The sequence below is a fragment of the Capsicum annuum genome, chromosome 9 (assembly GCF_002878395.1).
Source record: "Capsicum annuum cultivar UCD-10X-F1 chromosome 9, UCD10Xv1.1, whole genome shotgun sequence".
Classification (NCBI taxonomy): domain Eukaryota; kingdom Viridiplantae; phylum Streptophyta; class Magnoliopsida; order Solanales; family Solanaceae; genus Capsicum; species Capsicum annuum.
Genome location: NC_061119.1, coordinates 34,146,013 through 34,209,889, shown reverse-complemented (window position 1 = coordinate 34,209,889; position 63,877 = coordinate 34,146,013). Strand labels below are relative to the sequence as shown.

At 34.7% G+C, this 63,877-nt stretch overlaps 2 protein-coding genes and 1 pseudogene across 3 annotated transcripts; 1 reads left to right on the top strand and 2 right to left on the bottom strand.

The window, feature by feature from the left end:
* Positions 1-8,553: 8,553 nt before the first annotated feature.
* LOC107854851 lies at positions 8,554-31,598 on the bottom strand (annotated as a pseudogene).
* Positions 31,599-50,342: 18,744 nt separating this feature from the next.
* On the top strand, positions 50,343-54,962 carry LOC107854854. The gene is given in 10 exon segments (XM_016699845.2): positions 50,343-50,502; positions 50,504-50,559; positions 51,990-52,104; positions 52,106-52,139; positions 52,427-52,477; positions 52,911-52,922; positions 53,615-53,824; positions 53,945-54,047; positions 54,174-54,307; positions 54,310-54,962. Coding segments are annotated over 10 exon segments (1,170 nt in total). The 5' UTR covers positions 50,343-50,472; the 3' UTR covers positions 54,735-54,962.
* An 8-nt stretch (positions 54,963-54,970) lies between these two features.
* Positions 54,971-56,985, bottom strand: LOC107854852 (thaumatin-like protein). 2 transcript variants are annotated; one of them, XM_016699844.2, is made up of 2 exons: positions 56,505-56,985; positions 54,971-55,790 (listed from the first exon to the last, which is right to left on the bottom strand). In XM_016699844.2, the coding sequence occupies exons 1-2, from the start codon at positions 56,506-56,508 to the stop codon at positions 55,117-55,119; spliced, it is 678 nt and encodes a 225-aa protein (XP_016555330.2). In that variant the 5' UTR covers positions 56,509-56,985; the 3' UTR covers positions 54,971-55,116. The 2 variants fall into 2 exon arrangements, with proteins under 2 accessions (XP_016555330.2, XP_016555328.2); XM_016699842.2 differs by having other exon boundaries at positions 56,186-56,978.
* Positions 56,986-63,877: the final 6,892 nt, after the last annotated feature.

Genomic DNA, 63,877 nt, shown 5'->3' with positions numbered 1-63,877 from the left:
CAATTCTCATAATGTAAATATCATTTAAATCTTTTGAAAGAATAACTTTCACAATTCTACTTTCAAATCACTTCACCATTCACTATAGACACAAGGAAACACACACACACTGGGAGATCCTATAACCGACATAAACCATGTGAGCTACATGGAGTCCAACGTACAACCCATGTTGGGGAGAGCCTTCCTATCCTTGCCATCGGAGTAGGACTATCGATATCAAATCCACATAAACTAGTGATCACTATATAAATCAGCCTTCGGCTCACTCCTATGGGGGCACGTAGTTCTAGGGAAGTAAGGTCGCTTTATAACTCCCACTCGATGCTAAAGATTTCTCCCGAACTTAGCTCAGATCATTTTAAAGACAATCCACAACAATATAATTTCAGTAATATATAAATATACATTGGGATCCATCATGCTTCCCATCTATCAAAATCAATCACGTTATGAATTTCTTTCACACTCGAGTTCAAAACAACTCCATTAAGACCAAAAGGTCAAATCATTCAAAATATCTAAAATATTCAACATCAACGTGCTTATAACGCACTTTCTAAAAAAACACAATTTTCAATGGGGATTCACGACCTAAATATCAAAATCATGATAAATAGCGTTCAAGATTCATGCTTTATATCACCACACATGTAAATCATAAACATCAAGATTTCATAATAATCATCATAAGATATGGGTTCATGCTTCAAATTCATAACAATCAAATAAAAATCATGTCTTTGTAAAGAAAATTACTTCTGGGCATAAGAACGAAAGAGAGTTCTTGTTGAAAAACTCCACATATCTTGAATGATGAACTTTAAATCAATACTTATTTTTGAGATGTTAATCGTGCCTTTGAATGATGGTTCTTGGTGTTCTTGAACTAGGAACTTGGAATATTGAATAAATTTACAGAATTAATGGTGAACTTTGGAGGTTCTTGAAGTTGGATGTAGGAGCTTAGGGTTTTCTTTTTGAGGGAGTTTGATGAAATATAACATATAATGCTTCTAATAGGCTTTAATATAGGGTTTGTACTGATTTTGGGTGAGGGTGAATGACCAAAACGCCCCTAAAAATCAAATAATTCTTGAATCTGTCCTTTGATGGACTGTTTTGATAGTTTGAAGTAGATCAACCATAACGTTTTACTCCAATATTCAAATTGGATGAAACTAATTTCATTAGAAAGAGGACTCTCATATATTTTCGTTGATATATAGTATCTCACCCAAATCATTGTGTACGAGGAGTTATGATCGTTTGAAGTTGACCCAAAAATTCACTTTTGATAGGCTGAAGTAGATTGACCATAACGTTTTGCTCCGATAGAAAAATTGGATGAAACCAATTTCATTGGAAAGAGGACTCACAGAGATTTCTGTTGATATATAGTGGATCACCCAGATCATTATGTACAAGGAGTTATTATTGTTTAAAGTTGGAGCAAAAATACGCCAGGCCTCAGTACTTTTTCCTACACATTTTACTGTTCACTACTATTCACGGTTCGATCGAAATGTTCATAACTCGTCGCTCGGGTGTCCGTTTGGGATGATCCACATATCATTGGAAATCTTATTCGATACTCTACGCAATGGTGGGTCATAATCTAAGAAATTTCACACAGAAAATTTATAATTCATTCTAGAAGATAGAACCCAACACGTTTATGCACAAAATTTCAACGAAAAATTTTCCAGGGTATTACATCATCCCCCCTTGGAAACATTCACCCTTGAATGATGCTAGACATGCCAAGATTAGATAGAAAATAGAGCATACAGCTGAAACCATTCATTGGACTCATCACCACATCGTTTCTCACTCCGAATGCAGCATATAATGCATAAATTCAAGAAACTACAGCTGAACACATAATAAATGATAGCTGAACTGCTACAACTTTTATCAAAAGTGCATGATTTAGTAAGGAACGGTACCTTCGGCTTGATCGGAGTTCGCAGAAAATAGGTGCGGGTACTTGGATCTCATATCCGCCTCAGCTTCCCAAGTTGCACCCTCAACAGATTGGTTTCGCCACAACATCTTGACCAAGGGAACTTCTTTGTTCCTTAGTCTTCGAACACTGAAATCAAGAATCTCAACAGGAATCTCATCAAAAGAAAGATTTTCTTTAATGTCAACACTCACAGAGGAATCCACTACCACAGCATTGCTAATATGCTTTCTAAGCATGGAGACATGGAATATTGGATGAACAGAGGACAACTCGGAAGGCAACTCGACTTCATAAGCTACCTTACCAACACGGCTAAGAATTTTGTAAGGACCAACATAACGGGGACTAAGCTTCCCCTTCTTTCCGAATCTCTTCATCCTCCTCATGGGTGAAATTTTCAGATACACTAGGTCACCAACTTGAAACTCAAGGTCTCTCCTTCTAACATCCGCATATGACTTCTGACGACTCTACATAGTTTTCAACCTTTCCATAATCAACTTAACTTTTTCCATAGCCTTAAGTACCGAATCAGGACCACTCACAGCCGCTTTACCCACCTCGAACCAACCTATGGGTAATCTATACTTCCTCCCATATAAGGCTTCAAACGGAGCCATGCCAATACTAGAGTAGAAATTGTTATTGTAAGCAAACTCTATCAACGGTAAGTGATCATCCCAACTTCCCTTAAAGTCAAGTGCACAACCTCTCAACATATCCTCTACGATCTGGATGGTCTGCTCAGCCTGACCATCGGTCTGCGGATAAAAAGTAGAACTCAAAAGCACTTGGGTACCAAGACCCTTCTAAAAAGCTTTCCCAAATTACGAAGTGAACTGAGTACCCCTATCCAAAATGATAGACAAGGGAACTCCATGCAGTCTGACTAGCTCTCGGATATACAATCTAGCATAATCCTCAGCAGTATATAAAGTATGAACAGGCAAGAAATGAGCGAACTTAGTCAAACTATCAACCACAACCCAAATGGAATCATGATGGCGTCGAGAAGGAGGTAAACCAATCACGAAGTCCATATTTATCTCTTTCCACTTCCAGGTGGGAATACTAAACTCTTGCATCATACCACCAGGTCTTTGGTGTTCAACCTTAACCTGTTGGCATGTTGCACACTTAGCTACAAACGTTGCTATATCTTTCTTCATGCCACTTCACCAATAGAATTCCTACAAGTCTCGGTACATCTTGGTGGCACCAGGATGAATAGAATATCACACCCCGTGCGCTTCAGCCATAATTCTCTATCTCAGATCATCAATATTCGGGACATGCAATCTACCCTTCAATCTCAACACACCATCTCCCCCTTGGGAGAAAACCTCTAATTTTTGGTCCTTGACTGACTCCTTCAGTCTGACCAAACTAGCATCTACGTATTGCTTTTCCTTCACTTCCGAAACCAAGGAGGATTCGAAACTAATCTGAACCCCTATACTACCTTCAGCAGAGTCAAACAACCTAACCCCCAATCTATCTAAATGATGTATATCACGTACCAACTCTTTCTTGCCTTCTACTACATGCGAAACACTACCCATGGACACTCTACTTAGGGCATCCGCCACAATATTGGCCTTGCCCGGATGGTACATCACACTTATATCATAGTCCTTTAACAATTCTAGCCTTTCTCTGGGTAAACACATACTGAAGACTCTTATGATCAGTGAAAACATCAATATGGACACCATACAAATAGTGTCTCCAGATTTTCAAAGCAAACACAATAGCAGCCAACTCAAGGTCATGGATGGGGTAATTTTTCTCATGGGGTTTCAACTGTCTAAAAGCGTAAGCTATCACCTTACCCTTCTGCATCAATACGCAACCCAACCCAACTCTCGAAGCATCACAGTACACCACAAAACCATCAACACCATCAGGCAAAGTCAAAAAACGGGCTGAAGTGAGTCGAGTCTTCAACTCCTGAAAACTCTTCTCACAAGATTCGGACCATAAGAACTTCACTTTCTTTTAGGTCAACCGAGTCATAGGAGATGCTATAGAGGAGAAACCCTCAACAAAACAGCGGTAATAGCCAGCTAAACCCAAGAAACTTCGGATATCAGTCAAAGAAATAGGTCTAGGCCAATTTCTAACAGCTTCAGTCTTTTGGGGATCAACTCTAATACCCTAGAAAGAAATGATATGACCCAGAAAAGCAACTGACCTTAGCCAAAACTCACACTTACTGAACTAGGCAAACAACTTGTGATCTTTAAGGGTTTGCAAGACAGTTCGGAGATAATTAGAATGTTCATCCTCACTACGAGAGTACACCAGTATATCATCGATGAACACTATGACAAACATATCCAGATATGATCTGAACACTCGATTCATGAGGTCCATGAAAGCTGTTGGGGCATTAGTTAACCCGAAAGACATAACAAAAAACTCAAAATGGCCATAACAAGTTCGGAAAGCAGTTTTTGGGATGTCACACTCCCTAACTTTGAGTTGATGATAGCCGGAATGAAAGCTTATCTTTGAGAAATAACTTGCACCTTGCAATTGGTCAAACAAATTATCTATTCTCGGAAGGGGGTACTTTTTTTATGGTGACTTTATTCAATTGGCGGTAATCAATGCACATACGTAAGGAGCCATCTTTCTTTCTCACAAACAACACAGGAGAACCCCAAGGAGAAATACTGGGCTTTATGAAACCCTTATCTAGTAGATCTTTGATTTTCCCTTTCAACTCCTTAAGTTCTGCAGGGGTCATACGGTAAAAAAGAATAGAAATGGGCTGAGTATCGGGAAGAAGATCAATCCCAAACTCTATCTCTCTATCAGGAGGTATCCCTGGGAGATCATTCAAAAAGACATCAGAAAACTCATTGACGACGTTAATAGAATGGAGAGTTGGAGTCTCAGACTTAGTGTCTTTGACTCTAACCAAATGGTAAATACACCCCTTGGAAATAAGCTTTCTAGCTTTAAGGTAAGAGATAAAATGACTCTTGGGTAACACAGAATTCCCAGACCACTCAAATACCGATGCACCCAGAAACTGAAACTTGACCACTCAGGTCCGACAATCAATAGAGGCATAAGAAGAATACAGTCATTCCATACCCAGAATCATATCAAAATCTACCATGTATGACTCAATCAGATCAGCCAACAAGACTCTATGAAGAACGGTAACAGGATACTTTTTATACATTTTCTGGGCAACAATCGAATCACCCACTGGGATAAAAACTAGGATAGGCTCAGGAATAATCTCAGGACTCATTTTAAAATTCACAGCAATCAAAGGTGTAACATATGAGAAACTAGATCCAGGATCCAACAAAGCATACACATCAAACTGAAATATATGAAGCATACCAGTAACAACATCAGGAGAGTCCTCCTATTCCTGGCGGGACGGTAAAGCATAGAATCTATTCTGGCGCTGCCCGCCAGCATTGCTAGAAGAGGCACCCTGAGTAGGGGCTGGGCGAGTTACTGGAACTGGAGCACTAACAGTCTGAGTCTGGGTCTGGGGGCGATAGTCACGCTGCGCTTGTCCATCCTGTGGACAATCTCTAACTCTATGACCCATGTCACCACACTGGAAACAACCCCTCTTCTCACCCCAACACTCACCTGAATGAGCCCTACCACACTTAGGACACAGGGGACGATTTGGCTTATTGTCAGCACTGTACTGGACCTGGATGCATATGACCTGGTACCTTTCTCCTACCTACCTCTAGGCACGGGAGCACTAGCAGATGACGATGATGTCATAGACGAACGATCCTGATACTAAGGGCGACTCCTTCCCTGTGATCTAATCTGACCCTGTCTATGCTGCTCGGACCTAGCTCTCTTATTCCCTTTTATTCTATCTCTCTCCTTAATCTTATCTGCCTCAATCTGTTGGGCATGAGTCATCATCCAAGAAAGATTCATCTCACTATTCAGCATAGCAGACCTACACTCCTTAACCACATAACTAGACACTTCAGTCACAAACTTACTCATACTAGCCCGATTATCAGCCACTAAGTTAGGAGCATACTTGGCCAGCTAATTGAACTTTAGACAGTACTCCCCAATAATCATAGAGCTTGATACCAAGTTTGTAACGCCCTGGAAAATGGGTCCCGGAGCATCATACAGTGCTTGAGGCTACGAGTATCCCCAAGCTAACCCTTTGAGCCATTTTTATTCAGTTCAACACAAATCAATGAGGTTTTCATAAATAACCCTCAAATATCAATAGAGTAATCATCATTTAAGAATAAAAGAATTTCAGAAATATAACAAAATACTACTTATTAGTCAACTCCTAACATTTATACTAGTCTGACAAGCCTCTAAGAAAATCAATAAAACTAGCGAGCCATTGAGATATGCTCCAACTAACTCATACTCAGTTATCAAATATAAATAATTTTGTGAAACCAACATCAGACATCACGTCCTCAGAATATGAGGACTCACCACAACAGAGGATGTAGAACAGCGTGCCCACAAGAATCACTGTCGAACCTGGAACTAAGCACCTGAACCTACATTCCGAGAAAATGTAGCCTACATCCGAAGATGTGGGTCAGTACCATGGAAAGGAATCGAGTATATGGGGGTGTATGCAGTTGTATAAACATCATCATCATAAATATTTATAAGAAATATGCAGGATGTATGAAAGACTTACTTAGCCTGAAGAAAATCATCATAATCATGATAGGATGAAATAAGTACAATCACACATGTGAGTCATCATATAATTTGTCAATCATTTTCAGTTTATCAAGAATATCAATTCTCATAATGTAAATATCATTTAAATCTTTTGAAAGAATAACTTTCACAATTCCACTTTTAAATTACTTCACCATTCACAACGTACACACACACACTGGGAGATCCTATAACCGACAAAAACCATATGAGCTACATGGAGTCCAACGTACAACCCACGTTGGGGAGAACCATCTTATCCTTGCCATCGGAGTAGGACTATCAATATCAAATCCACATAAACTAGTGATCACTATATAAATCAGCCTTTGGCTCACTCCTACGGGGGCACGTAGTTCTAGGGAAGTAAGGTCACTTTATACCTCCCACTCGGTGATAAAAATTTCTCCCGGACTTAGCTCAGATCATTTCAAAGATAATCCACAACCAAATAATTTCAGTAATATATAAATATACATCGGGAGCCATCATACTTTGCATTTATCAAAATCAACCACTTTGTTGATTTCTTTCACAATCGAGTTTAAAACAACTCCATTAAAACCAAAAGGTCAAATCATTTAAAATATCTCAAATATTAAACATCAACGTGCTTATAACACACACTTACTAAAAAATACACAATTTCCAATGGGAATTCATGACCCAAATATCAAAATCATGATAAATAGCGTTCAAGATTCATGCTTTATATCACCACACATGTAAATCATAAACATCAAGATTTCATAATAATCATCATAATATATGGGTTCATGCTTCAAATTCATATAAATCAAACAAAAATCATGCCTTTGTAAAGAAAATTACTTTTGGGCACAAGAACGAAAGAGAATTCTTGTTGAAAAACCCCACATACCTTGAATGATGAACTTTATATCGATACTCATTTTTGAGATGTTAATCGTGCCTTTGAATGATGGTTCTTGGAGTTCTTGAACTAGAAACTTGAAATCTTGAATAAATTTACAGAATTAACGGTGAACTTTGGAGGTTCTTAAAGTTGGATGTAGGAGTTTAGGGTTTTATTTTTGAGGGAGTTTGATGAAATATAACATATAATGCTTCTAATAGGCTTTAATATTGGGTTTGTATGGATTTTGGGTGAGGGAGGATGACGAAAACGCCCCTAAAAATTAAAAAATTCTCGAATCTGTCCTTTGGTGGACTGTTTTGATTGTCTAAAGTAGATCAACCATAATATTTTACTCCAATATTCAAATTAGATAAAACCAATTTCATTAGAAAGAAGACTCTCATATATTTCCATTGATATATAGTATCTGACCCAGATTATTATGTACGAGGAGTTATGATCATTTGAAGTTGACCCAAAAATTCACTTTTGATAGGCTAAAGTAGATCGACCATAACTTTTTGCTTCGATAGACAAATTGGATGAAACCAATTTCATTGGAAAGAGGACTCGTAGAGCTTTCCGTTGATATATAGTAGATTACCCAGATCATTATGTACAAGGAGTTATAATCATTGAAAGTTAGAGCAAAAATACGCCAGGCCTCAGTAATTTTTCCTGTATGTTTTACTGTTCACTACCATTCACGGTTTGATCGGAATGTTCATTACTCGTCGCTCGGGTGTCTGTTTTGGATGATCCACATATTGTTGGAAATCTTATTCGATACTCTACGCAATGGTGGGTCATAATCTAAGACATTTCGCACAAAAAACTTATAATTCATTCTAGAAGATAGAACTCAACACGTTTACGCACAAAATTTCAATGAAAAATTTCCCGGGGTATTACAAATTTAATCAAAACTTTTCACAAAAGATAAATATTTCTTCACCAGATCTTTTAATCCAAAAAAATCGAATGCATTAGCCTCTCTTTTTCATCTGCAGTGGAAGTAACAATAAGAACAAGTCAACAAAAGCATCTAAACACTGAAACACAACTACCACATAAAATAAATTTGATTAAATAAAAGAAATTTTGTTTAATTACCTGAGGACAACGGAGGTTCAGAAAACCCATCCAAAAACAATAGTTTTATGGCAATTGGCTTCACGATCATCATATGCCCTAGCCTTCAAGTTATCTATTTCCTCTATTCAAGATATACAAATTATTAAAATTTCATAAGGATTAATAAAGATACTCTATCCTGATCACATCTATTTGTTAAATTATATGGGATATGTTATTGTTAGTTATTTTCACTATCAATGAAAAAATAGAAAAGTTACTCTATGAAGCAGACTCTGAATATCATTTGGATTTGCCAATACACAATTAAGGAATCAACATCAGTGGCCTCAAAATGGCATTGCTCAACTTTAGAGCTATTTGATCACCATTTTCGTATGGCTTCTGTATTTACTTGCTCCACCTAAATTATGAGCAAACAGGAAAATAGAACTACCTCAGTTGTTTTACACGAACCTTTTAACCAATAGAAAAAGGGTCAGAATTGGCAAAATGAATAGAATCAATTCATCTAAACTTACCATGTCCAGTTGCGCCATGGCTCGACATGTAAGAAACATAAAATACTGTAAAGGTCTTCCAAATTATTCTGCATCAATAAGTAATTATTACAATTAGCGTAAACAATAACAGTGATCTCAATTATAGATTTTTCTGTGAAGTGAATGAACAGAAGAATAGCATGCAATTTTTGCGACATACCTGAAGAGGAGTACCAGTAAGACACCACCTACGATGTGCTGAAAAAGTAAAGGCAGCCTGTACACCGAGAGTCTTCCAAGATTTTATGGTGTGTGCCTCATCTAGAGTCCTTTTTTATCACTAGTGACTTCAATTGCTATTTTTCCCTTAGATAAAGATAGAATTTCCAAACTGCCACTGGTCATCTGCAATGCAATTATTGCCTTATGTTAACCTGTAAAGTTTTTGTTGTAGGTGCTATAGCTTTGCTTCATTAGATTGATCAAACCTCAACTCCAAATTGATCCAGAGATCCCTAGAAGTTTTTTAGTAGATCGCACTATTTGCGATCTTCTTTGATAGTGAATTAAAAATCCAAGATGTGATTATATCATTGCATCTGCTCTAGGCTTGAAAATCTAGAGAATCATCAAAAGGTGTAGCTTCAGATCCACTAATGAAACTCAACTTATTTTCAGCTGAAAGGGAAATCAAGACAAATTTCTTCCACCCCTAATAACCTTTTTCCATTGAAAAGGTTATTAATAAGTGTCATACCAAGTGTATTTGATGGATGATGGTGATAAGGAATCAATACATGTTGAGCTTTCCTGCAATAGTTGTTGTTGCAGCAGCTGTTGTTGAGTAGTCATTGCTCAAATAAGAAAGAGGAATAGATTTGTAACAAATCTGGAAGGGTTTTGATCACTACTCTGATACCATAAAGAATTTATTAAGAGATTTGTGAAAATTTTCTTGTTGTATATCATCGTACCATCTTCCATGTGAATATATATACAGGTATTAATTAGAATAATCAGAAAATAAATACTGTTAAATCTTATCCTACTTGTAAATCCAACACTGCAGGTTGTTGTTTCAGCTCATAAGTAAATTCACTACATTATCATTCACATCAATACAATACACAAATAAAGAAAAAAATGCACAGCTAACAATATCCCAAAACTAAAAAAAGAAAAATCCCTTAAAACTATAATTTTTATTTTTCTAGAAGAGAAAATGATGAGAGAGGACTACAAGGTGGGAAGTACAAACCTCATCAAGGTAATCACCTAACCAAGCTATTAATATTCGCCTTACATGCGCTCACCAAAAAGGTGAAAGTTAGCGTAGTAAAACAACCGAGCTATTAAGATTCATCTTATATGACCTCACAAACAAATGGGCGGTCAACTAACCGAGCTATTAAAATTCATCATATATCGAATATCCAACCAATCGAGCTATTAAGATTCATTTTAAAACCATGTACTTCCCCATAAAAATCAAAATTATAATGAACCAAAAGAAATTCACCTTCCAACCCAAAAGAGTAATAATGTTGAACACTAATAATACAACATAATGACACCAATCCGAGCTTCAAAATAAGACAAAAAAATACAGCAAAATTTTGTGTAAATGACAAGAATATGGAGTGAAATAAAATGGGTAAGCTTCAAATTTATCAGGAATCAGATAAAGATTGAAACTTTATTGGGTAAAGTGTCAAAATCAACTCATTATGATCATTCATTCATTTAGTTTTGCTATATATGCACACAAATAATGGCTCTTGTAACCTTGAGCTTCCATTCCCCTCTCCAACTATTGAACTAATATCAGTAGCAAATTGATACATCAATGATGTTGGGTGTATTTATGCACTCTAGCATTACTATTCTAGCCTTTTTAGCCTTGTTTTGAGGTTGATTCTTATTCTATATGTGTTGATAATGATATAAATGAGAATTTATGTGTCCAAGTATGTGTTTACAACGTTTAATGGTGTTTTCACATGAGTTTTGATTCAATTTAAGCATTTAGAGTTTAACCGAGAAAACTAGTGTAACTAGCTTGAGCTAGGTGTTTTTCTAGTGTATTGTGTTGAGTTCTAATGTGTTTTAATGAGTTAATAAGGTTTTTATTATGTATTTATATGTAAAATAACTTATTTACAATGTTCAAGGGTCAATTGAATCAAGAAAAGAGTCAAAACAATAAGTTAAAGCTCAATGTAAATTTAGCCTACGCTTAGCTCGTGTTTCTAGTTCATCGTTGAGGATGTTGTGTTGTTTTGATCTCTACATTTTTGTGTTTAATTCTATGGTATGCTTGTTGAATAGGTTATGATGATATATGAAGGATATACAAGCTTCAAATCAAGTGGAAACAACTCAAAAAGGCTCGTAAATGACCACGGAAGAACAAGACTCAAGCTGGGCGCAATTTGGACTCCTGAAATGTATGTTACGCCTGTCACCAGTAGGAGTGTCTAATTGACGGTTTCAAAACGTCATTGGATTCAGAATAGGACTAAGTTTTTGACCATATGGCACATGTAGCTTATATCGGAGTTTAAGGAGGCCCCATGTCACGTTGAAATCGCCACGAGCTACTGGAATTAGACAGATTTTTTGACAATTGTGAATTGAAATGTCACCGCATCGTGCCGATGCCCAAAATGGGGATAATTCTTCCCATCTAAAATAAAACAACGTGAAAACCCAATCAAAGTCAGTTGATGAACAAAAAAATACAAAAATAAACAAAAAAATACCTCTAACTAATTTATCTTATCCTAACAACTTACCCAGTCAAAATCTTCCACCTCCCTACCCACTCATATTTTTTATCCCTTGGAGAAGAAAACAACAAAAACACACAGGGACCACATATATACATATACAGAGATCACACCATAAAGGGGGGGACCATTTTTTTCATTTTCAACATACACACAGACCCTCATTTTTCTTCTTTTCTTCTTCACTCACAATCTCACACACAGGGAAATTTCCATAGGAACACACACTCCTCACCAATGAGCCATGCCATTTTTCTGAAGAACGCACACCACCACCACACACTCATGGATATACTTCATTAACACCAGGTACGCAAAACTATACACACACGATATCACTCACAAACAATCGATTGAGAGAGGTAAGAAGAGAGAAAAACAAACAGAGAAAGAAAGTTGAGATCGAAGCAGCCAACAAATCAGGGAGAGAGAGAGAAATCTGGCAAAACCCACAGAAAAAGTTTTATCAACTTTACTCCGATCGAAATCACGTCGTAAGGCTATTCTCCCCTTCGTTTTCTAGCTCAAATCTCATCGAAATTCCATTCATAGCTCAAACGGATACAAAAATCTCATTCTAGATTCCATTTGGTCAGATTTGATTCAGTTTTGGGTTCGAGTTAAGGTCGTTGTTGGTTCGAGATTGGCGTGGTTCCGGTCGATGCTCTTTTTATGAACTCATGAGATTGGTAAAGGAATTTGGTTGATTGAGGAAACATTCGAGGTCCAATTTTCATCTCTTTTTTTATAATTTTGTCAATCTTATATGAGTAATGATGTGAATTGTTGATATGTTTTGATTGTGCATTTTTGAGCAATTTTGATTGTCACGGTGGTGATTTTGATTGGTTGATTTCATATTAATGTTGATTATCCTTGGTTAAGAGTGAAATTGGGGTGGGAATCAAACAATTAATAAACATGAATGTGGGTTTATGTCGATTTGTTGTTGGTTGTTTAAATTGAAATGAATGTTAATTATGTTGATCTCGATAGTAGCATGTTTTAGGTTCAGGGTAGGCAAACTTAGGACTCGTGGTTTTGTTGAATGTTTGAAACTGTGTTGAATGGTTTGGTTTCTTATTTTGAAAGAAATGTATTCATTTAACCAGGGAATGCCCCAAGGTCACATTCTACTTATTCACCGGGGAATGCCCCGTCATATCATGTTCACAAAGGGGGTTCGTGATGAAGGCCCGAGGAACGGGTAAACCATTAAATTATGAGTCTAGGATTAGTTTAGAATAGGATTTATATTTTCATATTTTTCTATTTTTTGGGATGTATAACTCGGAGATTATTTTGGTTTTGAATTTTGTATGCTTGAATGATTGTTTTGCGTGTATTTTTATGGTTTATATATTCATAGTGCCAAATTAGTCGATACACTCTGCCAAGCTACCGTGTTCAAACCACGAGATTGAGGGTTGCCTAACACCTTCCCCTCGGTTAATAGAACTCCTTAGCCAGAATCTCTGTTTGCAAACCAATTTTACAGAGTCAAATCATTTTGAAAAGGATTTTTCAAAGGTGACTTGGCACACCGGATTATGCCAAGTGGCGACTCTGAATAAAAAATGTAAATAATCCTTTTTCGAAACAAATTTTCATTTTTTTGTCACTTTAATAATAAAAACCCTTTTAAACCACAATACAATCTTTTGAGGGTGAAAAAAAGGGGTGTGACAGCTCTGGCGACTCTGCTGGGGATCTTTTCAGAATTTGGTCTTATTTTTGGAGTCGTATCGGCTTTGTTTGGGATTATGGGTGTATAAACGTTGTTTTTTATTATTGTTTGTGGTATTGTTATCACTGTTGTGCGATTTTGTGCTCTTTGTGTATAATATTTATCCTATATGTTACCGTTTTTATATCTGACATCATGTATCTACCCCCAGGCCTTCTTCTTGCAACAAGTCCGTAGTACACGTGTTATACACGACCTCTTGTTGAGTCACCCTTATTTTAGGGGGGAGCCGTCGGCGTTATGGAGTAGGTGGAAAGTAAAGCAGCCACTATCGATCATACGCTCCCCCGAACAGCCTTGTTAGTGAACCACAACGTAGGTCAGCCTTTAGGTCATGCTTATGTGCATCATACTGAGACCTAGCGGGACCCACATGGCCCTTTGTAGGAGACTCACCTCTAAAGCATCCCTAAGTGCTAACTGTTGCATCTTTAAGGGTAACGTGGTCATTTGACGGACTGATTTGGAAAAAAATATTTGTTAGGAGTAAGGTGCGTAGGTAAAAAATGAAAAAGAAAAAAAAAGGAAAAAAATAGAAAAAGTGAGTCGAAAAGAATGAATCAAAAAGACTTTCGTAATTTTTAGAGTTTTTTATGGCTTTTATTTTTCACAATTCGAAAATTCAAAAGTACTTTTTTACCTTTCGCACTCATTTTCTCAAAAACATCAAAAAGATTTTCCTTTGTCTCGTTTAGCATGCATTCACAATTCAAAAACTTCAAAAGGATTTTTTTCATTCATAGGATGTGTTTATAAAAGAAAAATGCAAAAAAAAAATGTTAGAAATTTTTTACATTTCGTATAACGAAAATACCATAAAAGATTTTTCTTTCATAGTTGTTGATGTCATTTTTCTGTGAAGTATCAAAATGAAAACTCAAAAGATTTTATTAACATGGTTCATCGTCTTTCTTTGGTCATGTCTCTTAAGTCAGGGTCTAGCCTGTTATTTAATAATTAATTGTCCAATCTGGATGAACTACGCACCCCTGATTCTCCTCTTTCGGGAGTGAGATATGTAGGCTGCCTATTGTTGGTTTGAGGATCTTATTTGAAAAATCCAAAAATATTTCTTCACTCTCCATTTAGGGTAGGCGTTTCATATACGTCTTTAAAAGAAAACTACAAAAAGATTTTCCTTTAATAGGTTCAAGTTTCATTTTCACATAAAATTCAAAAATCGAAAACCCAAAAAGATTTTTCTTTGGTAATCACAGGTTTCATTTTGTATAGAGATTTAAACCTAAAAAAAAATGCAAAGCGATTTTCGTTAATTCTTTTGACACTTTGTTTCAAGAAAGAAAAAAGAGTTTAATTGGCCATTTTGGCAAAACTTCACGAACTACGCACACCTGAGTCTCCCCTTTCGGGGGTGAGATATGTAGGCGCCCTTCTAGGGTTCAGTGATTTTTTTTCAAGAAAAAAAAGAAAAAGAGGTTTTGAAAAATTATTGAACTCTAACGCATTTGCTATCTCTTGTCTAGTTAGTTTAAGGTGGTTGGTTTGTGGCATTTTGGCTGGTCCTCCATATTGCTCCAAGTAACAGAGAAAGTTATAGTCAACAAGGATACCGAGTTTGTTGTCATTAATTAGATAGGGAGTTTGGGGAATGAGAATGTAGGAGCTAATGAAGAGATTCAGAAATTGAGGCAGCAAATGATAGAAATGCATCGAGCTTGGGCTAAGGGGTTGCCGCTCCTCCATTTTCTGCAGATAATCTGGAATATCTTTCTAATTTGCCTCCAGTGTCATATGCACAATTTCCTATTTTCGTCGACACGCCACAACATGTATCAGGACCTACTTCGGGGCAACAGTATCCAAACACTTCTAATATTCATTTCCTCACTCCTCAATATAAGATTACCACATGCTTGGCTCTTCCTGCTATTCATGCTTTTGCAGCCCCACTCCCGTCTGAAGCTCATTATTTTAATGTCAATCCAATGGTTGTGATTCCTCACTCTACAAGCGACCCTGTATTGAATATTTTTAGTGATCAGCATTACGCTCCCGAGCCCACATTTAAGTCGACTGGTCCTTTCGATTGCCCTCAACCGCTTGAATTTTCTCCTAACACTGAGAATCCTATTATGACAGAAGAACAAGAAGAAATAACCAAAAAATTGAGAAATTTGGAACTAACTATGAAAAACTTGCAAGGACTTGGGGGGTACAAAAGTGTCTCATATAATGATCTGTGCATGTTTTCAGGTGTACATCTTTCTCTTGGTTTTAAAATGCCGAAGTTTAAGAAGTATGATGGACATAGAGATCTTGTAGCACATTTGAGACGCTATATCAACCAGCTAAGGGGTGCTGGAGGGAAGGAAGAATTACTCATGGCATATTTTGATAAGAGTCTTTCAGGTCTAGCTTCAGAATGGTTTGTTGACCAAGACATCGACAAGTGAAATAGCTGGGATGACCTAGATAATGAATTCATGCAACAATTTCAATACAATATGGAGTTGATTCCTGACGAGAAATCTTTAACTAATATGAAGAAAAAGAGTACTAAAACTTTCAGAGAGTATGCGATTAGATGGCGTGAACAAGCTGCTAGGGTAAAACCACCAATGAAAGAAAGTAAGATAGTGGAGGCATTTATTCAAGCGTAGGATAAAACATATTATCAACACTTTTTACCTACATTAGGCAAGCCATTTATTGAGGTCCTCAAAATGAGGGAGATGATAGAGGATAGAATTAAAACTGGTCGCATTGTGAGCTTTGCAACATTGAAAGCGACTACTCAAGTAATTCAAAAAGTTCGGGAAGTGTGGGAGGAAAGAATAATGAGGAACATACATCTGCCATTACAATTGGACAACAGGCATGGGCAAGAGGACCATACCATCATTACCCACGGGCTCAAACCCAAGTTTATGCCCAAGCTCTACAGAATCTTTACCAAAATCTATTATATCTCATTCCCCCACCTCCATATCAAGTGTATAATGCGTAACCTTATGTTCAACCTCCATCTTACGCATACTGGCATGTGCCAACTCTGCCGAGTCATCCTCTAACACCACATATATATCGAAGCCCTTCTAGGCCTGGTTTTCAATTTAAGCCAAATAATAAAATGAGGCAGAAGTCGAGGGATAGCTTTACAGCCATTGGAGAGTCGTATGCAAGTTTATTCCAGAGATTGGTACAGTAGGGCATGATCACTGCTCTCCTTGGGTATACTCCTGACCCATATTTAAGAAGTTTTGATCCTAATATACGATGTACATATCATTCCGATGTTTAGGGTCACAGTATTAAAGATTGTCAAGATGATTCAAGATAAATCAATCATGGTGTAGAACATTGACAGTGAGAAAAGCTCTAGTCATGCTGATATGCAAACCAGTGGCTAAGATGTCAGGCTGAGCAATTGAGAAGTCACCCCTCTCCTTATTAGTAAGGGGTTTGGTAGCTTGTTTTGTTTTATTTTCTGTTCTCTAAATTATTTTAGGGTTGTAGTTTGGGATCTGTCTTATTTTGTCCTTTTGTTTTTTATGTTCAAATCCTTCTATCTTTTGTTTTGACTAAATGAAGTGTCTCATTTTCCTTTGTGTTTTAAATATGTGTTGTTTGTTTTTTTCTTTACATAGTACATTTTGTGTTAACTCTAGTGATATGACATGCTAGTGAAATTTTTAGCCAGATCTTAAAATCCAGTTTAAGCATGAACATTGAATCCAAGGGTTAAAGTTAGAAAAGGAGAGCATATGAGAAAATAGATAGAGTGCTGAGATATTTGGTGACAAGTTAAGGCAATTATTTTGAGAATCACAAGAACAACTTGGTCATCGATCGAAAGGCAAGTCCCAATTAGGTCAAATAGTGGACGTGTGATCGCTATATCAAGAGAAACAAAAAGATAAGCAGCTCCATGAAAGCATGAGTCATTTGATGTGAAGAATGTACAACAAAGATGGAGTTTATAGAAGAAGTAGTGACGCACAGACTTAATCTACTTAAAAAGATATCGCAAATGATCTTCATCTCTCACTTTCAATTGCATGTCATGTACTTGCATTCTCGAGGATTGATATGATAAAGGCATTTCATTTTTCTATCCAAACATTGTGTAATCCTTTGTTTACCCCATTTGAGCCTTAGTGTTATTTTCTTTCATACCCCTCTTTTGGAATCAAGATAGAGTAAGCAAAGTTCAAAGAATAGTGTCGAGTAAAAAGATAAAGTCAAAAAGTTACAAAAAAGGGACAAAAATGTTTCCAAAAAAAGAATGTCAAGAAAAATAAAGTTAGAAAAAAAGAATCATAAAGTGAAAAGAGCGAATAAAAGAAAGAAAAAAGAAAAATCAGATCAAAGCAAAAGAACAAGCTGCTAGAACTACGCATGACCTGATTCTCCTCTCTCGGGGTGAGATACGTAGGCTGTCCTACTAAGGGCTCGGTCCAACCAAATAAATAATTTAGAATCACCCAGTCAAAAGAAACTGGGGCATGATTTAATCCTCATTGTTTGAGTCGATTCCAAAAGTTGTAAGTCCTAACCCACTTCAAGTGTCATTTAGGCCTCATGCCATCCTTTCTTTCTAACCCTATCCAAAATCCAAGTTACAACCAAAGAAAAGACCTTCAGATCAATCTTTAGGGATGTTAAGGCAAAGCATGCAAGGGATATGATGATGTATTTGGGAACTACCTGTCTTCCTCAGCATAAGGAATCAAGAGAGAAATAAAAATGAGAGAGTCTTATTGGTAAAAACCCTCATGGGTACCGTAAGGCGATAGTAAGTTGAGAGAGATAAAAATGAGAGAGTCTTATTAGTGAAAACCCTCACGGGCACCGTGAGATTATTGTGAGTTGGGAGAAATGAGAATAAGAGAGTCTCATTAGTAAAAACCCTCACAGACACCATAAGACAATGGTGATCTGAGGGAAAGACCCTTCAAAGCGTCACTAGACGAATGAGGTCTGAATGCAATTGGCCTAAGGAAACAACTCAGTTTCAAGGCCATTAACTCAACAACAATTGGTAGAAAGTTTGGATGGAAAGATCAGGTAGCTTAATCCAAAATACATGGCATGATCATTAGAGTTGACTGTCATTTTTAGAAAATTTGTCATTTCTTTTTTTCAAATGGGGACACTCGTTCTCTTTTCTTTCTTCTCTTTATTTTATTTTGTTTTCTTGAGTCAGTGGTCTAAATAAAAGTCATTGTCATTTTTCTCTTGTTTTTGAGTCAAGTTCATATTAAAACAAGTGAGAAAAGATTTCAAACCTGGCTACCAGCTTCTTCAATTGCACAATGTGAGACAAAGTCAACATATGAAAGAGACATAATTGTGAGTTGAAGAAGGAATGCAGAAAGCTGTCAATAGACAAGCTTGGGAACTTATAAAAATACCAAGGTTTGAAGGATTTATCTGAGAAGCATGACAAAGCAGAGATACTGTGTTTATTTTGAAGTCACTCTTAATAATCTGAGTTTGGGTCAATGACACGACAAAGCAGGGGCAAGTGTCTGCAATCTGAAACAAAATGAAAGGAATGAACACTAGAGCAAATGCCTGGAAAGCCAAGTACTGCAAGCTACCTCTAAGTTTTTAACTGACAAATTTTCTTTGTTGAAATAGGGGCAGATTCACTTCACTTAATTTATCTTCCATTGGAAATGCACATCCGTGAGATTTTACTTTATGTTCAGGACCCTCCTGAAAAATAGGATTTTGTTTTCTGTTCAGGACCCTCCTGAAAAATGGGAGTTACTTTCTGTTCAGGACCCTCTTGAAAAATGGGATTTTACTTTATGTTCAGGACCCTCCTGAAAAATGAGACTTTACTTTATGTTCAGGACCCTCCTAAAAAATGGAATTTTACTTTATGTTCAGGACCCTCCTAAAAAATGGGATTTTACTTTCTGTTTAGGACTCTCCTGAAAAATGGGATTTTACTTTCTGCTCAGGACCCTCCTAAAAAATGAAATTTTACTTTACGTTCAGGACCCTCCTGAAAATGGGATTTTACTTTTTGTTCAGGACCCTCTTGAAAAATGGGATTTTTCTTTCTATTCAGGACCCTCCTGAAAAATGGGAGTTACTATCTGTTCAGGACCCTTCTGAAAAATGAGATTTTACTTTATGTTCAGGATCCTCCTTAAAAATAGGATTTTACTTTCTGATCTGGACCCTCCTGAAAAATGAGATTTTACTTTCTGTTTAGGACCCTCCTGAAAAATGAGATTTTACTTTGTGTTCAAAACCCTCTTGAAAAATGGGATTTTACTTTCTGTTCAGGACCCTCCTGAAAAATGGGATTTTACTTTCTGTTCAGGACCCTCCTGAAAAATGAGAGTTACGTTCTGTTCAGGACCCTCCTGAAAAATGAGATTTTACTTTCTGTTCAGGATTCTTTTGAAAAATAAGATTTTACTTTCTGTTCGGGTTCCTCCTAAAAAATGAGACCACGCTTTCAAAAATAAAATAATGCCTCATGATAAACCTTGTGTGGGAAATTCGAGCAACATTTGTAAGGAGACGCACTTTCTTATTTGGTAAATCCAGCAATATTTGTAAGGAAACACACTTTCCTATTTGGTAATTCAAGCGGTATTTGTAAGGAGATGCACTTCATTATGTGGGAAATGCAAGCAAACATTTGTAAGGAGATGCACTTCCTTGTTTGATAATTCAAGCAACATTTGTTAGGAGACGCACTTTCTTGTTTGGTAATTCGATTGGCACTCGTAAGGAGACGCACTTCCTTGTTCAGATAATTCCAACAACATTTGTAAGGAGACTCACTTTCTTGTTTTGCTAATTCCAATAATATTTGTAAGGAGACACACTTTCTTATTTTGGTAATTCAAGCGCTATCATAAGGAGACATACTTCCAAAGGAGACACTTCCTTGTTTGGTAATTTGATCAGCATTTGTAAGGAGACGCACTTCCTTATTCGGGTAATTCCAGCAACATTTGTAAGGAGACGCACTTCCTTGTTCGGGTAATTCAAGCAATATTTGTAAGGAGACGCACTTCCTTGTTGAGTAATTCAAGCAACATTTTTAAGGAGACGCACTTTCTTGTTTGGTAATTCAAGCAACATCTGTAAGGAGACGCACTTCCTTGTTGGGTAATTCAAGTGACATTTGTAAGGAGATGCACTTCATTGTTTGGGTAATTCAAACGACATTTGATAAGGAGATGCACTTCCTTGTTTGGGGTAATTCAAGCAACATTTGTAAGGAGACACACTTCCTGGATTGGGTAATTCAAGAAACATATGTAAGGAGACGCACTTCCTTATTTGAGTTATTCAAGAGGCATTGATAAGGAAATGCACTTCCTTATTTTGATAATTCAAGCAACATTGGTATGGAGATGCACTTCCTTGATTGGGTAATTCGAATTTTGCTTTTTAGGTGATGCACTTTCGAACTTAAGTCTTGATTCCTAGAAGATGAACTTTCTAGTCGAGTTATTGCACTTAATCCTTAGGAGACGCACTTCCTTGCTATTTTTCATTTTTCAGGTGACACACTTTTAACTTAAACTTGTATCTCTAGAAGACACATTTTCTAGTTAGAATCCCTCACTTTAATTCTTAGGAGACGCACTTCCTAGTCTTGCTTATTCAATTGTACTCTCAAGAGATGCATTTCTTGGTCAGAGTCTTGATTCATTATTGCAACATGCAAGTAGGTATGATGTGACTTTTCCAAAAGTCTTCTGATGATAAACTGGGGCAAAAATTCAATTTCTGTTTTTGAAACTTGATTTTCTGGCAAATAAACAGAATTTCTCTTTATAATAATATTTGTTTGGGATAATTTTCTTTTTAGTTTTGATGTAATTTCAGGAGCTTGCCCGAAGCACAGGGCGAATAAATGAAAAACTAAGCAACAAGGTGAAAAAATTGAAAGTTAAACAGATTGAAAAATAGCAAGTCAGGAGCCCGCCTGCAGAACAGGGTAAAGAAGTTGAAAGCATAGCAATAAGTTGATGAAATAGCAAGTCAGGAACCCGCCTGGACAACAGGGTGAAGAAATTGAAAGGCAAGCAACAAGTTAAAGAAATAGCAAGTCAAGAGCCCGCCTGAAGAATAGGGTGATGAAACTCAAGTCAAGAGTCCAAAAGAAGTTGTATAGATAGGATTTTTGTAATTTCATTTATGATTTAACTTGTAATTTTCATTTTTAATGTAATGACAGAGCCGTGGACCGGAACCTCGATGGAACCTCACTCGACTCTTCAACTCGGTATAGTCCATCTCTTTCCAATATTTTGAAATACCCGTGACTTGATTCTCTCATAACTTGGGTAGGTAGGATATCTTAAGTCAAGATTCAGTTGTCCTACTTCCTTCTATTTCTTTCTTTGAATAATGGTCGGGTCAAAATTTGGTCATCTACTTCTTTGTCTGAAAACAATTCGTGTTTATATTCAAAGGGGGCATGATGTAGACACCTAATTTTATCCCTCCCAAAGTCTAATTTTATTCATTTTTAGTCCACTTTACCATGTGTCCAACCCCATGTTATTATATCCCACAAAAATACAAAAATAAACAAAAAAATACCTCTAACTAATTTTTCTTATCCTAACAACCTACCCAATCAAAATCTTCCACCTCCCTACCCACTCACATTTTTTATCCCTTGGAGAAGAAAACAACAAAAACATACAGGGACCACATATATACATATATAGAGATCACACCATAAAGGGGGGGACCATTTTTTTTCATTTTCAACATACACACAGACCCCCATTTTTCTTTTTTTCTTCTTCACTCACAATCTCACACATAGGGAAATTTCCATAGGAATACACACTCCTCACCAATGAGCGACGCTATTTTTCTGAAGAACGCACACCACCACACACTCATGGATATAGTCCATTAACACTAGGTACGCATAGCTCTACACACACGACATCACTCACATACAACTGATTGAGAGAGCTAAGAAGAGAGAAAAACAAACAGAGAGAGAAGGTTGACATCAAATCAGCCAACAAATCAGGGAGAGAGAGAGAAATCCAGCAAAACCCACAGAAAAAGCATCATTAGCTTCACTCTGATCAAACTCACGTTGGAAGGCCATTCTCCCCTTCGTTTTCTAGTTCAAATCTTATCGAAATTCCATCCGTAGCTCAAACGGATACAAAAATCTCGTTCTAGATTCCATTTTTTGGTCAGATTCAATTCAGTTTTGGGTTCGAGTTGAGGTCGTTGTTGGTTCGATATTGGCGTAGTTACGGTCGATGCTCTTTTTATGAACTCGTGATATTGCTAAAGGAATTTGGTTGATTGAGGCAATATTTGAGGTCCAATTTTCATATCTTTCTTTATAATTTTGTCAATCTTATATGAGTGATGGTGTGAATTATTGATATGTTTTGATTGTGTGTTTTTTAGAAATTTTGATTGTCACGGTGGTGATTTTGATTGGTTGATTTCATATTAATGTTGATTATCCTTGGTTAAGAGTGAAATTGGGGCGAGAATCGAAGAATTAATAAACATGAATGTGGGTTTATGTCGATTTGTTATTGGTTGTTTAAATTGAAATGAATTTTAATTATGTTGATCTCGATAGTAGCATGTTTTAGGTTCAGAGTAGGCAAACTTAGGACTCGTGGTTTTTTTGAATGTTTGAAATTGTGTTGAATGGTTTGGTTTCTCATTTTGAAAGAAATGTATTCATTTAACCGGGGAATGCCCCGAGGTCACATTGTACTTATTCACCGAGGAATGTCCCATCATATTATGTTCACAAAGGGTGTTCGTGAAGAAGGCCCGAGGCACGGGTAAACCATTAAATCATGAGTCTAGGATTAGTTTAGAATAGGATTTATATTTCCGTATTTTTCTATTTTTTGGGATGTATAACTCGGACATTATTTTGGTTTTGAACTTTGTTTGCTTGAATGATTGTTTTGCATGTATTTGCGTGGTTTATATATTCGTAGTGCCAAATTAGCCGATCCACTCCGCCAAGCGACCATGGTCAAACCACGGGATCGAGGGGTGCCTAACACCTTTCCCTCAGTTAATAGAATTCCTTAGCCGGAATCTCTGTTCGCAAACCAATTTTACAGAGTCAAATCATTTTGAAAAGGATTTTTCAAAGGTGACTTGGCACACCAGATTATGCCAAGTGGCGACTCTGAATAAAAAATGTAAATAATCCTTTTTCGAAATAAATTTTCATTTTTTTTGTCACTTTAATAATAAAAACCCTTTCAAACCACAATACAATCTTTTGAGAGTGAAAAAAAGGGGTGTGACATATACAATATATATAACGTCCCAAACTCCATTTTATACATCTTGGGACATCTTGGAACATCCTAGATCACTTGGGACATCATTGGAGGCTACCACAACTTCTTTTTAGGTCTTATCATTCTTTAATTTAGTTTTTTTATGGTTTGTATCATCATTCCAAGGGATTCGATGATGAATATTTCCATTCAAGGCTAAACCCTCCTTCCGAGGTTAAATCCAAGAACATGAGTACTATTATTTTGGATTAATTTCAATTAATTTTTGCTTATCATATTTGATTTTTTGTTTATTCTTGTTTTAATTATTTTAAGGATTCGCGACCCTTAGAATACATATATTGTCAATTTTTTTATCTCGGGAGAGGGAATGGGGAGATAGAACATGGGAATAAACAAAGTTTGGGATTTTATTTTTTTATAAAATAAAGAATTAAACTTAGCGTCTAGGACAGGGATGTACTTAGATGTCTTACTTGTTTCATACGTAGGATGATAGCTTTAATTAACTTAATTGGATTATTACATTCCCGCTCAGTGATGTAGTTGTAATATTCACATTAGGTAAAAGATTAGAGATTGAAAAATCATGATCATGCAATTAACCCTACGAATCAACAACCAAGATAAGCAAGTTAACGAAGGAAATTCAATAAAATTGTATGATTGTTCGAAGTGCTTTAACCCTGAGCTTTTCTCCATTGATTGTCCCAAGTTTTATGCTTTATAATTTTATTTTTAATTTACAAAATTACAAACTCTTTTCTTGTTTATTTTTTCTCAATTAGTTATACTAGAATTAGATAGGCGGCGAACACAAGTCCTTGTGAGATTGATACCCGGGCTTCCTTGAAGCCACTTTACTACTTGATAAGACCACGTAAACTTGTGTGTGCGCTTGGACGCTATCAAGTTTTTGGCACCGTTGTCAAGGACTTGTTATTTAGCAATTGTTTATTTTAGTTTTACTTTTAGATTTATTTGGTGTTTTTTACGCTTGGTCTAGGTTTTGTTTTTGCAGGAAACAAGTTTCAAAGTTTATAAGCTGGCAAGGGATCGAGAGTTGGTAGAACCAAGCCTGGAACCCGAGCAACTTTATCATCAATGTAGGAGATAAGTAATCCTTCTCTCCAGAATTTTGCAAATCCAAGAAGGCCAAGAGAATACTGTTCATATGGCTGAACAACAAGTAGTTGGTAAGAAGGTTAGGGAAGTGGCAGTCCCACTTCCAACGAACTTGACTTCCCCAATTCAAAGATCGGCAGCTAGGGGGAATTTTGAGTTGAAATACAATATGGTCCAGCTTCTTATTAGCAGTGGAAAGTTTGCAGGGCTTTCACACAAGGAACCACAAGTCCACTTGTAGACCTTTATTGAGCTTACAGATACATTCACTCCAATCGGGGTAACTCCAGATTATGTGAGGCTAACACTCTTCCCATATTTACTTATTAGGGAAGCTAAAAAGTGGTTGAATGCAGAGCCGGCCAGTTCAATCACAACTTGGGATGACTTAGCCAGAAGGTTCCTCGTCAAATTTTTTTCATCAAGCAAGAATGTGAGACTTTACAGTGAGATAGTGAGCTTCAAACAGAATCCTAATGAAAACATCTATCATGATTGAGAATGTTTCAAGGTTCTTCTTTGATATTATCCACATCACCAATAGTCTAATGAGGTACTTGCTCATTATTTTGTAGAAGCTCTTGATCACAATACAAAGATTTTACTAGATTCAGCCGTAGGTGGTCAAGCATTGGAGCTAACTTATGATGAGCTGTACACATTACTGAACCACATAGCACAATGAAATCCAGAGTGGCATTCAGATTCTAGAAGTACCACGAAAAGAATTGTGGGAGTGTTAGAGGTGGACCAATTCACAACCTTATCAGCAGAGGTTTCTGCATTATAGAATTTGATCAACACAATATTTAGCAGCATAAAGTTGGGAGCAACACAACCTGCAGCCATAATTAATGCCATCCAATAAGCCGTAGGTTGGTGTGAGGTATACGGAAATAATGGCCATTCAACGGCCATGTATGCTTCAAATATGAAATATGTGATGTATGTAGGTAATGCTCAAAGGCCAAATTACAGTAATACCTATAACATAAAGTGGCAAGTGTATCCACCTAATCAACCATGGAAGCCCCACAGCCACAGGCCCAATCAAATCAGTCTACGAACAACATGGAAGAGATGTGTAACAAATCTTAGCGGGTAAAACATAATTGATTACGGATGTGAACAGTCAAAGGGCAGAATTATAGAATCAAAAAGTGGCCCAGAGAAATTTAGAGTTGCAGGTTAGGCAGATACAACAAGTGTTAAATACCAGACCACAAAGTGGTTTGCTAACTGATACAGAAAATCCAAAACAAGTCATGGCAATCACCTTAAAAAGTGGTAAGGAGCTTCATGAAGAACCTCTCAAGGCAATAAAGGAGGTAGATGCTGAGGTGGTGACCCAACAGGTAAATGACAGAGTTGCTAAAAATTCAAAGAAGTCTGAGTACTTGAAGGAAAAAGTTGTTAAACCAGAGAAGAAAAAGACACTGTTATTGCCCCTCCCTCAAAAGTACATAAAAGCAAAGGAGGATGCATTGTTTAAAAAGTTCATTGACATATTTAGAGAGTTGCATATTAATTTACCTTTGCTATATATTCTGCAGAGTATGCCTAAGTATGCAAAGTACTTGAGGGATGTGGTGGCGAAGAAGGTGAATAGCAAGATATGGGAGCTATAACACTCACTGAAGAGTGTAGTACGGTAATGGCACAAAAAATCCCCAAGAAATTGAAAAATCAAGGGAAGTTTGCTATCCCTATTCAAATTGGGGGAAAAGAAGTCCATGCATTGAGTGACTTAGGGGCAAGCATAAATTTAGTAACCCTATCATTCATTAGAAAATTAGGCTTGGGAGAGCCTAAAGTGACACGAGTGGTGATGCAGCTAGCAGATGGATCTATAACATATTCGTATGGAATCATTGAGGATGTCCTCATAAAGGTTGGTAAATTTGTTATTCCTGCTGACTTTTTTATTCTTGATTTTATGGCAGATGAACAGGTACCAATTATTTTGGGGCATCCATTCTTAGAAATTAGAGGGTCTTTAATTGATGTTAGAGAAGGAACACTCAAGATAAGGGTAGATGATGAAGAGGTGGTATTTGATATTTACAAGACCTTCATTGAAAATCTCTTATATAAAGATTTATGCATGATCAATGTGTTTTAAAGGGATAAGTGTGGGGTGCCTAAGCCACTAAAGACCTCTTCCAAATACCTGATTGAGCTGCCTAAGATGAAATCACCAATTCCCAACATGTTAAAAGGTAAAAGAGATTTGAAACGAATGAAAAAATGGCTCCTAAAAGGGAGTAAAAGGGTAAAGGAATATGGTTGAGATGATATGGGTCGTGCCATGACACTAAATTAGGAGCTTCTTGGGAGGCAAACCAAGTTAATTAAGTATGTTTTATTTTCATTTTTTTAGTTTTTATTTCACGTAGTTTTTGTTTTTGGTTGAGTCACGGGTTCATAGAAAGTCTGAGTACCATAAAATTAAGCTTGAAGCATGGCAAAGATTGAGTGTGGGGTCCCATGGATCCTATTTATGTGTGAAGATGCTACTATCTAGGCCTAGAGGACTCAAGGAGTATTTCTATCTTTTTACTTTTAAATTCACTTTGGGGACAAAGTAGATTTTTAAGTTTGGGGTGGGGAAATTTCCAAATTTTGGCTCAAATTAAAAAAATTTGGTGTAATATATTCTTTTTGGTGCTATTTTTTATTATATGATGCAAGTGGGTTTGTTGATAAAAGCATGTTGAATGAGTGAATTCCTACTTGTGAGACTCTTACGCTCAAGTTTGTGACTCTAGTTTTGTGGCTTAAATTTTAATTTATGCTACTATTGGTTGGGAGTCTATGATGATCCTATTGAGTTGAGCATGTGCCATGTGTGATGTGAGAATTTTTTCTTTGTATATTCCTTGTTACATATGATGTCTAGAACTTGCCCGGTGTGTGTGTGAAGTGAAATAAAGAATGTGGATTTAGGAGATGATATAGGCATTTCTTTGATAGCCTTGTTTTATACCTTCTAGTTATCTTACCCTTGTGCTTTATCCTAGTTAACCCCCATTGAGCCTTTAGCGTCTTCTTTGGAAACCTCATAAGTAGCCTAATCCTTCTGTGATAGATCATAATTTGATCCAAAAAGCTCTTAAGTGCTTTAATGAAAAATTGAATTAGTAAGTAGTTTGAGAAATTCAAGAATGAAAAGGTAAACTTAATGCCCCAAGTCAATAGTTATTGGTGTATAATTAATGTGTGGTGGATGGTTGTGATATAATTTATGCTAAAAATATTGCCATGATTGTGAAAAAGGAGAAAAAATTGATTCTTGTGGTAGTAAACTATGTGTCCACTAAGTGTTTGTGAAAATGCTTAAAAGAGATGAGGAAAAACAAAAAGTATGGATGAATGAATAAGTGTAATTTGGTTTTTGGGGATTGATTGTAACTGTTTAATGTAGTGTATTAAAGAGCTTAGAGAGGTTAGTCACTATTCCTAAATAGTTCCTATCCATCTCTTAGCTTACATTACAACCCGAAAAAGATCAATTTGATCCTAAATTCAACATTCTAATATAAGTGGAGCACTACACTAAGGTCAAGCCTATGGTTCATTATTTGTAACTTGTGATTTCTTTGTGAGAGTGAGTGTAACTTGATTTGTATACCCATTGTGATAATTTGCATCATTGTGAGTAATTATGGGTAACTCTCTTGTGATGAGGGGCACATGTTTGATAAATATGGGTGATTCCTGTAATGTCTTTGATTGAGCAATATGCATGAGTTTGCCACTTTTGGAGTCCATTCTTGAGGCTAGGATGTTTTGGAAATAGGATTCTTGATCTTACAATTGTGTATAACATGCTTAATGTTGTAAACTTGCATACCGTGTAGTCATTGTAGTGCTGCTTGAAGGTATTGCATGTAGTACAAGTGTTGAGTTGCTTCAGCTCATGATGTTTATAGTTAAGATTTGTTCGAGGACGAACGAGGCTTTAAGTGTGGGGTGGTGATGTTGGGTGTATTTATGCACTCTAGCGTTACTATTCTAGCATTTTTAGCCTTATTTTGAGGATGATACTTATGCTATATATGTTTATAATGATATAAATGAACATTTATGTGTCCAAGTATGTGTTTACAATGTTTAATGGTGGTTTCACATGAGTTTTAATTCAATTTGAGCATTTAGAGTTCAACCGAGAAAACTAGTGTAACTAGCTTGAGCTAGGTGTTTTTCTAGTGTATTGTGTTGAGTTTTAATGAGTTACTAAGGTTATTATTATGTATTTATATGTAACAAAACTTAGTTACAATGTTCAAGGGTCAATTGAATCAAGAAAAGAGTCAAAACAATAAGTTAAAGCTCAATGTAAATTTAGCCTATGCTTAGCTCGTGTTTCTAGTTCATCGTTGAGGATGTTGTATTGTTTTGAGCTCTAAATTATTGTGTTTAATGCTATAGGATGATTTTTGAATGGATTATGCTGATATATGAAGGATATACAACCTTTAAATCAAGTGTAAACAACTCAAAAAGGCTCGTAAATGACCACAGAAGCACAAGACACAAGCTAGACACAATTTGGACCCCAAAAATATATGGGGCGCGTGTCACCAATAGGAGTGTCCAATTGAAGCGCTCAATACATCACTTGATTTAGCAGAGGACCAAGTTTTTTACCGTATGGCGAGTGTAGCTTATATCGGAGTTTAAGGAGGCCCCATGACGCGTTGAAATCGCGATGAGCTACTGGAATTTGACAGATTTTTTGACAATTGTGAATTGGCATGTCACCGCATCGCGCCGATGCCGAAAATCAGGATAATTCTTCCCATCTGAAATAAAACAGCGTGAAAATCCAATCCAAGTTGGTTTATGGCTTGTATAGTATAAATATAACGTCCCAAACTCCGTTTTAATCATTTTGGGTCATCTTGGAACATCCTAGATCACTTGGGATATCATTAAAGGCTACCACAACTTATTTTTAGGTTTTCTCATTCTTTAATTTAGTTTTTTTATGGTTTGTATCATCATTCCAAGGGATTCGATGATGAATATTTCCATTTAAGGCTAAACCCTCCTTCCGGGGTTAAATCCAAGAACATGAGTACTATTATTTTGGATTAATTTTGATTAATCTTTGCTTATCATATTTGGTTTTTTGTTTATTCTTATTTTAATTATTTTAAGGATTCACGACCCTTAGAATACATATATTGTCAACCTTTTGATCTCGGGAGAGGAAATAGGGAGATAGAACATGGGAATAAACAAAGTTTGGGTTTTTATTCTTTTATAAAATAAAGAATTAAACTTAGCGTCTAGGACAGTGATGTACTTAGATACCTTAGTTGATTCATACGTAGGATGATAGCTTTAGTTAACTTAATTGGATTATTACATCCCCGCTCAATGAGGTAGTTGTGATATCCACATTAGGTAAAAGATTAGAGGTTGGAAAACCATCATAATGCAATTAACCCTATGAATCAACAGCCAAGATAAGCTAGTTAACGAAGAAAATTCAATAAAATAGTATGATTGTTTGAAGTGCTTTAACCCTGAGCTTTTCTCCATTAATTGTCTCGAGACTTTTATTTTTATGTTTTATAATTTTATTTTTAATTTACAAAATTACAAACTCTTTTCTTGTTTATTTTTCTCCATTAGTTAGACTAGAATTAGATGGGCAGCGAACGCAAGTCCCTGTGAGATCGACACTCGGGCTTTCCTGAAGCCACTTTACTACTTGATAAGACCATGTACACCTGTGTGTGCGCTTGGGCACTGTCAATCAACCTTGAGTTGCTATTAAGTAAAATCATGGTTTAATTTGATCTATGCTCTAGCTTAAGAGCGCAACTGATGATATTTAGTTTAGATGATTTGTCCCTAGCATAAATTGTTCCTTTCTAATCTTGTATCATCCACTAACACACACAAGAATATGTACGTACTAAGGTTTTCCAAAGAATGAAAAAAAGAGGCACATATCAGAAGCCAAATTACCTGCTTTGACACTCTTCTTATGATTTCTTCATTTGTTAGAGGCATGTAAGGTTCGCCAGGCATAAGGATACATCTGAAGGCACCGACATAAGGAGAATAGATCAGAGAAGAATGAGATAACCAGAAGGGTCAAATCTAATTAGGATATTTAATGAGTTGTTGAGCAATTATCTCTGATAGTAAAGATAAAAACATAATTCCTTACTGAAGCAATGAGCATTGTCCCTCAATGTGATAATCTTTTAGAGATGCCAATGCAAGGTCTGGAAAACAAGAGAAATCTGCATTTGGCGTGTACAGGATATTCTCCAAACTGTAGCGCGCTTTAACTTCCTGAATTACAGAAAATTGTTATTTTAACACACAGATTAGTAGTTCTTTCATAATCTAAAATTTTCATATTGACAAATAGTTGCTTCTAATCCACAAATGTATCACCTTGAATGCTCCAAGTTCTGCAACTCTATAACCCAGCCATTGTATCATATTTGTACAGTAAGAACAGGCACTCCAACCAATTTGTAAATGTTATCAAAGAATTCCGATTCCATCCACGTCAGCGGTACCAATTTTTAATTCCAGGGACATCACATGCTACAATTAGATATCAGCCAAAGAAATTTCAGTTTCCTACTGTACAAAAGAAAGGAATTGAGGGAAGATACACGTCCAATCGTATAGTTGATTACCAACCAACAACGTAGGCATCATCTTTTACAATTTTCTTCCGAGTGGCCTATACATAGACACCATTAACCCTAATCAATTCATGAAATATTTGAGCATGATATGGTCCATTAGCTTGAATATTCATATCATGAATTTTATACAATCAACCAGTAGAGCTTGAATATTCATACCATGAATTTGTAAAAACTTGATGGATGAGTGTAATTGTTGGAGGTTGAAGAGAAAGAGATAGAAACATATAAGTGGGAGAAATAATAATGATGAAAGTTTCAAATGGGAGAAGTTACTGATTTTTTGGGGTGGGAGCTTGTGATAAATCAAAAATCATGATTTGGGGAGTAAATAGTGGAATGTTACTAGGTTGAGGAATCTAACAATATGTATCAAGAATAAACTAGTAAAAAGGGGATATTAGGCAATTTTATAAAGGGGATCTTTCAGAAATAGCAATACTTTATTGTAAAACTCACCTTTCATAGTCATATTTTACATAATTATCATTTATAGCGTTGTATTCAGTTTACGCCCACTGTATTCGATTTTATCAATAGTCTGTATTCATATAAGATATAAATACAGTACCTATTTAGACGCTATATTTGATTCACAGCCGATGTATTCAAGTTTACTCAGTGGTCTGTATTCATAAAAAACATATATGCACTACATATTTAGTCTCACCAAAAACACTACCATTTTTTTCTTTTTTATTTTTTTATATTTTTTTTGTGTTTTCCTCATTTTTTCTTCTTCTTTCTATTTTTTCCTATTTTTTGGTTTTTTCTCTCTTCTATCGCTAACTTCTATTTCTCTTTCTTCTTTTCTTTTCGTCTTTGATTTTTTATGTTTTTTGTTAACTTATTTTCTTTATATTTTTTGTTCTCTTTTATATTTTTTGTATTTTCAAAAAATATAACTACTCGAGCACAAGTCATGGATGATAACATAAATATCATAATTGTTTATCGTATTTATAGTCACACAGTCATTTATATTTTTGTATTCATTGATACAATTGTATTTGTATTTATATTTTAAAGTTCACACTTGTATTTATATTTAGCATTTGTATTTGTATTTTATATTTCACAGTTGTATTTGTATTTGTTAGTTCGCACTAACATTTTATATTTTATATAATTCGCACTTGTATTTTAAAGAACTGTTTTGTATCTGCATTTTATAATTGACTATATATTATATTAGATTATATTTGTACTGAAGTTTTATTGTGTTTGTACATTTAGATTATATTTGAATTTGTATTCTATTTTTGTCGATGTCTTCTTATTTTTTAAAGAACTATGTTGTATTTGCAAATTGATTGCATATTGTATTTATCCGTGATTGTGTACAATTTATCATTTATATTTGTATACAAATAGGTAAATGCATTAATTGTATTTTCTTGATTCTAAAATATATAAATATGTAATGTTTCATTTGATACAAATGTACCATTGTGTATTTGTATGTCAAAATTATCATTCGTATTTGTAAATAAGCAACCATCACTCGATACAAATACAATTACAAATAAATGAAATAAATGATTTTACAAATACAAATACAATATGTATTTGTACATATTATATTTGTATAAAAATTTATATTGTATTTATTTGTATCAATAAATACAATTCGTATCAATAAATACAAACAAGCATTCATAGAAAGAAAATCAATTGTTCCATTCAATAATTAAAAAATAAAAAGGATTGGTCGCATTCGTATTAATATTTTATAGTTCACACTTGTATTTGTATATTATAGTTCGCATTTGTATTTATATTTTACAGTTCAAACTTGTATTTGTATGTTATAGTTCACATTTGTATTTGTATGTTATAGTTCGCATTTGTATTTGTATTTTATAGTTCACACTTATATCTGTATGTCATGGTTCGTATTTATATTTGTATTTTATAGTTTGCACTTGTATTGGTATATTATAGTTCACATTTGTATTTGTATTTTATAGTTCACACTTGTATTTATGTTTGCTAGTTTGCACAAATGAAAAGAAAGAGAAAAAATGAAAAGGGAAAAAAAGAAGAAAAAATGAGAGAAAAAAGAAGGAGAAAAGATACTAAAAATGGAGAGTAATAGAAAATAGAGAAAAAAATAAAAAAGGAAGGAGAAAAAATGAAAAGGAAAAAAAGAAAAAGAAAAAAAGGTTAAAAAAGAAAGAGAAAAAAAAGAAAAAAACTGAAAAAAATAAAAAAAGGAGAGTAATAGAAAATAGAGAAAAAGAGAAAATACATGAGAGAAGCTATGAATTGCAATTAGGGATAATTAATAGGTAAGAGGGGGCTATGAATAGTAATTAATTGAAACTTAGACTAAATAGGGTAATTAGGAGTGTATGTTTGCTAAGTCATGTAGTTATTCCTTTTATAAAAGGTAAGAGATTTTATGTATTAATGAATTTTAAGTATATGGATATATGTATTTTTTCCTAAAATAAAAGATGGGTCATATTTCATTTTGGAGAGAGGACATGGGCTGGCCATTTTGAAAAGAAATAGCCAGTAATTTTAAAAGTTGGACATGGGGAGCCAGTCGGCCCATTTTAATACCAATAAATAGTCATTTGGCCCAAACCTTATACTCTTACAGAATAAAGAGTATTAAATACTCTTTCAACGGTTACTATTACATAACTTTCTCAAATCATCTTCTCTTTCACTCTATTATGCTTGATAAAAAAAATTCATCAACATTAGAAATTAAGTGTTGTTTCTTGTATCGTCTGGATATGAAACAAAAAATGAAAAGTAAAGGGAAGTTGAAATTAGCTGGTAAAGGGGATCAATTTTGACCCCAAATTTACTGTTAATGATGATGATTTTACAGAATCATCTCATATTTGGTTGCACTTGAAGGAAGGTCCTAGTCCTTCAAACTTGAAGAAGAAAAAATATGATAGAATGGGCTCCCAAAGTAAGATAAAATTCATGTCGAAAAGTCCAGGTTCTTCTCAGAAGATGACTCGGTCACAGAGTCAGAGACTTTTTGGTGCATGCAAAGATCAAGAAAAGGATCTTTCAAAAGGGAAGGAGAAAGTCAATGAATGTGTAGTTGTTACTGCGAAGAAAAAAAAGAAGCGAATTCGGAAAAAATTGGTGAAGATGATGGTGTATCGTCAAAGAAAAAGCGTAAAGTTTCTGATCAGCTCGGCAAACTAAGTTATAGTTTATCAGATGTTGAGGTATTCTATATTTTTTTACAACTGTAATGTATTATTTTGTATATGTGTGCAATGTGAGACGTTACTTTGTATGTTGTTGTTATTGTAGACGTTTTGTGCTATGTAATGTATAGTGTTAACCTATTTAGAAATATATGTTTTTTATAGGTTTGAGATTTTTCTGTTCGACCAAGTGATTATTACATGACTCATGTTAGTGTGCATACAAATTGCTTGATTGTGAATGAGCTGAAAGATAAGTTGACTAAGGTGCAACTCGATTTGTTTAGAAACACCTATTTTGCATATTTTTTAGATTTGTTGTCTATTTTCATTTAAAATCAGTTGATACATGCCATGTTGCTTAGGTAAGTATTGTCTACTCGAAATGATGGGATATGGATTAAAGTGAATGACACAAAGTTGCGATTTGGTCTATCAGAGTTTGTTGTTATAAACGGCTTAAAGTGTACAGGTGATGTTACACTGGTATGTAATTTGAGCCAGTCTAGTCGCCTTATGGACTTGTATTTTCCAAATCAATCCAAATTTACAAAGCTTGAGCTAAAAACTTTTTTCTTCGAAAAAAATGACAATTTGACGGGGACGCTTGCATATTGCCACTCTTTACTTCATTCATAGTTTTCTGTTTTCAATTACGTATGGTGACTTCATAAATAAGGATGCCTTTTTGTTGGTTGAGTCTGGTCAGTTTGAGATATTTTCCTGGGGAAAGTTGTGTTTTCGTACTATGTTGGATTCAATGAAGTACCAGGTTTATAAGCGAAAGTCTATGTATAGGTGTGGTGGTTTCCCTTTGTCATTCCAAAGTTGGTTTTATGAATTTTGTCCATATGCGGATAATAAACTAGTTGTTCGGGTGGGAGATAGTGTGCCCCGTATACTTAATTGGTCTGTGACTATAAGACCAAACTACATGAAGGTGAAGTTTGCTTTTAGTGTTATAAATTGCGAGAAGGCATTTATACCAAGTGTATTTATATATATGGTCTTTTGCTTATACTATTAATTTACTTTTTAAAACTTTTAAATTTTTGTTTGTATGTATAGGTAGTGTTAAACAATATTGAATCAACTTGTATTGAGAAGAGCATCTTCAATTGCCTTTTTTTTTAGCCTATACCTCAATAGAAACATGTTGCATTCAAGAAATTTGATGGTTTGTCTAATTCGAGCAAAGAACACATGAGAGAAGACAGTTCTGTGAATTCTCAAAATGAGTTGAAACTTCTGCGAATTGATTTGAATTTGATATGTTTAAGTGTTTTAAAAGTTTACTATCACCTTTTTTGTAGTTGAATATTATGAAAAATTAATGTTTTTGTGTTTGCCATTTTGAAAATGCTCGGCTAAAGGATGAGGTTTTGTCGATGAAACAGTTGATGACATCGTCATTTGACCCAATTTTTAAAGCACTACATATAAATTAAGGTTCTATGGTATTTGGCTAATAGTATTGTTTTTGGTTTATAAGACTTATATACAGTTTGATACTAATATTTTTTGTTGGACTTTTTAAAACAGTCTGCCACACTGAATGAGTATCGCAGTGGTGATAATGTGGGGCTAAAAAATAATGATACATATGCAAGGAATCTCATAGAGGTTAATTTGTCTTACAATGTGGGATGGCAAACTGATGGTACACCTAAGGTTTATCACGTAAGTGATAATATGGTTGATGGTGTTGGACAAAAAAATATTGATGGAGGGGATTGTATTGATATAGAAGTTGGGAATAAACTAAGTGTTAATCTGATTGATGATGTTGAAAAAGAAAATATTGATGTAGGTGATCACATTGATATAGTAGCTGGAGATAACCTAAGTGATAATGTTGTTGATGATATTGGAAAAAAAACTATTGGTGTAGGTGATCGTATCGATACCGATGCAGGTGATAGACCTATTACAGGTGATGAATGGAGCACATTTTCAAATTTTGATTTTTTAAAATTTACACCAAGTGACAATAAGATTGGAGAGGAGGTTAAAAATAGTTTAGAGAATAGTTGATCTGATTTTCCTGATTATGAAATATCAAAGTTTACCCAACCAATTTCTTATGATAATGTACAGTGTATGAAATATGTGGTTGAGAATAGTCATGAAATTGATTGTTCAGTTGTTCCGGACAGTGAAATCCCAAAGTATACTCAACCTGATAAAATTGTTGAACATTTTATGATTGAGAAAGTTATTGGAAAGATTGATACAGATTTAGGCTATACAAGTGTTGCATTGGAGGCTACAGAAGTTCTAGTTGATGTTGAAAGCGTAAGAAAAAATATTGATGATACTTCTGTAGGTGATAAATCAACTGTCATCTTGGATGACACAGCGGTTGTCCCTCGTAGAATAAGAAAATCAACCGCAATATGTGAATCACCATACGTGTCTGAGTTTGATTCTAGTTGTAGCAACGTTCAAGGTCAACCAAGTAAATGCATAGATAAAGGACATTCAAGAAAACACATATTCAATATCAAACATCCATTTACCATAAGTATTACAGAACCATTTCTTGATATGAAGTTGTTGTCTTCATTCAACAAGTTTGTTGATAAGTCATTACGACAATTCAAAGTAAGTGTTTTCTTTCTAGATGTTTGTAGCTTAAATTTTTATCATTTTTGTGCCATAACTAATATGTTGTGTCATGCTTTTGTTACAGTCCTGTTTATTCGGAATCTGTTAATAATCTGTCAAATACTTTTGATTTTGGTGTTGTCATAATTAAAATAAAGAATGATTTTACACGCTTGGATATTGTAACGCCCCTATTATCTGAACCAAAATGCTACACAGTGCTCATGACCCCGAAGGACCACAAGCTAAGCCATGACTGATATTTGTACCTGTACACTGCATAATATATAAATATAAATGCAAAAACATGAACTGAAGGTCATAAGGTTCAATACTGAACATAATCTGAGTGGAAAAAATGTCTGAATAAAGAGGTATCACAATACCAAAATAGAACTGAAATACTGAAGTCTGAATCTAGTCTGTAATCTAGTCTGGTCTAGTCTGAAAACCTCTACTATCTGAATAATCTGAATAAGGACTCCGACTAATGAACTAATCAATGAGAAGATAGAGAAATAATCATGTCCTCGAAAGATGAGGACTCACTTCTAACTCTAACTGCTAAAATCTGCAATGCTACTGCTACTCTGGAACTCGTGCCTCTGAACCTATGGTGTAAAATAAAACACCATAGCACGAATGCATCAGTACTTCTGAATGTACTGAGTATACGAGTGAGGTAGGCTAAATGCAAAGGGTTTATATGCATGAACAATATTGACTGATATGAACATGAGAATACATATATGCATAAGTAACTATAACTGAACTAGTGGTGATACTGACTACTGAGTCTGAATGCTGACAACATGAGTTTACTGATACTAAGATACTGAATAGATGAACGACTATTTCTGACAGTTCGAATTATGAAGAACTGGTCTGATTGACTGTGTCTAACAGTCCTGAAACTGAATCCTAATAACGTAAGCCATGACGACTGATCTAACTGATATAACTGTGATTATCAGCCTAACCAATGTAACTGATACTGAGCGACTGTATCTGACAGTCTAAATCTTCTAATAATGATTAAGAGTGACTAAGCTTGAGATCAGGCCTAACTAACGGGTGATCTCTGGAACTGATATTAAGAATACTCAACTGAATCTGACACTGAGATCAAGCCTATCTGATGGGTGACCTCTGTAATTACTGATACTAAATAACTTTATATTAGACCAAGCCTATCTGGCGGGTGGTCTATGAATCTGTGAAACTATCTGAGTTCCTTACTAAGATTAATAACTGTATCTAACCGTCCTAATTTCTGAGTTCTACTCTGAAGACTGATACTAAAACTGTAATTGTAGGAGTTCTCACTTAACCGACATGCCCCGAATCTGAACTGGTGGGGTCCAACCTGTAACCCCAGCTGGAAGGGTGTCAATACTATGCCACGGGTAAAGACCTCTCTGGTCAAGCCTATCTGACGGGTGACCCTCGTAGGAAGTCAAGCTTAAGGCAGTATAATTGTCAAGCCTCTCTGAGGGGTGACCAGCCTTTTTCTGATCGGTAACTCCTACATCCTGTGCTGGATACGTAGTTTTGGAGTTCAGGGATTGCTCCTAATGACTTTGCCTCTCTGACGGGGAGCCGCCATCCCTGCACTCGCTCGGTGCTAGCTCCTACTCCCAACTGAAAGACTCTGAACTAATTCTTAGAACTTGTACTTGATCTGAACTGAAGCTGTTACTGAGTTTCTTACTTGACTGAGCTGACTGAGTTCACTTGGTTCTGTTATCTGATGAAATACTACTGAATCTATTATCTAACTGAATGATACTAAGTTCTGAATTAATTTCTTGAATGCTATTGAGATCTGAGCTGAGTACTGAACTGAAGCTGGAATGATAACGATATTTAGATTAGTGAGATTTCTTAAGTTCTATAACTGTCTGAGAGTTATGAATTCTGTAACTGACTGAGTTCTACTGATCATAGCATGACTAAGATTATCTTGAGACTGACTCGGCTCTAGGCACATAGTTATATTTTTCTAGTACAAGTACCCCCAGGACTCGATGGAAGAAAACTGACACACATGATACTTCTTGATCATAGGAATAACATCCACAATTCATAATACCATAAGTAGGGGATTCCATACTACACATGCTTCTCAACACCTTATACATGAAAGGGAATACATATAACATGGGTATACTTGCATACCTCAGTATCATGGACATTCCATATCACAACAACAACTCATAACAACAACACATATCAATAACATGGAATTCATGTGGAAACATAAGGAATAGAACATGGACTTGTCATTTAAGCACTATTAAGTCATAAAAACATGGATTCTATCATTCTTGACATTTTATCAAACACCTTACATGCACAACTTTGGGCATAGATGTACGTATCAATTTGACAATCTTAATCCATCCCAAATTCATGGGTTTCAACTAACCTACTCACATGCTTCATGAAAAACACATCAAGATACAACCTTGAATCCAAACAACAATCATCAACATGAATATAGTCATAACACAACAAGAAAATCACAATTTATAATTTAAAACATGATTCTTGAGCTCCATGGATGAAAGAGATCCATGTATGAACACTACGCATACCTTAGTGATTGAATCTTGAAAGAGATCTAATGTTTCTTGAAGGTTCTTGAAGAAATCCTTAGGCTTGCTCATGATTTTTTTCTTGACTAAGGTTAACCCTTTGGGAGAGAATGTTCTTGTTCTTGAGGAGATGATCTTGAGAGGAAACCCTAATCTTGTGGTTGAGAGTGTATGAGAGAATTTTTGAGATATTTAACTGAAGAAAAATAGGAGAAAGTTACGTCCCTTGAGGGTTTTAAATCGTGGGTGGCGAAAGAAAAGACCAAAATACCCTTACTAAACCGCTTCCCAATTGCTAAAAATCTAAGGCTAATGACATTTGTGATAAGCCTTCAGACTTGTGATAAGTCATCACAAATGTCGTCACTGGGGGGGCTAGAATTGATGGATTTCTTCCTAAGGCTGACAACATTTGTGATAAGTCGTCACACTTGTGATAACTTATCACAAAATGTCATCACTGGGGGTGGATTTCTGCCTAAGGCTGACGACATTTGTGATAAGTCGTTACACTTGTGATAACTTATCACAAAATATTGTCACTGGGGGTAGATTTCTGCCTAAGGCTAACGATACTTGTGATAACTTATCACAAAATATCATCAGTCAGTTTTCCAGGCTGATATACTGGAGTAAAATGGGCATAACTCTTTGCTCCAATATCGTATTTAGGTAAAATTGGTATCGTTGGAAAGATAATTTAAAGATATTTTATTTAACATATAGTAGGTCCTCTAATTCTATATACACAAGGAGTTATGGTCGATTGAAGTTGACCTAAGTTTTGACGCTCACTAAAACTTGATAGGAAAACTTTCAACTTGTCCTAGAGTTAGGGGACCTCTATGATCTTAATTCATGCTCAAATAGATTTCCACACTACATAATTGATTAACACACTAAATTTACATAAGATTCGAGGATTTTGGAACACCTACGCATATGAATGACGGATTTTCATTCTAGTCCGAAATGTGGGGTGTTACAGATATACAGGAGTATCTTTAACTGATTCAGTAAGTCTATTATCCATCATGATTTTCTAGTATAGTAGTACTGAAATATTCTTTATTGATTCTGACAATGTAATGTAATTTATTAAAATGATCTTTTATCTTTACTTTTCAGCATATTAATGTTCTTTTTTACTACTTACGGAAGAAATCAAAGTACAATCTTTTCTTTTGAATGGTGAAAGTTCATTCGCAACAACTAATTGCTGGTTTAATTGCTTGATACAAAGTTTGTATTCAAAGTTTTTTGATAAGAGGAAAGATGTTGTGGTTATTAAAGAGGACAATGAAATTGTTGAGTATATCCTCGGATATGTTATGAGGTGTAATGTGCCGTGGTATTCTGTTGATAATGTTTTGTTCCTGATAAATATTTCTAAAAACTTTTACTGGATTTTGGCTCGTCTGTATTTTAAAGACCAATGTATTTATATTTATGATTCAATGTGTGGTGCACGATATAGACATGTTACTGAGAAAGATGTTTCAGCATATTCAGAATTGATACCATACTTGCTTTCTTCTATTGATTTTTGGGATAAAAGAAGTTATGGAATTTCATTTGTTGGCTCATTTGATATTCGGATGGTTGACGAATTGCCAACTCAAAAGAACACGTAAATTAGTACTAAAAAGCTAATTATGTTGCTAGTCTTTCACTTTTTTTCTTTTTGTTTATTATGCTCATTTGGGAATATGTTGCAGGGACTATGGTGTTTTTGTAGCTGCTTTTGCAGAGTACATGATTGAAGGTGTTTAAATTCCTGTAAGTTTAGATGATATTGATAGCATACGGAGATGATATCGTATATTACTGTGGCAATATGGAAAGAAAAAACAAAGGCAGTGTGCAATCAGCGATGATGAATCTACTGGAAGACTGAAAAAGAAAAATTAATCTTCTAAAGTAACAATAGTTTAGGATAACTTGCAAGTGTAATTTTTGACATATTTTGAAGTTTTGGATATATTGTTGGAAGTGTTTACCTGGTGTTTTTTATGGGATGCACTTTCTTAGTTTTCATTTTTGTTTTTTGAAGAATCTATATTGATTCATATTGACGATTATATGATTTTGAAAACTTTTTTTTTATTAGAATGTTGATATTGTTTTCTTTATGTATAAGTGTGTATTAATTTTTATACTTATATATACGTGCTGAATTTGATACCTATATACCATGAACTATATGTACCCTAAAGAAGAATATATAGCATGACTGTCATTATAGTCATGCTATGATAAACAGCAATAGGAGAAACATTTTCTCCCTGGACACATACATATCACTTGTATATGATGTCATTTAACTAGTACTGTATATTATACAGATAACGCTCAAAAGTATGTATTGAATAAAACTCGCGTATGGACTTATATATATACACATCATACTACTAAATAAATTCATGAAAAATATATCATAAAGACAATGAAAAGTAGAAGTCAAAATCCATATAAGTCAAAATATTTTATTAGCAATCAAACTAGAAAGCTTAAAATGTAAAATCTTAGGCATCATCTATTACATTTCATGTAAAAGTAGACAACTTTTCACATTTCAACTTAAAATGTAGAATAAATTCCTGTAATATGTTTTGCAATCTAGAATGAACTGGCCTATTTGAAAAAATAAAATAGGAACTATAAGAATGTCTTATTAAATTCTTGTTGGGGCATTTGTGCAGGTTCTTTGATTGTGTCCAACCTTTCCACACCGTCCACATGATACTTTCTGTACAGACATGTAGTCCATAATGCCTTTGTCTTGATTGTTATTCCTTAGTCTACCTGGTCTCGTGTAACGCCTCGAAAATCGATCCCGAGACGTCACATGGTGCTTAAGACCACAAGTGATCCCAAGTTAACCCATGATATGGCATACTGATAAGCAACTAATTAAACATGTATAAAATGACAGAGTTTACTGTGCGGAAAAATAACCATGATGGAATCTGAGAAAGATACAATACTGGTACACTTGTACATTCTGATAAGATCTGAAAAGAGGGACTAAATTACATAACTGGCTCTAACTGACATCTGTGAAGCCTCTAATATACTGACTATAGGTAGCTGGAACATGACCCCCAACTATCCTAAATCAATACGACTAAATAAATAAAGTAAAATACTGCTCAAACTATATAACTGACTCGAGCCCTTGAATCAAGAGGACTCATCACCTGCTGACTCGAAGTTGTGATCTGTCTAAATATGGTATGTGTGCTACAACTGAACTGATACCTATATTATAAGACAATGTAGCACATAGACGTATATGTGGATTAGTACTTTGAGGATGTACTGAGTATATGGGGGTGAATGCATAAGTAAAATATAATATCAATCATTATATTTTGTAAACAATGCATGCTAAATGTAAATGACTCACATAAGCTAGAATATCTGAAATACTAAAATATATAGCAATAAGGAGTAAAACACACTATGTAAATCTCGTGAGCCATAACATTTAGTTCTGAAAGATGTACTTGCATTCTCTCATAAAATCATACTGTCTAAGTATAGAAAGAACTCACTCTTTAAATCTGAAATCTGAAACTATTATCTTTTTGTAAAGTATAATATGAGTAAGCTTTGTGAGCCTTTACACTTAGTTTTATAAAAGCTTTCTGTTATTCTTTTCTGAGAAACTATTCTGAAAATTATTACTATTAATCTGTAAGGAAAAACACTTTATCTTAAGGCTTTAAACCAATCGACTATTTTAAGAGTAGGGGACATCTTTTGGAAAGTTCTTTTAATCGACATACACCATGTGAGCATTCATGGAGTTCCACGTCTGGCCCCCGTTAGGTAGGGTTGTTTTACCGTTGCCATCGGAATAGAACTTCTATCTTAGTGATCACAATCTGAGTCATCCACGTAGAAGTGGAAATAAATCTGAATCCTATGTTGGCACATAGTTTTGGGGTCTGAAACCGTAGTAACCTACCCATCTCGATGCTAAATACTACTCCCATTCTTATGCTCAAAATCTTAAGAAATTCACTTCAAAAATAGCACAAGGGTTTACAAGAAAATCAATTATGTTTTTCTTTTTTTAAATCTCAAGTTATCTGAACAAAGTGGATTCTTTATCTTAGCTTAGGACCAAAAGGTCAAATCTTTGTCAAAATTATGAATAATCTTATCTGAGGGTGCTCATGGCACAAATAATCTCGAAATAACAATCTTGAATTGGGGCTTAACGACCCATGCACCAATCTCATGTTAAAACATCTAAAATTCCATGCTTGATAATGTAAACACTTATAATTCATCATAAAATCTAGAAATTGTTGCACAATGCATAGAAATATGAATAAAGTCATGTAACTTCAACTTCTAAATCAATGGAAATCTCATAATCTTGCAAGTAATGATAATGGGTATAAACCCTAACTTGAATTTCATGGAAAATCTCATAAATTGCAGTAAATTTGTAATTAAAGTAAGGTTTTGGGCACAAGGATGAAAGAATTATCCTTGTTCAACCCCACATACCTCAATTGATGATCATAAATGCTAAGACTTGAATCTTGGATCTCTATTGGTGCTTTGAAGATGAATTCTTAGAGTTCTTGTATTGGGAATCCTTAATCTTGAATTTCTTTGGAGGTTTAATGGAGGAATTTGGATTTCTTGGAGAAGGAGCTTTGATGATCTAGGGTTTTATTTTGAGAGAAAAGTGATGAAATAAGCATAGTGTTTTAGTATAAGCTTAATGATGTATTTTGGACGGATTGGGGGCTGGATAATTCACCAAAATACCCTTTTTAAACTTCTAAACAGAACTGGAAAAATGACCCAAAAATTTCGATTTACTGGGCCACCGCAATGCACCACTATCACAGTGGCTCACTGGAAAGGACGAATGGAAACTGAGCGCTCACCGCGACGTGCCACAATCGTGGTGCCCCTTGGATTGTCATTTTAGCCCTTGGCGCGATGCACCAGCATCGCGGAGTCTCACTAGAATGGGACAATTAGGAAAATGGGGCTTCTCTGTGACGTGGGGCTATCGCTGAGGGCTACTGGAATTTGACAATTGTGGATTTTGCCTTCTCCGCGATGCACCAAGTGCTCAGGTGGTACACTGTCAACTTAAAAATGCTCTAACTTCTCAACCGAGTGTCAGATTTAGGCAAATTTGATATCGATGGAAAGCTTATTCAATTTCCCACATAATAATAAGTCGAAATATTGAAAATATAGCATAAAATAAATGGTATTCATCTTTGAAGAAAATTCTTGACATTCTAGGGATGAATTTAAGCTAGGAAAAGTATGGGGTATTACATCTCGGCTTTCAGATTTGTGGAAGAACTATGATATCCGATACTTCTATTGGAATATTCCACATTATTTCATCAGGAAGTAGAATAACTGGAAATTCATAGGATTTTAAATAGTTTTCCTTTGTGTAATAAGTTGCACAGTAGGATTGTACATTCATATGAATGTAACTCAACACTGCTATAGCATGAGGACATGGGATTCCATCAACCTGAAATTGTAGGCGGTTACACCTTTTTTTACGCATACACACAATGCTTTGCTTTTGAATTTCATCAATCACAACATACACATGACTGGTAGAAGCCATTACCTGTAATATACAACAAAATATTAAGCAATTGTACCATACCACATTTTAGTCAGTATGAAATACAAATAACAACACAGTTTATTTACCTTCATTTTATCTGATAAAATGAGATTTTTTCTCATTATTGTGTTGTACTTATTTCCCAATTCAGTAAATGTTGCCTGTGCACTCATTCTATTTTTATTATTCCATTTCATTACCAAATTCATTATGAATTGTAGCAGTTTCTTTACTGGCAGTACTCTTGCTTCTCTATTTGTTGAATTCAGCGACTCTGCAATATTCAAAGTCATCACCATTGATCTATTGACATTTGAATGTGCTACGGATCATTTTTCATAGCCAATTTCAACCAGGTAAGGCCTTAGCCTCTTATCGATTTTGTCTGCATCTTCCATTAGTCGATCAAAATCTGCCTTTATGTAAGTACGAGCCATTGCAAAAAAAAATTCCCTTTAGTTGCTTCTGATTCCTCTTGAATTTTCCTTTGATGTTGTTCCATAGATGATAGATGCATATACAATGAGTTGCATTTGGATATACCTTTGAAGCAGCCTTTAATATACTTTCATGCCGATCAAATACTATGGACATATTTTCTTTTTCACCATATGCTATTTTAAACATACTAAAAAACCATTCCCATGAAGCATCATTTTCAGAATCTACAATAGAATATGCTAATGGTAGAATTTTCCCTGATTATGCAAGTGAAAAAACTCAAACATCTTAGACTAGTATGAATAACGAATATTAAGCTTTTTCAATTTGTAATTGTGTTAAAAAGATGAATTTCTACATCTTTTAAGGAAGTATTATTGTATCGAAAAAAAATCATTAAACTGACCTGTTGAATCAAGCACACTACACACAACATGATCCCCCGATACGCTGATTTAAGTAAATTACCATCAACAACTATTGTTGGCATGCAATATTACCATCCTTTAAAGGATGCATTTAATGCGACAAAAGCATACAGAAAGTGATTGTCCTCTGTCTTGTGTAGCCTTGTATACGAACCTGGATTGATTGTATTTACCATATATAAGTAAGCTGACAGTTTAGCATATGATTCACGCAGGGAACCTCTGACTATTTCAATTGCCTTTTCTTTTGCTCTATATGCCTTTTTGTAGTTCATTCTAATCCCATGAATGTTTCTCATTTCATACATAATCTCAGCGGGAGTAAATGATGATTTCAGATTCAGATACTTATTCTTTACCATTTCAGCAATGGTCAATGAAGTAGCATGATGTTATGAAAGCATTTTATCTGCAAGTGCACAGGTGTGAACATCAAAGAATCTTGTCACTATGAAGACCTCTGACTTTTTTTTACTTGAAGATCGAAAAGTCCATTGATATTTTTCATTCGTACATTGCAGATAGTACCTGTATTAATACATTTATACAAAATAATGTTAGTTTTATTTGAATATTTTACTTACAGTAGCTCACTCAGTTCTACTACTTGTTGTAAATTTTAGGTGCAGAAATCTCATCTCAGGTTGGAATATGCTACAGAAAACTTGGGAACAACTTCACTATACCAACAAAATCAGTTGACTTAATCAAAGGTTTCAAAGGCAAAAGATTCAAAATCTATGATGCAAATCCTGAGCTCTTTTAAGCTTTTAAAGGCACCGACCTTCAAGTTTCAGTCATGTTCCCAAATGAACTCACTAACAACATTGCTACCAATTAAACCTTAGCTCACCAATGGGCCAAAACCAATGTTGTACCTTTTTATCCATACCCGATGATCCGTTATGTGCTTGTTGGAAACGAAATCCTCAGTAACCCACCCAACATCTATCATTTTAAGCCCTCTGTAGATAAAACTCCACAAAGGTGTCACAAGCAGTAAGCAAGGCAAATCCATTTTTGACCTTCTTGATTCAAAGTTTTTGATGCATTCTATTTTCTTACTATAAAAGAAGTCTTTTATAATGAGATAATGTAGGTTTCTTACTTGCAAATGAGATAAAAAAAATGTCATTTATTTGATGAGAAATAAAAAAGGTTATTGAATTTTAATCAATTACTTAACAGACAACTCACATCCATGCATATGCCATATCTATAACCAATTGATACTGTTTTATATCATATTTATACACTTTTATACCATATTGATACACTTTTTAAAAAAAAAAAAAAAAAGGGGAACCTATGCATGCATATACAGTATATATACCACATAAACACCACATTGATACTCAATTGATACTCTTTTATACTAGATTGATACAGTTTAATACCACATTCATATAGTATACATACCACATAAATACCACATTGATACTCAATTGATACTCTTTTATACTAGATTGATACAGTTTAGCAGCACATTCATACAGTATATATACCACATAAACACCACATTGATACTCAATTGATACTATTTTATACTAGATTGATACAGTTTAGTACCACATTCATACAATATATATACCACATAAACACTGCATTGATACTCAATTGATACTACTTTATACTAGATTGATACAGTTTAGTACCACATCATACAATATATATACCACATAAACACCACATTGATACTCAATTGATACTATTTTATACTAGATTGATACAGTTTAATACAACTTTTATACTAGAAAAATTTGTGCATGTTTTTATGTTAACTGTACATATAAAGTCGGTATACCAAATTGATACAGTATATATGTTAAATCGATACAGTTTTTGTGTAGAGTCATACCTTTATGTTGATGATCTTTTGACCTTAAACTAAATCTATGCCGGATTGCATAATGCTTCATAACGCTAGTTATTGTATTTTTCTCCCAATATAGTTACCTTTTTTCAACATCTTATGAAGAGGATCCATTATGATAGGCTTTGGCTCATCTTCCAAGTGTTCCCTAGAGAAATCATCTTCAATGGCAGGAAACTGATTTACTTCGACAATCTGTATAGCATTTGACAATTCACCAGCTGTAAATTCAACAAGGACGAGTGTTATACACAATGGATACTCATTGATGTCGAGACTTTTTTTCTTCATCTATATATACAATTTGACACTCATGTCATTGTATATAGGCATAGATCCAGCCATGATAATGTATTTGATATCCAATAAACCTTTAGTTGGATCTATATTAACTGCTTATACAATTTAGCAACAAGTACATCGTAAGTAAAGTCAGAACCGAACAAAACTCCATTGATGATGAAATTCTGAAATTCAACCTCATATATCCATTCACTTCCATATTTGATCATTATTGGTACTAAAATAAAAGTTGTAGCCATTTTTTTAATCAATTTTAAGCAAATTTTTAGAGATTTATACAGAAGATTGTGGAATGTAAAAGGTAAAACTGAGTATCAAAAAAGGTAATGAACAGAAAATTAGGAGTTTGAAGGGAAAAGAATTTGTGATTGAAAGGGAAAGAAGTTAAAGTTATATTTTGAATTTTTTTGTATGTTCTCGCTATATGTAGTTAAGCATACGGGATTCACGAGTGGCTATTTACCGGGTTTATAACATGAGTCACGAGTGACTATTTATCGGTATTATAAATTTAGGTATTAATTTTGTAGAATTATTTTATTTTAGGTGTTATTTTTAGGAAAAAGGACATGGGCTGACTTTTTAAAAAAAAAAAAAAATAGCCCATAATTGAAAAGGTGGACAACCTTAGCCAATCGGCCCAGTTTAATTCCCCTTTTTAGCCATTTGGCCCAATTGGGCACATGCAGTCTCTATACTCAATTGATACACTTTTATACCACATTGATACACTTTTATATTATATTGATACACTTCTTAAAAAAGAGAAAGGAAATTCTATGCAAGTACATCCAGTCCGTATACCCAATTGATACTCTTTTATACCATATTGATCCACTTTTATACCACGTTAATATAGTATATATACCACATAAATTCACCTTTTATAGAGAAAATTTGTGCAAGTGTATATAGTAATTCGTTATTCGTGAATTTGTTAACTTCACCTAAAATTTTGTGAAAATTTGTGCAAATATATACAAAATTTATTAAACCCTTTACCCTTACTGTCCAAATATTTCATAATTTTTTTTATTAAAAAGAGAGAGATAGCAGAAAAAAATAAATCAAAGTATCGTTATAGTGTTAACTCATATGAAAGAGATAGAACAATTATGGGTGGACTTATATTTCATGTTTTTATTTTCGTGATCATATCTAAAAAAAATAAATAAGTGGACAGAGTGTATTTTTCTCAAAAAAAAAAAATTAACAACATTAAAAGAGAAAAGAAAAAAATAGTGAAAAACAAATTAAAAAAAATAGAAAAAAAGAGAATGTAATCTGTAAAATAATCAACATTAAAAATTAAATAATAAATAAGAAAAAAACAGAAAAAAGGATAGTACAAAAAAAACTTAAATGGCTATCTATTGAAATTGCCAAATCAATGGTTATATTAGTGAAAATATTTTAAACCAGGTGACATTTATGTCCTTATCACTCATTTTTATCCTTTCCCCTATCGTTTTTCTAGATCCAAAAAAAAAAAAAAAAGAAGTCCAGCCCATCAACTTGTCTAGATAGTTCAGGTGAGTACTGGAATTATATGTCCCAATTATATGCTCCATTATAGAATGTATAAATATGAACCCCTGGTTTTCCGAAGTTCGCTATTTTGACTTTGCTATTAAGCTTTTTGAGAATTTTTTTTTTTGCATTACAAGAAAGAAAGATTAATGGCGAAAGGAGGACCAAATTGGGATGGATTTGCTAAAATGGAGTTTGTCTCACGCTGATGGTACAAATCCTCCTCGCAATTTGCGGTAATATTTTTCATATTTATTTTCTTAATCTTTATGAGGTCTTTGAAACTTGTTAGTTTAACTCGAGGGTCTATTTATCATTCATGTTGTTTATTGTGTTTCAACTATCGCATTATTTTGTGGTTGATTATTGTTTTTCCAGTAGATTTTTGTACTATTCCCTTGTTAGTTGCTATATTTTTGTCACTGTTTTCCGATTTCTTTGTACCTGGATTTGCTACACTTAGTCGAAGGTTTTTCGTAAACAGCCTCTCTACGTCCCGAGGTAGTGGTAAGGTCTGCATGTACTTTACCTCCCTAAACCTCACTTGTGGTATTTTACTGGGTATGTTGTTGATGTCTATCGGGAACAACCTCTTTTACCTTTTAATGTAGGGGTAAGGTCCCTAGACTCTACTTGTGGGATTATAGTGGGTTTGTTATCGTTATAGTGATTTGATGTCTTGTTAATACTCTCTCTGTTTCATATTAATTGTTATACGCCCCTTAGATAGAAATCATAAGTAAGATGTTTAGTTTAGTAATTTACCCTTTATTTACTCCTTGAAAAGAACACTTATTGAAATTTATATACTTGTTTAGGCTTTCAAAAAGTATTAATTGAAGGAGTAAAATGAGAAAATTTAAATTAGTTTTGTCTTGGTTTGGTAAATGGACAAGTAATTTGGGACAATGATTTATTGTAAGATGGATAAGTAATATGGGATGGAGGGAATATGAATAAAAAGTTGTTTGAAAAAAGATTGCAGCTTTCATTTGGGATTATAGTGGTTATGTTATTGTTGTTGTAGTGACTGAGTGTCGTGTTAGTGATTTGATGTCTTGTTAATATTAGCAAAGAGCTAATTGCAAAAAGATTCCAACTTCTGTTTGGGATTATACTTGGTATGCTGTTGTTGCTGTAAGAGTAGTAGTGATTTGATGTCTTGTTGATATGAACAACGAGTTAATTGCTAAAAAAAAATGCAACTTTCATTTGGGATTTTTCAATATTTGTAAACTACATATATGTTCTGAAGGCATAGCTACTTGTGTGTGGGAATATAAGAGGATTGTTGTGGTAGGCCGAGGGATTAGCTAAAACTGGTTTTATTACGTTTGGAATGGATAGTGTGGATTCCTGTAGTAGACGTTTAATATTGAGACATGGTTGATTGGTGTTGTTAGTCCGTTTCTCCATGAAAAACATAATTTTCCAGATTTGGAGTTGTGTTTGGCCATGAATATAAATTGGAGTTGTTTCCGAAATTTTGTGGGAGAAGTAGTTGTGAAAACAAGTTTTACTTGTTTTTGCTTTTCCAAATACAATTCCAAATTATATTTGGAATTCTCATGGCCAAACGGCTACTAAGTTTCTGTTTTCCCTTGTACTTTAGTGGAAGTTTTGTCTAAAAATTGAAGTTTTACTGTTTATTGGTTTGGTTTACCAGTGAGGAGGATAGAAAGTAGTTCATGGAGGCTATGCAAGCTCAAACTGTTGATGTAATAAAGAGAATGAAGGAGATCACTCTTGTCATGCAAACACCAAAGCAGGTTTTGGAATCACGCGGGGGAAGGGGGGACTTTTCAAGATATCGAAGGTACTTGGTTTTGAGGCTTTTGTGTATCATAGTTTTTTTTGGTTGAAGGGGAGCCTTGGAGTAACTAGTGAAGTTGCTGCCATGTGACCTGGAGTTGACGGGTTCAAGCCTTGGAAACAGTCTCTAGCAGAAATGCAAGGCAAGGCTGTGTACACTACACCTTGTGGTGGGGCCCTTCCCTGCGCATAGCTGGAGCTTTAGTGCACGGGGCTGTCCTTTTTTGTGTGTTTTGTCCCATCCGATGTTATGACTTTTTTGCCCATTTGGTCTTATTTTCTGGCCTGCAGATATGTTGGATGAGCTTCAAGAACACGTTGAATTGATTGACATGGCTAATGGTGAGTTCTTGGTATAATTTTGATCTTTCAGCAACTTCTGCATATGATGATTCGGTATTTATGAGTATTGGTGTAATCCTCAGAAACCTCAAGTTTGGGATTTTGAGGTTTAGATAGTTTGATTTGATATACCACAGAAGGTTGAATTTGATTTGATGAGATATCATGTATATGTCTAGTCAAAGTTTCCAATATTGCCTACTGATTATCTATTTGATATCATGTAGAAGTCTAGTCTTAACTTTGTGATGGTGCCTTCTGATTCTCTATTTGAATAATAGTGTCTTTGGTTATATGAGTTCATTGTTTTACTTATTATATGTTCATCCGGAAGAAGGCTGTCCTCTTTCCTGTTATGTGTATTATGACCTGAGGGCCCTGCTGCATTATTATCCCTCGTTCTTAGGGGTGGTTATTGGTTTTGTGCAAACAGATACCCACTCTGTGTTGTAGTACTTTGGGAAGCAAAAATTGAAGTTTAGTGGAGCAAACTGGCACTACTATGCAGTCTGTAGATCCCTGTTGTAAGCTGAGTTCTGAAATTTGAATGAGTTGTTGCCATTTTCTTTTGATACGACTTCAGAGAGAGATATCCTCAATGTCATTGTGCCCTATGAGATGGGTGCTTCAGAGTGAGACTCAACCCATAAAAGAAAAGGACAATATAAAGGAAAGAAAGAAAGAGGGTCTTACAGTCTCTGGTATAGCTGCAGTTACGTGGTTTGCCTAAGCATAAAACAAGTGGAAATGACGTACGGTTCAACATGTTATTGACTCTGATACCTATTCAAGGGCTTGGCAACTGGTTTGCTTCCTTGGATAAAATGGAACACTCATCGAAGAAGGCCTTTAAGAGTATCAAAGAGCATGAAATGAAGGATCTCATTTAATGTCTCGTCCTATACAACATTAATGTTAAACTGGGGTGCCTATGCATAAGCTACGTTGGGTCTTCAGAACTAGTTGATGCTGGTAGGCAGTTCTTGGATTTACTGTGTTTGAGGCTAGAGAAAGGAAGAAATAAAGAGGGACCTGGAAAGTGGTTTGTACGTTGTTAGTGTTCTTGTTATCTCTATAGGAATAGCCCCGTCCTGCCCCCATTTCCTCCCCATTTATTGGGGATTTTGTTCTTTTAATTTGGTGGATTGTTGCCTCTTCTTGGTTACTTAAAGAACTCCCATGCTAACATTAGAGCCAAAGCGGTAGAAGTTGTAAGTACAATTGTTCAGAACAACCCGAGGAGCCAACAACTGATAATGGAAGCTAATGGCCTAGAACCTCTTCTGTCCAATTTCACGTCAGATCCTGATGTTACTGCCTGCACTAAAGCTCTGGGTGCAATCTCGTGTGGGTATTTTCCTGTTGATGAATGGTTTATTAGTTAATTGAGTCATTTAATTTTAGGTGTCATGTCATATGCTTTTCAATAGCACTGATCAATTGCCTTTTTATTTTTCCCTTTATTAGCTTTAATCAGGCACAATAAGCCTGGGATTGCTGCATTTCTTCTTGCAAATGGTTATGCAACTTTAAGAGGTGCTTTGGGTTCTGAGAGTCTGAGATTTCAGAGGTACTATTTCAATATTATGTTTCAGATGTTTCTGAATCAAACATGGATAAAGTTGTTGCTTACTTTACAGTAAGGCGTCCTCTTTTATATTCCCTTTCTATTTGGTATAGTTTCTGTTTTTTACAGGAAATCCTTTACCTTGATCCATTATTTACTGCATGAGAATTGTTCAGACTGCAATGTTGTGACTGAGCTAGGATTTCCTCGAGTTTTGATACATATAGCCTCTAGTGAAGATGGAGAAGTGCGAGAGGGTGCCTATGAGGACTTCTTGAGCTTGCCAAAGACAGGACTGGAGAGGATGCTGGCTCATCTATTGAAGAAAATGAGAAACTCAAGCAAATACTCTAGGAGAGAATCGAGGGGATTTCCTCTATGTCACCTGAAGATCTTGATGCTGCTAAGAAGATGCAACTTGTAGATTCCCTCTGGAATATCTGCTACAATGAGCCTTCTTCTCTTAGAGAGAAAGGCCTAGTTCTCCCTGGAGAGGATGCATTACCACCTGATGTTGCCAGTAAGCATTTTGAACCACCTCTGAGAGCTTGGGCTGCTAATAGGAATGAGGATACTAAGCCAAGCAATGAAAAGAAACAGGCTCCCCTATTGATAGGCCTAGGTCCTCCTGCGCAGAATAGCTCTAGTGGAGGCATGGCTGGGGAAGAAAATAGAGACACCTCTACATGATATACATGTATAGGCAATGCAACTGGGTTTTTGGCTTAATATATCTTGTGATATTGCAAATAACATTCTGCGCTAGATGCCTAGTGTTTTCTGGATAATCTCGTCTTCCGTCTCCATGTCATCCTTGCTGTTTAATCGAAATCTTGTGTAATGCTGTATTTTTTGGTTATGGTATATTTAAACATTAACTGTTGAATCTGTTTTGGTTTTAATGAATTTTTATCATCATATGGAATCTCAACAAGTACTGACATTGCTGTTCATTGGCTGTTAATTAATTTTCTGCTAAAAGACTGAATTACATAAGTTGGGACATCAAAGTGCCTCTAGAAGGACGTTTTTCCATCCAATCCTAAGGTACAGGAAATGTCCATACAGATTCTTAATGTGGAGGGCAAAAAATGATGACATACCTTGAAGCCCTACACTTATTTAGGCCCGAAGACTCGTCAAATGCGTAACTATAGGCCTTGGGGCAAATGGCCTTAAATAGATGAGCGAAAATAGTAGGTTTGCAAGTTTTGGGATCTGCGAACTTTCCTGTGCAGCAGTACTTGGCTGATTGTATAGCCAAGCAAGCACTCTTGCACCCTACAACTTTTCCCCCAACCTTCACTTCAAGTGCGGATGGACAACATATATTCAGATCAACATCACACTCCGCCACACCACAACCAATTCCTCCACCTACAGGTCTCATTGAAACTGGCACATTGAAGCCATCGACTAAGCTCACATCATAGTAATGCAAGGATGAAGTTAATGAGCCTAGTGTCATTTCGACAACAGTAGCTGGTGGCTTACCTCCTAGGCCCCGGCATTTTAACTGGCGATTACAATCTCCTGAATCACATGAGCCTTTGCCAGTCTTATCAAAGTGGCAATTCTGCCTGGCCCATATCCTACCTGACCACTTGTTAGGCACATCGAAGACTACTTCATCGCCACTTTTCATATGAAAGCCACCATCTTTAGGAGTCATATTCCCTGTATTGCCAAGAATTCCAGGCCATATGCTTCTTCTGCAGTTGTTAACTAGAATAAGTTGTGTCCCATCTGCAGTCACATGACAAAAGTAAAACAAGTCAAGAAATCTTGTGCATACTCTTGTTAATGGTCAAAAAAACACCTAGAGTATCCTAGTTTTTTTATTTTCATACCTAAACTTTCAGGTATGCGCATTTCCTACATGAAATATTATCAGATATTTATCAGAACACACACACATGAACTATTAATCATTCACTTTTCCTACCTAAAATTAGGTGTGAAACTCAAACAATTAATAGTTGAGGTGTGTTTTTATAAATAGTTGATGGAAGTTCAGGTAGGAAACTCACGAACTTGATTGTTCAAATACAAAGCTCAAAAAATTAAGAAATCTTAGGTGTGTTTTTAATCCTTCACTCGCATTCCAACAAGGTAGACATAGAATAAGAGTTTGGAATTACTTGTGCTGACAAGAAAGAGGTATAGACAGAGTGGAATATAGAGCAGATGAGATAAAATCAACATTTTGAGAGGTTGAAGCTCAGCTATACTGACATTCTGGATGGTTCTTAACTCTGGACCGTTCAAGTATTTAAAGTACAAATTGAACATTCTGTTTAACGGTGTGTTTTTAGTTTACTATAACCAATGGTATCTTTTGACCTTTCTTTTGGGAACAAAGGCAATGATTCATTGCTTCAAGTGGAGGACTTGTATTTCACTATAGCTTAATGTGATTTGGGGATACTTAGCATGTGTACAAGCTTCAACTTGACTCACTCATCAGAGGCTAGAGTTGCCATGGTTATTGATCAGATGCTAGAGGTGCCATGGTCATTGATCAGATAATTTGTCTGTGCTACACGTTCCTAACGTGCCTGAGTCATAACTTGTTAGAATTGGCTTATTGTCCGACTAAAATGGCATATTTCACGAGTGTGCTCTTATTCAGAGTTCGGAGCCTAAAGATAATTTTTTTTAAAATCAAAATTTTCAAAGAGGTAACAAGAAAATGAACCCTCGCCTTAGCAGAAATGTTAACGCCCCACTCGTTAGCTAACTAAGGCTTGAAGACAGTCAACACGTCTTGTAAGGCGAAGATTTCCACACGCGCCTTAGTACCACAATTTATTTCCCCATCAAGTCAATTTCCCTGCACCTTCCATGACAATTGATTTCAAGAACGATGACTGCCACACGCCTTACCATGGCAATTTGAGAAGGCGTGAAAGACGTGACGCCTTGCAAGGCGCGATGACTGTAGGGGTCATTTGGTATAAAAATTGTGATGCAGTGCGCCAACTTTAAGGGTCATTGGCAGTGGCGGAGTTAGGATATTCACGAAGGGGTTCATAAGTGAACATACGAACTAATCGAAGGAAGTTCAACATCTAATATATATATATATAAAAGTAATTTTAACCATGCATATATTGCAGAATTTTTCGCCAAAGGGGGTTTAGATGAACCCTTCAGCAAAGGGTAGATCCGCCCCCGATCATTGGTACCCGAGTTAAATAATTTCACTTTCTATCCTTATAAAATAAGATATAAATTTCTTCATGACTTATATGCTTATTATTTGTGAAATTTTAAATTATAAAAGTAAATATAATATTAATATCATACATGAATAATTTTCATAACCAGCTATCAAACGTCAAATTACTTATCCAGGCAAATACTTGTATGATTCACTTCCTAATCGCTTCGTAGACCAAACAACCCCAAATATTTTCACTTGACAAGATTTGAAAAAGTTATTTTAACAAAGGAACTGTTTTACACTATTGAGAATCGTGATTCTTTATAATCTTTAGGTGCCTAATCTTTATAATTTATAATTAAGGGGGAATCTAAGTTGCATTAAGCTTTAAGCTATCGCTTAGCTTCAACAGTAAGGATTAGAAGGTTCCCCCTAATTGTGGTTATAGTAGCAATAGCAAACAAATTATCTTTAATGAAAAATTTCCACTTTAAGTATAACTAGTCGGCGTAAGTGCTACGCATGGCCCAATGTTGATCATTGAAAGTTCTACGTTATATATAATTCTATCATTTAATTAAAACTTTTATTTGTTTGGTTGATAAATTCTAAGTATTATATTTAGATTGATGAAATTTATATAACAATATTTTAAGTTGTTCAAATTTATATGGCATTGATAATCAATTATATTTTTGGAAAAAATTCAAAAAGTAGCATACTTAAAACTTAAATTATAAAAAAAATAGCAACACTTTAATGAAATTCCATTGTATAGCAAAAATAATATTATTTTAAGTGTGGTCCCCTACTTACCGCCTTTGAGAAGTTACCATGTTTTAGATTTCATTTTTCACGCCAATTTTCTTTCTCTTTCGTTTAATTACTTTTTACTTTACCCTTTTCACGCCATTTCGCAAATTTCTCTTTCTCACATTTTTTGCACGATCTGATAAGGATAGTGTTCCACAATTTCTGGTAACTAATAAATTCATTTATTGCATATTATCAATTTCTAAAAAAAAAAAATATATTTTTTTGTACTGTTAACCATTAGCAACTTCGACTTTGAGGTTTTTATGCTCTAATGGCGGAACACACCAAAATCACGAACAAATAGGGGTATATCACCTATTAATTTATTATCTGATAATGCACCATCTTTTACTATTGAACTAACTCAAGACGAAGTATTTAAAGTTGTTTTAGTCCTGCACAGTCGAAGAAATCAATAAGTACGAAGGAGCTTAAGTCCAAGTTTCGACCCAGTGAAGATGGGTGATATTTTGAAAAAAAAAAACAGTTGAAAAAAATTCCTTCTCCAAAAGACAAAAAATTTAACACTACAAAAAATTGCTTACTTTGCGGGGGTTATATTTACATATTGTGGAGGTTGAAAATCCGCAATGTGATAGCACGGCGGTTTTCAAAACCCCCGCAATTATAAGCGTCAATCATTTTACGGTGATTTATTATTTATCACCGCAATCAGCTAGCGATGGTTAAGTAACGGCGGTTTAAACCCCCACAATATGTAAACTAAAATTGGCTCCCAACTAATACTTTAAAACATATACCGGCGGTTAAAACCTCCGCTATATATTTTAAAAATTGCAGAGGTCAAAACCCCCACAATTCACTTATATTTTTTCAAAAAGAAAGATTGCTCTATTCATGATCAATATTTAAATTTGAATTTTATTAATAGATTTAATATATATCATTCACTGTTAGACTAAACAAAAATACATCTTAATAACAACAAAAATCAAAATATATTAGATCATAAAAACGTACCACAAAAGTATTGTCATTGATCTTAAAAACTAATTTAAACACAAAATACTTCTCCAATAGCGATTTGATAACATTGTCATAATTACTAATACGATTACAAATTTCAATGATTATCACTAGAATAACTATCACCAGATGATCGAAAATTCACATCCGAAAGAGATCTACTAGAGACATCACTTGGCTACAGAAGTAAAAATAAAAGCAGTAAGGTTTTTGAATACTAAATAATTATAACAATACATTAACTTAATTTTTCTCAAATCAAAATTATTTATCGTAGAAAAAGTGAAAAATCCTACAAACTGTTCGGGTATCGTGCCTTCTTTGATTATCATATATGCCTTGAAAGCGTTCATCATTAGATTGTGAGAATTCACTAGTTCTTTGTAGTTCTCTTGGCTATTCTTATGAGCATCTATCATTTGAGTGTAGTTTTCTTGGCAATTGGATGGACCCGAGTGCCACTAGAGAGCTACAAGAATATTGGAATACAGGACACCAGCCAAAGTAGTGCACAAACACATATATTTCACGATATGAACTATAAAATGAGAGAGATAAATATATGCCTTTCAAGCAAAGTTCAAGAGAACTTCAAAAAAGGTTGTGTGAACTGAAACTAGAAAAAAAAAAAGGATAGAATGAAAAAAGAAGAAGACAGAACTCTAACTTGACTTCTGTCAATTGAACTCTAACTTGACTTCTGTCAATTGACCATATTAATACTTTTACCTCTTGTTTTAAGTTCTTCGAAAACTGAAAAGAGAGGCGCCCATAATGTAGCGTTAAACATTCATGTTCCTTCTAACATAAGTAGCACAGAGCTAAGAAATAATTTTTCCTTCTTGTTTTAAGTACTAGGATCCAGAGAAAACACATTACTTAAACAAGCTTTGGATTAAGATTTAGTTGTTGTTTCATCAACATAGCTATACAATACATAAGCTTTCTTTCTTGAAAAAGGGAATGGATTTTTTAAGGGCATAAAACATCAAAACATGTTAATCAATTGAATCGATCCAGAGGGAAGATATATAAGTCAGTTATATAAAAAATGCGAGGCTCTGAAAGGTTTATTCAATAGAAACACCAACAATAGTTCAGTATCATAAGCAGTCAAGGATCAGTTACATATTTTCAGATGGAAGAAATATAATACAGACCTTTGATGCTTCAATCAGTTTTGTTTTTTGAGAAGGCGACGCTAAAAACTTTTTTATTAAAGTTTCAGCAACCTGCAATATAAATAGTTTCTGTGAGGATCACATTCATGAGTGAGCACAATCACAAATTATCAAGATTTCCATTAAAAAAAAACTAACCACCCTTTCAGACAAAATAATCCAAAACCTCCAAACAGTTATATGAAGCCTTTTTGATGTAAATATCTAGGATAAATAATCTAGCATCTAGTGGTTCAATAACATCTTTTTAAACTTTATCTTCACCTTCAACAGTAACTTCCTGGGTGAGGATAAAAAATAAATAAAGAACAGTTAAAGAAACACTGAATCAATGAATAAGACGAGTGTAGTTTATATGGGGTACAAATGGTTCAGGAATTAAAAATTACAACTACAGTAACCTTTTTGAAAAATAGTTGAATTAGTATAGAATGTGACTAAAATTTTCTAAGGAATTTATGGAGTAAAGATCTGAAATTCCTAAAACCAGAAATGCAGCTCCATACTCCCATTTCTCCAGCAAATTATTTACATAACTATGACATTTGAACAAAAGAAAACCGTAAAAGAAAACCAACAGAGAAAATTATTGTCATCAAGTGTAGACTGACCTGCCATCCAAAAGGATAGAGGAAAGAGTATTTATCCTTCTTGTTTGTGACAGGCAGAAATCCCTTCTTATTTTCTGCAGCAACTGATCCATATCAAAGGGTGTACTCTTAGGATATCAGCCATTAAAGTTTCAAGAATAAACAAGATACATGAAAGATAACTGTGTGAGATATACCACAGCTTTATTTAGAAAAATTCTAAAACAAAAGTATGAGGAATTAAAAGGTTAAGATGCTGCATGAAGACTTTTACATGATGTTGGTGTCTGAGAAGTCATCAGTAATAACAGGGAAATTGTTGGTCCCATTAAGAAATTGAAGCCTCCCAAGTCTATCTGTATGGAAATGAATAGAGGAATATAGTGGGAGAACTGCTAGAGCAACAACATGAATAATAATAGCTGATCAAAAAGGTACTAAAGAGACTAGCGACAAAAATCGTCCGATATTATAAATGAATAATTTCAAAGCAAGTCCATAACTGAGGCACCAAAATTTGTACGGAAGTTTCTCATAATCCAAAAGCTATTTCAGTGACTGCTGTAGAAGAGGTGGAAAAGATTAAGAAAATTCAACCACTCAGCAATAATATCCCTTCAGTGTAGATATTAAGATGCTGGAAAGTTGAACCCAACAAGCAGCAGTCAAGGGATCCACTCTAGGCACTGGTCTTGCTTGGACAAGGGTTCTGACCAAGCATACATGACTCCTCTCCAGGTAAACTAATCTGAACTTCGATGAATTTATCCAAACTTAGCTCGAATTCAATGAGTTGAGTTGAACTACCAACCTGGCTCGGTATGTGGCACTACTTGAATCAAATATTATGTCATTAGCAATCCTAAGTTCAATTGAACTTTTTGCCAATTGTTTAACTTTAGTGTTCTTCTTTTAAAGGAAAATATTCTTCTTTTATATCCAGTTCTTTCACTAAATATTAAGTAATATATATTTTCTGAAGTAGCAAATTTTTTTATATCATTTTCTTTTATCCAACCCCGGCCAACTTAAATCCACCCTATCACGCCTATAAAGCGAAGAAATAAGTGATGAGGAATCTTTGCACATATCTATACATATAAACTAGATGCTAAAGCCTACTGTGTAAAGTCACACATCACAAACGTACACTGAGTTGCAAACAAGCGAAAGAGGCATACAAGTTAACACTTAGCAGCACAAATGAAACATCACAACAAATCATTTAGTACAAACTAGGCATTATGAAGAAATAACAATTAAATTATCACATTATACTGAAGTAAGCATATGAAATGCACAAACTGAAAGCATTGTGCACACACATACAAGTTGATGAATTTATAACTTCATAATAGTTAATTTGAAAGAAACAAATACTTACCACACTGTCTACGAAACACCCAATATTTCTGTATTCACCTTTTCAAGTTCTGCATAACGGTCACTGAAAGCAGTGATCTCTACAGTAACAGAAAATGAAATTACATTAAAACAACACTTTCAACAACTAAAATAGTCGTGCAAACTAATGAAAAATACATTTATATATGAACTATTTTATGAAAAGGTATTTGCCTATATGTATTTTTCTATAATTGTCATGTATTTTCAATGTATTAAAATGTTGAAATATACATTTGATATTTTTTTTGTTTAAATATGCGGTTGGGGTTATGGACTTATTTATATTTGTTGTGATACAAATACATTTTTAAATATTTTTTCAATATAGTGTATATAGGTTTGCCATATATACGATTTGACTGATTAAATATACATTTAAGGTACATGAAAGTATTTTGTATTTTTTGTATATACATATGCACTTTCATTTGTATTTTTGTTCTGTTCAATATACATTTAAGCTATGTGGAAGAATTTGTATTTTTATACATACATATCCAATTTGTTGTGTATGTATATATTTTTTACGTTTATAATTGTAGATGTTTCTTTGAATTTTTGGAGTTCTAAATCTCAAAATTTAAGATATATCTATATTTTCGTAAAGTTCAATTATGGACATTTTGGTTGTGTTTGAATATGAATTTTGTGGTTGTTTTGTATTTTACGTTGAATAAATATTTTGTAATTATATTTTCGGCTAGATATTTTGGCTGTGGTAATTGTATTTTCGACTGAATATTTTGGTTGTGTATGTATATATTGTAGACTGCATATAACTGTAGATGTTCTTTTTGTGTAATTGTATATTTTAATTATATTGTATTTTTGTTTGTAAATTTTTTTTGTGGACTTCTGTATTTCATATTGTAATTGAAAATTTCTGTGTGCAATTGGATAATTATAAGTTTATTTGTATATTTTCATTGCTGATATGTATATTTATATCTTTGTATTTATATGTAATTGTATATGTATATTATAATTATTGACAGCTTTACTGATATGCATTTTTTTGATAACATTATTTAGGTGAAAAAAATTAGCAATGAGAAGCATTCTGGAAGGTGGACGTATGAAAAAAAAACTATGAAGAGCACATTAATGATGTAAGATTGTTGAGCACGACAGCATCATACAATCAAATATACAATCTTTTGGCATCTCACATTACTTTAGATTTGAGCACCAAATGTATTCAAATTAAATATCAAATCACTGGTAATGCAAGATAAATATAAATACACAATGATATGGGTTTAAAGGTGTTTATATTGCAAAAGAAAGATATACAAGACATGAATTGTCTTCCTTTATATGTAAGCATATTGGAGAAAGATGTTGCGAGCACCTTTGGAAGTTCATCTGCATGTGCATTTAAAATAAGAGACGTCTATAACAGTTCGCATCATGTGGTAAATACAACTACTAAGGGTGCATTGGTGATTTTTAAAAATACAACAACATTAGATGCATTTGAGATGAATACGGTTCAGGTGATTATCTCAGACCCACATCATAAGAATATTGAGGTAAACCAGGTATACTTGACAAAATTTTTCTTACAGTAAGTCATGAAGGATTATACAATTAGGGAGAAGTTTCAAACACGAAGTGAAAGGTCAAGTAAAAAATGGTAAGTATATTCTAGATTAATTTGTTCATGTTTAAAATAAGTTTGTATAT

Excerpts from the sequence above, each read along its gene's own strand:
- LOC107854852 (XM_016699842.2), bottom strand. The coding sequence starts at position 56,336 with ATGTTCAATTTGTACTTTAAATACTTGAACGGTCCAGAGTTAAGAACC. Across the intron at positions 55,791-56,185 it reads CCTCTTTCTTGTCAGCACAA|ATGGGACACAACTTATTCTA; the intron begins GTAATTCCAAAC and ends ATGTGACTGCAG.